Source organism: Hemiscyllium ocellatum, chromosome 47 (assembly GCF_020745735.1).
Source record: "Hemiscyllium ocellatum isolate sHemOce1 chromosome 47, sHemOce1.pat.X.cur, whole genome shotgun sequence".
NCBI lineage: Eukaryota > Metazoa > Chordata > Chondrichthyes > Orectolobiformes > Hemiscylliidae > Hemiscyllium > Hemiscyllium ocellatum.
Window position 1 is genome coordinate 19608932 of NC_083447.1, and position 60948 is coordinate 19669879.

General features: G+C 42.1%; 1 protein-coding gene across 1 annotated transcript; it reads left to right on the forward strand.

The window, feature by feature from the left end:
• Window positions 1-11934: 11934 nt before the first annotated feature.
• Window positions 11935-57141, forward strand: LOC132836783 (ras-related protein ORAB-1-like). Its single transcript, XM_060856246.1, has 6 exons — window positions 11935-12192; window positions 39667-39739; window positions 45470-45565; window positions 47418-47513; window positions 51014-51145; window positions 53278-57141. Exons 1-6 carry the CDS (start codon window positions 12170-12172, stop codon window positions 53476-53478), a joined length of 621 nt encoding a protein of 206 aa, XP_060712229.1. The 5' UTR covers window positions 11935-12169; the 3' UTR covers window positions 53479-57141.
• The last annotated feature ends 3807 nt before the right edge of the window (window positions 57142-60948 follow it).

Here is a 60948-nt window from a genome sequence, read left to right on the forward strand (position 1 = left end):
GTGGAGTGCCACAAGAATCGGTGCTGGGTTCACTACTTTTCGTCATGTATATAAATGACTTGGATGTGAGCATAAGAGGTATAGTTAGTCAGTTTGCCAATGACACCAACATTGAGGTGTAGTGGATAGCGAAGTAGGTTACCTCAGATTACAACGGGATCTTGATCAGATGGTCCAATGGGCTGAGAAGTGGCAGATGGAGTTTAATTTAGATAAATGTGAGGTGCTGCATTTTGGGAAAGCAAATCTTAGCAGGACTTATACACTTAGTGGTAAGATCCTGGGGAGTGTTGCTGAACAAGGAGACTTTGGAGTACACTTCATAGCTCATTGAAAGTAGAGAGCTAGTAGATAGGATAGTGAAGAAGGCGTTTGGTATGCTTTCCTTTTTTGGTCAGAGTATTGAGTACAGGAGTTGGGAGGTCATGTTGCGGCCGTACATGACATTGGTTAGGCTACTGTTGGAATATTGAATGCAATGCTGGTCTCCTTCCTATTGGAAGGATGTTGTGAAACTTGAAAGGATTCACAAAAGATTTACAAGAATGTTGCCAGGGTTGAAGGATTTGAGCTGTAGGGAGAGGCTGAATAGGCTGGGGCTGTTTTCCCTGGAATGTCGGAGGCTGAGGGGTGACCTTATAGAGGTTTATAAAATCATAAGGGGCATGGATAGGGTAAATAGACATAGTCTCTTCCCTGGGGTTGGGGAGTCCAGAACCCGGGAGCATAGGTTTAGGATGAGAGGGGAAAGATATAAAAGAGACCTAAGGGGCAACATTTTCATGCAGAGGGTGGTGTATGTATGCAATGAACTGCCAGAGGAAGTGGTGGAGGTTGGTACAATTGCAACATTTAAAAGGCATCTGGATGGGTAGATGAATAGGAAGGGTTTGGGGGGGGGAATATGGGCCGGGTGCTGGCAGGTGAGACTGGATTGGGTTGGGATAATTGATCAGCATAGACAAGTTGGACCGAAGGGTCTGTTTCTCTACAACTGTACATCTCTACAACTCTATGTGTCACAGGATATCACAAATGTCTACTTTGGTTTTATTTTATATCTGAGAAAATGCTCATCATGATAACCATTTTTTAAAAAATAAAGTCCACTCGGATACTCTCAAAGTTGGTTCAACCTCTGAGCGTCACAGAGAATGGCAGGGTTTCGGAGGTGGTGTGTGGGAGAGGCAAAACATGGAGTGAACTGCTCATGAGACAATGTAAGCAAACAGACAGAGGTCTCAGCAGTAGGCGTGAGGGATCTAGATCCACATAGACTGATATACATACTGTAAACGAGATCTGAAAGGCAAGTTCTTTTAACACACAGGATGGTAAGTGTGGAGAGTGCGCTGCCAGAGGAGGTGGTGGAGGATGATACTATGGCAACATTTAAGAGGCATCTTGTCAGATACGTGACTAGGCAAAGAATAGAGGGATATGGACCATGTGCCAGAAAAAGTGTTTTAGTTTAGAAAAGATGTACGGTTTCATCTCAGGCTTGGTGAGTTGAAGGGCCTGTACCTATGCTGTTCTTTGTTGTTTTGTAGATTTCTAAGTATCCCCATCACAGTCTTCTCAAAACCTTCATATCATGCTCCTCATTCTGTTCCAGAAGCAGTTTTACAAATAACCCACATAACTGCTCCAAATGTGTGAATCAGTAAATATTATCAAAGAACACAAATTAGTCTAGCCCACTCGATCATATTGATAACTGATTGTGGAAGTTAAGCATGAACTCATGGATGAACAGTTGCAGGGAGTATTCCGCCATCGGTGCCAAATTACACAGCATTCCATGCATTTCTTCCAGTACAGATCCTGAGGCAAGTGTGAGAATGGACAGTGAGTCATTTATTGTCCTTTCATCATGAAATCATAAATGCAGAATATTATTTCACACTAATGCACAATATTTATTTTTTCAACATTAAATGTGGGGCTGCGGAGTTTGAAGGTCCCCCTAGACCCAAACGCTGATCTCCCTCAGTTCAGTATTGGGTTCCCAATTCAATGCTCTGCCTTGCTACTTCTGTCATTGGTCACTGAGATGGCCATCTTTCCACAGCCAATTGTAGAGCCGCTTTGATACCTGATTGGTCAGAGCCAGTTAAGGCTATTTCTTTGTTGGGTATGTGGAACATTCCAGTCCTACTCTGGCCCACATCCACTATTCTTTCTCTGGTATACTGATGACATCATTAGTGCTGCTTTCCTTTCTTGTCCAGAATGGGAAAGGGTTATCTATTCAATTTCGAATTTCCACACCGCTCTCATCTTTACCTGGTTCACCTTTGACCCCTCCCTTCCCTTCCTCATCATCTCTGTTTCCATTTCTGGAAATAAGCTGGCTCCCACTGACTCCCACGGTTCTTACACGTTGCTTCCTGTAAAGACACCATTGCACTCTCCCTGATCCCCAGTCTCCATCGCTTCTATTCTGATGAGTCCAACTTCAATAATGGGCCATCCGAAATGTCCACGTTCTTCCTCAACCAAGGATTCCCCAGCACCGTGGTTGACAGGGCCCTCAGCTGTGTCCGACCCATCTCCCACACCACACCACAAGGGTTATCACTGCTGCCTCACAGCACCAGGGTCCCAGGTTCGATTCCAGCCTCGGGCGACCGACTGTGTGGAGTTTGCACATTCTTCCTGTGTCTGCATGGGTTTCCTCCGGGTGCTCCGGTTTCCTCCCACAATCCAAAGATGTGCAGGTCAGGTGAATTGGCCATGCTAAATTGCCTATAATGTTAGGTGCATTAGGCAGAGGGAAATGGGTCTGGGTAGGTTGCTCTTCGGAGGGTCGGTGTGGATTGGTTGGGCCGAAGAGCCTGTTTCCACACTGTAGGGAATCTAATCTAATCTAATCTCCTTCCCTCGTACAACAGCAATGGGGTGTCCCTTATCCTTACCTACCAACCCACCAGCATCCACATCCAGAGGATCATCAGCCGCCATTTCCGCCACCTCCAGTGAGATTCCCCTACCCTTCCTTGCCTTCTGCAGGAACTATTCCCTCCAGGACACTCCGGTCTACTCCTCCTTCACTCCCAACACATTTCCCCAGCCTCAAGGCACCTTGCCTTGAAATTGCAGAAGATATAACACCCGCCCATTTACTTCCTCCCTCCTCACTATCCAAATGAAGTAGTGTTTTCCCTGTACAGTGTAGTGTACTATATTCATTGCTTACAATGTTGGCTCCTCTATACTGGGGAGGCAAACCGCAGACTGGGTGACCGCTTCAGAGAACATCTACATTCTATCCACGTGAAGTACCCTGAGCTTCCAGTTGCCTGCCACTTCAACAGCCCACCATCTTCTCTGTCTCAGTCTTGATGCATGTCTCCAGCGAAGCTCAGCACAAGCTGGAAGAATAGCACTTCATTTTCCATTTGGGTACTCTGCAGCCTCTGGACTCTTTGTCAAGTTCAACAATTTTAGGACTGGAGCACCTTCCCCCGTGTTTTTCCCCACTCCTCCCAGGCCTTTCATCACCCATCATTAGCCACTAATTGTCTCCATTAGTAGCTATGCTTTCCCCCGGACTGACCTTTAAACACACCTTCATGTGTCCAACTGTTTTCTCTCTCTGTTTTGACTCTACCTCCACCTATAGTTTACTCTCCCCTCTCCCCTCACCCCACCTTCTGTGCAAAGACCACCTTTTCCAAGCTACCATCAGTTTGAAGAAGGGTCACTGGACATGAAACATTAACTCTGATTTCCCTACACTGATGCTGCCCGACCTGCTGAGATTTTCCAGCAATTTCTGTTTTTGTTTCAGATTTCCAGCATCCGCAACTCTTTCAGGTTTTATTTTTGGTCAGTCCCTGACTTTGATTTCTCATGGCTCACCTTTTTAAAATCATTCAACGAAAGGTCATGGAGTCATAGAAACATACAGCACAGAAACAGACCCTTCGGTCCAACTTGTCCATGCCGACCAGATATCCCAACCTAATCTAGTCCCATTTGCCAGAGTTCAGCATGTTTTCCTCCAAATCATTTCCTTCAATGCCCCTTATCATGTTTCTTTGTGGTGGCTTTGGAGATTAATTTTCAATCCCAGCAAACAAACCTGAGAGTCACATACGGGCAAGCATTTGGAGACACCGATGTTGGACTGGGGTGGACAAAGTTAAAAATCACACAACACCAGGTTATAGTCCAACAGGTTTATTTGGAAGCACGAACTTTCAGAGCACTGCTCCTTTGTCAGGTAGTTAGTGGGGTAGGGTACATAGGTCACAGCAGTGCTCTGAAAGCTTGTACTTTCAAATAAATCTCTTGGACTATAACCTGGTGTTGTGTGAGTTTTAACTTTGAGGTAGAGGCTTCCAAAGTTACACAGACATCTGACAGAAAACAATTCTCCTCAATTCCATCCTAAAATTGCAACCCCCTAATTTTAAAACAGTTTCCTGGTCCTGGACTCACCCACAAGAGAAAGCATCGTTTCCACATCCACCTTGTCACAACCATTCAGAATATTAAACACTTCAATCAACCCAAAGAAACCTAAAATATAAATAGAAAGCAGGAATTTTCAGCATTCGTCTGAGGCCCACTGAAGATATTACCTAGTAGGGTAACGGAACGTCTGGAAATGAACCTTGCAACTCAGCGAGCAAACCTACATCCAAAACCTCAACCTGAGCTACAAATCTTCTCAAAACTTCAATCAAGTCAACCCCCCTCCCCATCAACCTTTGAAACTCCAGTGGAAACGAACCCAGCCTGTCCAACGTATCCTCATCAGACAACCCGCTCATTACTGTATTCTTCCCCTAAACTGCCTTCTTTAAATATAATGAGCAAAACAGTATTTGAGATGTGACAACCCTAGTTGGCAACTCTGCTTGATGGCATGAGGTCTAGGTTAAAGTTAAGTTGCTATGGTCTTATCAAACCATAGGGCTATTCTCTCACCAGAGGGAGATAGCTGGTGGTGGTTTAACCTGAGGGCCACCACGTCTCAGGGGAGGGAGAGGTTGAGAAGGAGAGTCCTTCACGGTAACCTCAGCCAGTGATGGCAATTGAACCCACGCTGTTGGCATCATATTGCTTTGCAAAGCAATCTTCCAGCCAACTGAGTAAGAGTCATAGAGTCACAGAGATGTCCAGCATGGAAACAGACCCTTCAGTCCAACCCGTCCATGCCGACCAGATATCCCAACCCAATTTAGTCTCACCTGCCAGTATCCGGCCCATATTCCTCCAAACCCTTCCTATTCATACCCATCCAGATGCCTTTTAAATGTTGCAATTGTACCAGCCTCCACCACCTTCTGTGGCAGCTCATTCCATACACATACCATCCTCTGTGTAAAAAAGTTGCCCCTTAGGTCTCTCTTATATCTTTCCCCTCTCACCCTAAACCTATGCCCTCTAGTTCTGGACTCGCCAACCAGAGGGAAAAGACTTTGCCTATTTACCCTATCCATGCTCTTCATAATTTTGTAAACCTCTATAAGGCCACCCCTCAGCCTCCAACGCTCCAGGGAAAACAGCCCCAGCCTGTTCAGCCTCCCCCTGTAGCTCAAATCCTCCAACCCTGGCCACATCCGTGTAAATCTTTTCTGAACCCTTTCAAGTTTCACACCATCTTTCCGATAGGAAGGAGACCAGAATTGCATGCAATATTCCAACAGTGGCCTAACCAATGTCCTGTACAGCCACAACATGACCTCCCAACTCCAGTACTCAATACTCTGACCAATAAAGGAAAGCATACCAAACGCCTTCTTCACTATCCTATCTATCTGTGACTCCACTTTCAAGGCGCTATGAACCTGCACTCCAAGGTCTTTTTGTTCATCAACACTGCTCAGGACCTTACTATTAAGTGTATAAGTCCTGTTAAGATATGCTTTCCCAAAGTGCAGCACCTCGCATTTGTCTGAATTAAACTCCATCTGCCATTCCTCAGTCCATTGGCCCATCTGGTCCAGATCCTGTTGTAATCTGAGATAACCCTCTTCACTGTCCACTACACCTCCAATTTTGGTGTCATCTGCAAACTTACTAACTGTACCTCTTATGCTCGCATCCAAATCATTTATATAAATGACAAAACGTAGAGGACCTAGCACCAATCATTGTGGCACTCCACTAGTCACAGGCCTCCAGTCTGAAAAACAACCCTCCACCACCACCCTCTGTCTTCTACCTTTGAGCCAGTTCTGCATCCAAATGGCTAGTTCTCCCTGTATTCCATGAGATCTAACCTTGCTAACCAATCTCCCATGGGGAACCTTGTCAAATGCCTTACTGAAGTCCATATAGATCACATCTACTGCTCTGCCCTCATCAATCCGTTTTATTACTTCCTCAAAAAAACTCAATCAAGTTTGTGAGACATGATTTCCCTCGCACAAAGCCATGTTGACTATCCCTAATCAGTCCTTACCTTTCCAAATACATGTACATCCTGTCCCTCAGGATTCCCTCCAACAAGTCAACAGGCTCACTGGTCTATAGTTCCCTGGCTTGTCCTTACCACTCTTCTTAAACAGTGGCACCATGTTAGCCAACTTCCAGTCTTCTGGCACCTCACCTGTGATTATTGATGATACAAATATCTCAGCAAGAGGCCCAGCAATCACTTCCCTAGCTTCCCATTGAGTTCTAGTGTACACCTGATCCAATCATGGGGATTTATCCACCTTTACCCATTTCAAGATATCCAACACTTTCTCCTCTATAATATGGACATTTTACAAGATATCACCATCTTTTTCCCGACAGTTTATATCTTCCCTATCCTTTTCCACAATCAATACTGATGCAAAATACTCATTTAATATCTCCCCCATCTCCTGCAGCTCCACACAAAGGCTGCCTTGCTGATCTTTGAGGGGCCCTATTCTCTCCCTACTTACCATTTTGTGCTTAATGTATTTGTAAAAACCCTTTGGATTCTCCTTAATTCTATTTGCCAAAGCTATCTGATGTCCCCTTTTTGCCCACCTGATTTCCCTCTTAAGCATACTCCTACTTCCTTTATTCTCTTCTAAGGATTCACTCGATCTATCCTGTCTGTACCTGACATATGCTTCCTTTTTTTTAACCAAACCCTCAATTTCTTTAGTCCTCCCGTTCTCGGAAGAGATTACAGAATCAGAACTGAGGTGGCAGGGAGGGACACTGGTGTATTGTTTCGAACTGATAATCTACAGGCATGGATTTACATTCTAATATGGTTCCTGGTGGGATTTAAATTCACTTAATAAATCTGACATTATAAAATTGGCAGCAAGGCTTGTATGTTGGGTTAAAGTGCATTTAATAGTTCCTGAAGATTGCTGGCTATAAAATACTCTAATATTGTCTGCAACAGATTCAGTTTCAAGAACAGCCTCTGACACCCGCTCCTTCTCATTACTTTCTCTTAGACCCTCAGATCATATGAACAGCTGTCATTTCCCTCTGTGACGTCACAGACTACTACAGTTAACCCTTTAGGGGACTTGGTCTAACATTCTTCATTACATTATTTTAAATTGGTAACCACGACGACGATCATCGATTATTGTTAAAATCCCATCTGGTTCACTAATAATGCCTTTTAGGTGCCACTGAATCTGATCATTTCAAAGGCAATTCGGGATCAGCAACAATTGCAGGCCTTGCCAGTGACGCCCACATCATATGAAGGAATAAAAAGGGACAAAGTAGCCAGGGCCGAGAGAGGTTTGGAGAGGGCTGTGGGGAAGCATGTAACCCCCAACTGCTTAAGGGACAGGGGAATGGGGGTCAGTTGGTGTTATTGTTATTTGCATAGTACAAGCAGCAAAGAATATAACAGGTGGGAATGTGCCTAAACAACATCCAACGTCTGGATGTGTTAGCTGGGAGAGTGGCTGGACAAATCTAGATTTCCATTACAACGGGCACGATGTTAGTGCTCAACGACAACATTGCAATCTGAGCTCTGAGTCAGTGGGGCCTCCGGGAGAGTCCAGGCCATAATCCTGGCTGATTCCACGTCACTGTGCTGAGGCAGAATCTTCAAAATCCTAGTTGCCCCTCAGTTTGGTACAAACAATTTATTAGGGTGCCAACATTTTGAAGAAGAGCCAGTCGAACCAGGTGATTTGGTCATCGCAACATTGCTTTTGGGCTTTGCTTTACAGTGGTTGTTTGTCATGTTTCCAATGTTACAGCAAGGGCTACACTGGAACCAGTCACAGGAATTCAGCAGGTCTGGTAGTGTCTGTGGGAAGGGAAACAAAATTAACATTTTGAATCCAATCTGACTCTTCTTCAGAACTTGAACCAGCACTTCACTGGCAGCAAAGCACTTTGGGAAGTGCCATGATGTCATGAAAGGTGCTAAATGCATCTTATTTGTTTCACATTAAAAAGATTGGAGAAAAGAGTACAATGAGGAAACCAAAATGATTGTTGCTAGAATACAATATTTCACCTGTGTAATAGATTGAATGCAAATTACATGAGTTGTTCTGTCAGTTGTATCCTGTTTGATTTGCCTCTCACCTGCCCTTTGTTTTTTAAGGCATTCTTTAAAACCTACCTCTGACTGAAAGTATTTAAAGAGGAAGTGAGTAGGTCTTTGAAATATTGAGGAGTTGTGGGCTATGAAGATTTGGCATAAAAAAGGAATTGAGTCTCTAAGCCAAGGCCTTATAAAAGTGAAAGGCTAAATGGCCTATTCCTGCTCATAATTCTATGCTCTTATATTCCTTGACAAAGCTATTGAATAATTAATCTCAAATTACCTATTGAGGCATGGTGTCGAGTGTTGCTTTTATCAGAAGTTTTAGATTAGATTAGATTACTTACAGTGTGGAAACAGGCCCTTCGGCCCAACAAGTCCACACCGACCCACAACCCACCCATACCCCTTACCTAACACTACCGGCAATTTAGCATGGCCAATTCACCTGATCCGCACATCTTTGGACTGTGGGAGGAAACCAGAGCACCCGGAGGAAACCCACGCAGACACGGGGAGAACATGCAAACTCCACACAGTTAGTCGCCTGAGTTGGGAATTGAACCCGGGTCTCAGACGCTGTGAGACAGCAGTGCTAACCACTGTGCCACCGTGCCGCCCTTGCAGACCCTCAAACAGGAGGATGTTTGTCATGAGGCAAATGTTAAGAGTCTGCATGTAGAGTTGTTTAACACAGAGAGGCTTTGGTGCTGCAGATACTGTGTGGTTTTGTCTCACCATAAAGCTCTTGTGCTCTTGCTGCCTGGCATAGTGCCTGAGTGTTGTTGCACTGTGGCTGTGTTATGAATGAAATTTCCTTGGTAATAGAGTCCTGGAGTGGGGCTTGAATGTGGATGTTCTGGCTCAGAGGAAGAGGCACTATCCACTACACAACAAGACCTCCTGTAATTTTACTTTTAATGATCCTGTGAATTGCCTTGGACATTTTATTCTGTTAGAAGTCCAATATAACTTTAAATTGTTGTTGGATAAATATGATTCGTATGGCATTCAAACTAGAAATTATATAGGGACTGTATGTTGTATTATGAATTTTTGATAAAATTAGCCTCAAACTCTATTCCTTATAGCCTTGCCTTTTTTGAATCTTTGAATACAGAATGAGGCTGTTTGGTCCCTGGTGTCTGGCTCTGTACACAATCTCCATCCCTCCATCTTTGTTTAAAGTATTTCTCTACCTTCCCATTAAAACTGCAAAGTGCTCCCTCTGCCCTATTTAATGTAATGAAGCATCCACATGATAACTCTGTAATGAGCGTAAAGAGTAACCCCCCAACTCCCACTGCGCTTGTACACTTTTAGAATTCTTTATTTATGTATATATGTAATTATATAATTTATCTTTTAAAATTTTGTATGACCTCTCCTTTTATTTCTACAAAAATGTACTACTTCACACTTCTCAGCATTAAAGTGCATCTGCCACCTGATGACCCATTCCACAAACTTGTCTGTGTTAACTTGAAGTGTATCGCATTCCTCCTCACAGTTCACAATGCTACCAAGTTTTGTGTCATCTTCAAATTTTGAAATTGTGCCCTGACAGCAAATTCTAGGTAATTAATATAGATCAAGAAAGCTGTGCTCTAAGTCTTAGGGAACCCCTGTTTACTGCTCATTTTCCTCCAGCCTGAAAACTAACTTCTCACCAGTACTCTACCTCATGACACTCAATTAACTTTGTTCCAACTGAAACAAAAGCGAAGTACTGTCGTTACTAGAGATCCGAAATAAAAAAATGGAAAGTGCTGGAGAAACACAGCAGGTGTCAGTGGAGAGAAAAACAGAGTGAATATTTCCAAGATCACTTGTCGTTGGAACTTTGTATCTATGTTGCTACCATCTTTCTTATGTCATAGGCTTCACCTTCATAGGCAAGTCTATTCTATGGCAAATGCTATCTGGAAGTCCATCAACCACATTACTTTGCCAAGCCTTTCTGTCACTTTATCAGAAAGTTCAATAAAATTAGTTAAGCATAATTTGCCTTTAATGATTCATATTGTCTTTCCTTAACTACTTGTCTGAGTGACCATAAATGTTCTCCATGTTTTTTTTCTGATAGACAGTAGTGTGTGTATGGAATGAGCTGCCAGAGGAATTGCTGGAAGCTGGTACAATTACAACATTTAAAAGTTAAAAATCACACAACATCAGGCCCAACTGGTTTATTTCGACTAGAAACTTTCAGAGCAACACCATAGCCTGGTGTTGTGATATTTAACTTTGTCTGCCCTAGTCCAATACTGGCATCTCTAGGAAGGGTGTGAACGGATATTGGCCAAATGCTGGAAAATGGATCTAGATTAATTTAGGATATCTGGTCGGCATGGACAGATTTCCTCTGGGTGCTCCAGGTTCCTACCACAGTTCAAAGATGTACAGGTTAGGTGAACTGGCCGTGCTAAATTGTCCATAGTGTTCAGGGAGGTGTAGGTTGGGTGCATTAGTTGGGGGTAAATGGAGAGTTTGGGTGAGATACTTTTCAGAGAATTGGTGTGCACTTGTTGGGCTGAAGGGCATGTTTCCGCAATGTAGGGATTCTAATCTATTCTAAAGAAGGGTGCTGGGAAATCACAGCAGGTCAGGCAGCAACCGAGGAGCCGGAAAATCAACATTTCAGGCAAAATGTCCTTCATCAGGATTCCTGCTCCTAGGATGCTGCCTGACTGCTGTGCTTTTCCAGCACCACTCTAATCTTGACTCTAATCTCAAGCATCTGCAGTACCCACTTCTGCCTATTCTATAGAAGGGCCTGTTTCCATGCTGTACAGCTTTATGACTTATTAATTTAAGAAAATTCAAGTTTATGAGACACATAATTAGCAGACATTCACCCTTAAGAGATATTCCCTTTTAAGAGACATTGTATTTTGAAAGACATTCTACTTTAAGATAGACAGGTAGAAGGCTGGAAGAACACAGCAGGCCAGGCAGATTACACCTGAAAAGTCAACTTCTCCACCTCCTGATGCTACTTGGCCTGATGTGTTCTTCCTGCCTCCTGCCTGTCTAATTTGAATTCCAGCATCTGCAGTTTTTTTTGGTCCCTGACCAATTTTGATTCTACTTTAAGAGACACTCATTTCAGACAATCATTTTTGAGAGCTTCTCATTGAAGGAATTCCCCATAAAAGGCACTTATTTGTGATACATTTCTCTTTAAGGGACATACTCCTTTAAGAAACATTCCACTTTAAGACATTCCTTTTGAGAGTCTCTCATTGAAGAGACATTCTTCTTTAAGACAAGTCCCCTTTAAGACCGGTATCACGTGACCTTGTTGCTCTCGTGATCCCCTTGCCACGTTCAAGCATGACATCATGACCAGCTGCAGTGGAGTCCGCGCCCCTACGCTGCTCCGATTGGCCGGTGCTGAGAGGCGTTGGGCGCTACTATTGGGCATCCCCGCCGTCCGTCAGGATAAAGGGGCGGGGTGGGCCCCGTGGGCGGGGTTATGCTCAGCTGCTGGAGCGATCAGCTGGAGACGGGCTGCCCCTGAGCCAGCCGGCCGCCATCTTCAGCCTGTGCTGACATTGTCGCGGCGGCTTGTGGCGTTGTGTTGCCTCAGGGAGAGGGATTTGTCACCGCTAGGCCCACAGAAGGCCAAGAGACTCTTACTCTGCTCGACGCCTTTTACCAAGGGCCTACGTTCTTTGTCTTGTTGTGTGTGAGAGAGTAATGTCAGCCATGAATCCTGAATAGTAAGTACAGGAGCTAGGGGCAGCAGTCAGTCCCTTCCTTTTCTCCAAACTCCTCCTTCCTTTTCAAATCTCGCTCGTTCGTGGTCCTTCTAATTCCGATGCGGGTTTTTAATACAACTCATTCCAGTGAGGCTTTAGTTCCTGGGTTAATGTTTATATCTTGTTGTCACAAAATGACAGGAAAGTTGGAGGATATTTTGTTCCTGTTTGTTGTTTGGGGGGGTGGGAGGAAATAGGTGTGAATGTGTTCCTCCTGTAAGGCTATTTCTGGGCCTTGGACGGCAATATTTAATATTTCCCTGAAGTACTCCGGATGCTTAGTCCAGGCCTGTTCCTACACTCGGGGTCATAGGTTTGTTTTAAGACCGTTTTTCTTAAGGTTGATGTCTTAATGTTTCTAGAGCACTTGGGTTCAGTCTGGTGATTCACTGACAATGACTTGGTGATGTAAGGTGTATGAGTAGCTCGCCTAGGGGGTGTCAATTAACCACACCCATCTTATCAACCACTCATTGGGGTCTAATGAGGTTTTAACTCTAGTCTATTTAATCAAAAGTAACTAAAACCTCGAACTGAATTGCTCATGGAGGACTGGCTGTTCAATTTGTAACTCTGTACTCCATTTATAAGGAGCATTATTTTGAAGAAAACCTCTTTTTTATGCTCTACCTCAAAGCATTGGTGTTGAATATAGCTGAAAAATGTATTGCTGGAAAAGTGCAGCAGGTCAAGCAGCATCCAAGGAGCAGAAGTGACATTTCAGGCATAAGCCCTTCAGGAATCTGGAGGGCTTATGCACAAAACATCAATTCTCCTGCTCCTTGGATGCTGCTTGACCTGTGCTTTTTCAGCTCAGATCTCCAGCGTCTGCTGTCCTCTCTCTAACCTCCAGTATTGAATATAGTCAACACTTGGCTTTTGTTCTAAACCTTTTAGATTGTTATCTATTCCTGCTGTTTTTAATGTGAGTGTTGCTTATCCTAGGTTAGTTCACCTTGGTTTTGCCCTCTGGATATGGAAAAATAGTAACTGTAAAGTAACAATGCTGGTAATACCACTAATAGTTAAAGAATGATATAGCTGGAGGGATGGAATTGCTTTGGTCTTCCAAGGGTGGTGCAAAAAGACTTCCATGCATATCAGCTTGGTAGTTTTCACTAGTTACCCAGCAGCTTTTTACTTGCGATGTGGCAAAGCTAGCATTGTTACTTGTCTTCAGCACAACAAAACAACTACTCCAGGGTAGTTAAGTCACTGTTTGCTATGGTTCTAGAACTTTAATGTAGGCCAGACCTAGGTATGAAAGGGTGAAGTTTGCTCTTCTGAAGGACTCTACTGAGCCAGATAAGTTTTGGACATTGCAGATTGATTAGATGCCAATATTTAATGGCATTTAATTCCAGTACAATTTAAAAATCTAGGTGTTTGTAGTGGGATTTGTGCACTTGAGCACAGCAGCATTCATGTAGACCACTAGATTACCTTCCCCTGCCCTTCCTGCCCCTCTCCTCCTCCCACCGTGCCCCCCCTCCTCCAATCAATGAATTATCTGGAATGCTAAACTCCCCAGCTAGCAGTACAATTTGCATTAGTAAGTTTGTGAAAACTATACGCAAATCTGGCTTTTGCATTGTTCCTAGTTATTACCTCACCTGTTAAAGGCTGTGCTTGATGTTTGTAGTTTTTGGGAAATGCACTGATTTTGAGGAGTATAGGCCAAATGCTGACAAATGGGACTAAATTTAGAGTATCTGGTCAGCTTGGAGGAGTTGGACTGAAGGGTTTGTATCCATGCTGTACATCTGAATCTGACTTGTACAAGTTGTTGTCATTACCTCTTAGCAATTGGGGCTGTACAATTGCTAAGTCTGAAGTGTTTCAGTCTGTGGACAGTTCTTGCTAGTTCATGCAGTTGCAGTTCAGTATTTCTATTCCTTGCAGCTTGGAATTGATAGTCTTTGTCCTGAGGCTGCTTTAAAATGCAGTCTTGAAAATAGTTGGATTTTTAAATAAATCTCTCCCAATATTTAACAAATGTAGTTTCCTTGTGGAGATCTGGATCCTGCAGGCTTCAGTTTTGTTCCTCTTCACTGTTTCCTTTTCCAAAAGTTGAATTTCACCTTTACTAGGCTCAATGGTGTTCTTGTCCATTGTCCCCATGTTGATTTTTATCTTTCTTTGATCTTTTCAAAGAAACTTGCAATTCACTGTTGCTCAAGTCATTGACCATTCCCTATTTGCACAAAATGACATCTCCTATTCCCTTAGAGCGAATGCTTACCAGATCATGCTTTATTTCATTTGTGCTCTAGACAATTGACTTCAATCGTCAAAATTTAGATTGCTACCTTTTTGGACCTTATACAGGCTTTACCCCTCAGAGCTACCCTTTGAATTAATAAGCTGGTAACATGGCCAAAACTTAAACATGGGTTTGAATGTAACACCATAAGGAATTGGACCAAGACTAGGCAGTTTAGCTACTCTTCTCCGATGGGGTGGGGTGACCTTAAGAACAAAACTAAATCTATGGCACAATGACATAGGGTTGGATGATGTCGAGTCTGCGTGAGTGGAATTGAGGAACCACGAAGGCAAAAAACAACCATAATGGGAGTTATGTACAGACCTCATGGTGGTCAGGACCAGAAGTACAGCATCTACTGGGAAATAGAAAAGGCATGTCAAAAGGCAAGGTCATGGTGATCATAGAACTTCAATATGCAGGTGGATTAGGTAAATGTTGCCAGTGGATCCAAAAAAGGGAATTCTTGGAATGCTTACAGGATGGCTTTTTGGAACAGCTCGTTATGGAGCCCACAAGGCTATTTTGGGCCTAGTGCTATGTAGTGAACCAGACTTTATAAAAGATCTTAAAGTAAGGGAATACTTAAGAAGCAGTGATCATAATATGGTAGAGTTCAGTCTGCAGTTTGAAAGAAGACAATCGTATGTAATGGTGTTACAGTTAAATGTAATTGAGGGCATGAGAGGAACTGACAAATTGACTGCAAGCAGAGCCTAGCAGGGAAGACAGAGCAAAAATGGCAGGAGTTTGTGTATAATTAAGGACACAGTACAGAGATTCGTCCCCAAGAAGAGATTATGGGGGAGGGATTAGACAGCCATAGCTGACAAAGGAAGTCAGGAAATCTATCAAAGATCCAATAAAGTTGGCAAGAGCACTGGGAAATCAGATTGGGAAGGCTACGAAAAAGGATAACAGATAAGGAAGGAGAGGATCAAATGAAGGTAAGCTAGCTAGTAATATTAGAAATGATTAGTAAAAGTTTCTTTCCATACATAAGAAACAAACAGGCAAAAGTAGACATTGGGCCACTTCAAACTGATGCTGGAAGGCTAGTGATGGGAAATAAGGAAATAGCTGGAGAACTTGAGTACTTTGCATCAGTCTTCAGTGGAAGACATGAGTAATATCCCAACAATTAAAGGGAGTCAGGGGGCTGAGTTGAGTATGGTTGCCATTACAAGAGTGCTAGAAAAGCTAAAAGGTCTTAAAATTGCCAAATCTCTCCCTGATGGGTTACATCCTAGAGTTCTGAGGGAGGTGGCTGAGGAAATGGAGGCAGTGTTGGTTGAGATCTTTCAAAAGTCATGAGTCAGGGAAAGTCCTGGATGATTGGAAGATTGCTGTTGTAACCCCATTCTTTAAGAAAGGATCAAGATAAAAGATGGAAAATTATAGGCCAATTAGCCTAACCTCAGTTGTTGGTAAAATTCTAGAATCCATCGTTAAGGATGAGGTTTCTAGATTCTTGGAAGAGCCAGGTCGGATTGGAACAAGTCAACATGGATTTAGTAAGGGGAGGTTGTGCCTGACAAACCTGTTGGAATTCTTTTGAAGAGGTGAAAAGTAGGTTAGACTAGGGAAACCCAGTGGATGTGGTCTATCTAGACTCCCAAAAGGCCTTTTGATAAGGTGCCACACAGGAGGCTGCTGAGTAAGGTGAGGGCCCATGGTGTTTGAGGTGAGCTACTGGCATGGATTGAGGATTGGTGTCTGACAGAAGACCGAGTTGTTGGGGTAAGAGGTTCTTTTTTGGAATGGCAGTTGGTGATGAGCAGTTTCTTGCAGGGTTCAGTATTGGGGCCGCAGCTGTTCATGTTATATATTAATGATCTGGATGAAGGGACTGGGGGCATTCTAGTGAAGTTTGCCGATGACATGAAGATAGGTGGACAGACATGTAGTACTGAGGAAGTGGTGAGGCTGCACAAGGATCTAGACAGTTTGGAGAGTGGTCTAGGAAATGGCTGATGTTCAATGTGAGGTCTTGCACTTTGGAAAAAATACAAGCATGGACGAGTTTCTAAACAGTGAAAATTCATAAAGCCAAATTACAAAGGGATCTGGGAATGCTAGTTGAGGATTCTCTAAAGGTAAGCATGCATGTTGAATCAGTGATTAAGAAAGCAAATGCAATGTCATTCCTCATGAGGGTTGGAATATAAAGCAGTGATGTGCAACTGAGACTTTATAAAGCTCTGGTTAGGCCCCATTTACTGTCCAAATTTGGGCCCCACACCTCAGGAGGGACATACTGGCATTGGAGCATTTCTAGTGGAGATTCACATGGATGATCCCCAGAATGGTAAGTCTAACATGAGGAATGGCTGAGGATCCTGGGATTGTACTCATTGGACCTCAGAAGGTTAAGGGGAAATCTAATAGAAACTTACAAGATGATATATGGCTTGGAAAGGGTGGTGCTAACAAATTTTCTGTTAGGTGAGGAGACTAGGACCTGTGGGCACAGCCTTAGAATTAGAGGGGGTCAATTCAGACCAAAAATGCAGAGACATTTCTTCAGCCAGAGTGTGGTGGGCCTGTGGAATTCATGGCCGTGGAGGCTGGGACGCTAAATGTCTTCAAGGCAGAGATTGATAAATTCTTGATGTCACAAGAATTAAGGGCTACGGGGAGAATGTGGGTAAGTGGAGTTGAAATGCCCATCTGCCATGATTAAATGGTGGGATGGGCTGAATGGCCGCCTTTCACTCCTATATCTAATTGTCTTATGGCCCTTGAAGCATGTTCCACCATTTCAAAAGCATAATGACTGATCCAGCCTTCTCAATCCACTTTCCTGCTCTCAAACCTTGTATTCCCTTACTGATTGCAAGTCAGCTGTAAATATACTGACTTCCCTTCTAGCTCTCCATGGCAAGGAGTTTCAAAGACCTCAAAATTCCTTCCCATCTTAAATTGGTGCCTCCCTGGTTTTGAGGCTGTCCTCTAGTCTTAGACCCTTCCCATAAAGGGGAACATCCCCTCAACATTTACCCTGTCAAGCCCCTTAAAGATCCTATGATTCAATGAAATCACCATTCTTCTCTCTACCAGTGAGTAGAATCCTAACTCCTCTAGTGATTTCTAAAGACAATGATGGGGCAGGAATGGAAACCCACTGTGTATGACATGTACAATAGCACTTAATTGATTTTTGATCTGCCTTTTGAAAGTATGACTTGTGAATTAAATACATCAGCCCATTTAAATGAATAGCTGGAAATGCTAACACTAAGTCCAGTTGAGCTTCATTGTCCTTGTTAAATGATTACTGTTTTATTCATGTAGTATGCAATTTCATTGAAGTACATGTCTATTAGATTTCTCAAATCTTTTGTCAATTAGTGCAGTTTTTAACTGCTTCTGCAAATGCAGAATATAGTTTATAATTAATTCAATAAGGTTATGCTCAGCTGATTAAGTGGTGACAAGAGAAACACTACAGCTATAAGCTGACAGTTGAGGTCTTCAATGATTTTGAGGTAACTTTCAAAGTCAGTTGACTTTGATGCAAATGCTGAAACATTGTATGCTCCAGTACAAACTGCACAACCTTGTGGGTACAAAGTGTCCAGCGTGGCATTCCCCTGTTAAGGGGAGGTGGTTGGGCTGTTAGAGATCCAGGTAATGTTCTGGGGACTCTGGCTTGAATCCCACCATGTCAATATCAATAAATATCTGGAATTAGAGTCTGATCATGCATCCATTGTCGACTGTTGGGAAAACCCAACTAGTTTATTGAGTCCTTTAGGGAAGGAAACTGCCATCTGGGTAAAAACAATGACTGCAAATGTTGGAAACCAGATTCTGGAGTAGTGGTGCTAGAAAAACACAACAGTTCCTGCTGCATCAGAGGAGCAGGAAAATCGCCTTTGGGCCAAAGCCCTGCATCAGGAATACAGGCAGAGTGCCTGAAGGGTGGAGGTGGGAGAAAGTAGCATACCTCAATAGGTGAGTGGCGGAGGGGATGGGTCAGAGCAGGGTGTAGTGGATAGGTGGAAAAGATGGGCTGGTAGAACAGGTCATGGGGATGGGGCTGAGCTGAAAGTTTGGAACTGGGATGAGGTGAGGAAGGGGACATGAGAACTGGTGAAGTCCACATTGATGCCTTGGGGTTGAAGTCTTGAGGTGGAAGATGTGTTCTTCCTCCAGGCGTGGTGGGGAAGGACCTCCATGTCCTTGGCTGAGTGGGAAGGGTAGTTGAAATGTTGGGCCACAGGGTGGTGTGGGTATCAGATGTTCCCTAAAGTGCTCTGGGAGACTGGATGCCTCCTAGCAATGTAGAGGAGACTGCTTTGGGAGCAATTGATATAATAAATGATATTGTGGATGTGCAAGACTCCTTTTTAGGGCCTTGGATGGAGGTGAGGGAGGTGGTGTGGGTGCAGGTTTTGCAATTCTTGCATTGGCAGGGGAAGGTGCCAGGATGAGGTGGGTTTTTGGGGGGGAGAAGAGGAGAGGTGTGGACCTGACCAGGTAGTCCTGAAACTGCCATCTGGTCTGGCCTATATGTAGCTCCAGACCCACAGCAATGGTTGACTCAAATGCCCTTTGCCCATTCCTAACTGCCCAAAAAATGTTTGCCTAGCTGGCAATACCCACATTCCAGGAGTAAGTTTAGGTACTCTTAAAGGGCTGCAATTGCTCAATAAAATGCTGAGCTTAACCAAACCAATTGCAGTCAGTACCAACAATTGACTGCTTAAATGCTCTGATCACCTGCATTTCATTGTTCCTTACCAGGTTTGGTGCAACAGTTGCAATTGGTAAGAGTAATAACTATCTACTTGAATTTCAAACTTTTTTATAATTCATATTTGAGATGTGGAGATGCCAGTGTTGGATGAGGGTGGACAAGGTAAAAAGTACACAGTTCCAGTTTGAAAAACAGGAAAAAGTGGCATAATCCTTGAGGTTTATTCCAGTTTGGAATGAGGCTGAAGAGTCTCAGACCAATGGGGTGGGGGAAGTTTGTACCCTAACCAAGCTCAAATATTGCAAGTCAATGACTTGATGTGCTTTTCCAGCACATTACTTCACTGCCTCAGCTGCAGTCCATCTAAAGTCACTTTAAAAATGTTCTTGCTGTTTTTTAACAGGAATAGCATCAAATGCTAAAACATTTGAAGTGACTTTAAAAGGGAGGAATTTTATTCTTGGCTGGGAGTCCTACAACTGAGTCCATGGCTACCACTGTTACAAATGTCTGAAGTTATTTTCTAGGATTGTCTTTTTGCCAGAAGAGACATGAAGGGGTTTGACCTGTTCTAAAATCTGGATAGCTGTTTTGATTGGGGAGCCAGACTGCCTTCTGGGAATGTTTAACTGGAGGTGACCAGAATGCTGTATGTTAGCAGTGGCTGTAGTCTCCAGTCCCAAGAAATGATTGTCCAATTTAAATAGTTGCATTTTGAACTGTTCTTTCAGGGGTAAAGGCTTGATAGCCAATCACACTTGTACCTTAATGCAAGGCCTGTGATTCTTGCTACCATAGAGATGGACTTTGAAGATTTTATGAACTGAAACTTGGGAGTCCTAGAGGTGCAGCGTGGAAACGCCCTCTGGTCTACCCTGTCCATGCTGACTAGATATCTCAACCCAATCTAGTCCCACCTGGCTCATCTCTCCAAACCCTTCCTATTCATATTCCCATCCAGATGCCATTTTAAATGTTGCATCTGTACCAGCCTCCACTTCCTGTGGCAACTCATTCCATACACATACCACCCTTTGAGTGGAAAAAGGTGCACCTTAGGTCCTCTATCTTCCCCTCTCTCCCTAAACCTATGCCCTCTTCTAGATTTCCCCCACCCCAGGGAAAAAGACTGTCTATTTATCCTATCCATGCCCCTCATAATTTTGTAAACCTCTACAAGGTCACCCCTCAGCCTCTTCCACTCCAGGGAAAACAGCCCCAGCCTGTACAGCAGCTCCTTGTAGCTCAAATCCTCCAACCCTGGCAATAGCCTTAAATCTCTTCTGAACCCTTTCAAGTTTCACAACATCTTTCTGACAGGAAGGAGATCAGAATTGCATGCATTATTCCAACAGTATCCTAACCAATGACCTGTACAACTGCAACATAACCTCCCAACTCTTGAACTCAATACTCTGTCCAATAAAAGAAAGCAATATCAAACACTGCCTTCACTCCTATCTGCCTAAACTCCACTTTCAAAGGAGATATGGACCTGGCACTCTATGAACTTGCAGGGAAGGGTCTCCTGCCAGCTCCTGGGTGAACAGTTGAGGCAGTGAAATGTCATGCTATAAAGCACAGCAGGTCAGGCAGCATCTGAAAAGCAAGAGAATCAATGTGTCAGGCATGAGTGCTTCATCAGGAATGTAGCTGGGAAGGGAATGAGAATTTGGGAGGGTGGGGTGGGGAAGGTAACTGGGAAGGTAAGTTAGAGGGGAGGGTGGGATGGATAGATTGGAAGGAAGTTAAAACAGCAGGACAGATTGGGTGAGTTGGAGGGTTCAATCTGTGGGGAGCAGAGATGAGGCAACTGGTGAAATCTGTTAATGCATGTGATTGGAGGGTCCCAAGATGGATGTTTGTCCTCCCAGCATTGGTAACTTGGATTTAACAGTGGAGGTGGCCCAGATTTGCTTGTCCTTCGATGGGAGTTGAAGTGGTCAGCCACAGGGCAGTGGTGTTTGGTACATCTGTTCCAGAGATGTTGTCTGAAATGCTGAATTGTCATCTTCAAGGCAGACAGCTTTTAACTGGGTCTGTTCAAATTAGCACAAGTTAAAATAATTTTGTATAGCTTATACTAGAAGAAACATCCTCCTTTTTAAAAAAAGGATTAACTGGTATTCAAGATGGTCAGATCAGAAGTTCTCATTATCAGCCTTGAACATTCAGCTAAAATGTTTGTTCTGGGGAAAACTACCTGATAACAATTTTCAGTTATGGCAGTGTTTGTACTTTAAGTTAAGATGTTTATCTGTGCTTTTAGCCATCAGTCTTGAAATCCTGTATCACCTCATCTGTTAGCTCCAATATCTCTAAGCTGATAAAATTTGATCATAAGTGCAATGATAAATTGTAAATTTGCATGGTTTCTCCAGCATTTGGGTCAGCTGGATAGACTAGCACTAGTTCTGTTGGACTGCTGCAGTCACTCATACATCGGCTCTATTGGGGTTCCAGGATTTTGACCATAAAGGACCCATGCTTATTCCCAGTGAGAATCAAAGGTGCCACCATGTGGAAGCAGACCATTTGGCCCAGAGTCCACACTGCCCTTACAATCAATCCCCACAGACCCAACCATGATTATATCCCTGTTACCTGTACTTTGCTAACCCACTAGCTGCACATTCCTAGATGCTATAGGTAACTTAGAATGGTCAATCCACCTAACTGCATGTCTTTGGACTGGGGAAAGAAACCCATGCAGACATGGGGAAGAGTATGCAAACTATAATGCCTGAGGGTGGAATCAAACCTGGGTCTCTGGCACTGAGCCACCATGCTGCTGATGTGGAGTTGATCCCAAGCATGTCTTTCTGGCCTGTGACTGAAGTCATGGGTTTGAAAGATGCCTGGTGAGTTAAACATGGTGGATGGGGTGTCAGATGGTGTGGACTGTTGGAATTCTATTCAGGCACAAGAGATTGCCATAATTCCTAACATCTGTTCACTACAAAGTGGTGTTTGGTGAGAAGTTACTTCTCTTGTAGCCACTATTTGACTAATCCAGTTCTGCTTCAGGTCCAATGGTAATCCCAGGATGTGGGATTAGTAGTAATGACACTGAAAGAGGCACTGCTTGGATTGTTAAAAGCAAAATATTCCAAATTCTGGATCTGAAAAACACAAGGCTGGGGAATCTCTCGGGCTGCTGTGAAGAGTGGAAAAACATTAACATTGAGTTGACTGACCTTAACTTCTGGAAATTTGAGTAATTAGATTCCATTTTCTCATGCTATCAGAACTGAATTTCTCTAGCATTATGACTTAATTTTAATAGTCATTGCCTGGTGCATTTGGCAGGAATGTGACGTCAACCAAAGAATAAAAATGACTAGAATTGGGGCCAATCAAATAAGTGGGAAGCTGTGGAGTCAGGTGATTGGGGAAGAGCTAAATGAATATTTTTCAATGTGGTTGAGGAGAATACTGAGGTACTGGCTACTAGACTAGATGGGATTAAGGTGTTAGCAATTCTGGCAAGTGTAAAAATAAGTCCCCTGGGCTGGATGGGATTGATTCTAGGCTTCTCTGGGAAGCCAGAGATTGCTGTGCCTTAACTTTGATCTTTGTCTGTCAACAGGAATAGTGTCCTATCTGGAGGATAGCAAATGTTGCTCGCTCCTAGAAGGGGAGTAGAGATGACCCTGAAAATTATAGACCTGAGCTTTAGTTAGTAGTGTTGGAAAGGGTTGTAAGAGGATTAAACTGTTGATTAGGGATAGTTGACACATCTCTGTGGAAGGTAGCTTGTGCCTCTCCTTTCTTTTGAGAAGGTGACCAAACAGGTGGATGAGGGTAAAACAATTGTGTGGATTTCAGGAATGCCTTTAAGGTTCCCCACAGTATGTAATTGCACAATAAGCAGGGATTGAGGGTGATTTTAACAGTTTGGATCAGAAATTTGAGCTGAAGATGACCGGGTGGTGGTTGATGGAACATTTATCCTAGAGTTCAGTTACTAGTGTACCACAAGGAACTGTTTTTGGGTCCATTGTTTCATTTTTTTTTACAAATGACCTGGATGAGGGTGTAGAAGGATGGTTTAGTAAATTTGCAGATGACACTAAGGTTGATTAGAGTTGTGGATAGTGATCAAGGATGTTTAGGTTAGACATAGTAATTTGCAGAGCTGGGTTGAGGGGGACAAATAGTTTAATGTGGAAAAGTGAGATTCACTTTGGAAGGAATAACAGGAATGCAGTATACTGGGCTATGGCAAGATTCTTGGTGGTATAAATGAGCAGAGATCTGTGTCCATGTGTGAAGATCCTCAAGTTGTCACCCAAGTTAATAGGGTTGTTAAAAGCTAACACCATATACCTATTAGAGGGATTGAGTTTCTGAACTGATCATGCTGCAGCTGTACAAACCCTGGTGTGACCACACTTGGAGTATAGTATACAGCTCTGGTCACTCAATCTTCTGCATCCTTCCTAAATGTAAAGGGTTCAGGAGATTTACTAGATGGTGCCTGGTATGGAGGAAAGGTTTTGGAGGAAAAGCTGAGGGACTGAGGCTTTTCAAAGTTGGTGACTTAATTGAGACAAGATAATTAGAGGGTTAGATAGGGTGGACAGAGCTTTCTCAGATGCTGATGGCTAGCATGAGGGGACATGTCTTCTACCCTCATTTAAAGCTATAGGACAGATGTCAGGTATATATTCAGTAGGGGTGTGGAACACCTGCAACAGTAGATTTGCCAACTATAAGGGCATTTAAATGGTAATGGGATAGGCATATGGACAAATGGAATAATGTAGGTCAGATGGGTTTTGGATTGGTTCCCCAGGTTGTACAACAGGGCCAAAGGGCCTGTACTGCACTTGTTCATCTTCTGTTCCAAGAAGAGATGCATGTGTACATAGTCTGCTTGGAGTTAAATTGTGATCAACTGCAAATTTCCCTCTATCAATATCTGGGGGCTGGTCATGGGGGATTAGTGCCCCTCTATCAATATCTGGGGGATTAGTGCCCCTCTATCAATATCTGGGGGCTGGTCATGGGGGATTAGTCGATGGCACTCTTGTTGCATAAAGCTTAACACCAAATTTGTCTATCCAATACAGGACCAATTGGGTAAGTTGTAGTGGTACAACTGGTTTCTTCATAGTTGAAGGAGGTATCACTGAAGTGTGTGCTGTTACTGGCTGAGCTAATGCTCTTAATCAGTCATGAGGCACAAGCAAATCCTTTGGCTCAATGTATCTGTGCCAAAGAATTCCTAAACTGAACTAGTCCCATTTGACCATATTCCTCAATCGTCTGTTTTAAATAGTCCACTGTAAATAATGGAAACAGATCCTTCAGTCTAACTTGCCCTTGCTGACCAGATATCCTAAATTAATCTAGTGCCGTTTGTCAGCATTTGGTCCACATGCCCTTCCTATCCATTTATCCATCCAGATTTACTTAAAATGTTGTATTGTACCAGCCTCCTTTTAACAGTTCCTTCCATATACACCATCCTCTGAAAAGTTGCCCCTTAGGTTTTTAAAATCTTTCTCCTCCCTCTTTAAACCTATGCCCTCAGTTTTAGATTCTCCTACCCTGGGGAAAAAGACCTTAGCTATTCACCTTTTATCTAGACCCTCCAATTTTATAAAACCTCTTGGGTCATCCCCTCCCTCTGAGCTCTGAAGTCCCAGCCCCTCAAACTTAACCTTCTAGTTTCGTAACATCTTTAAATCTTTTGCACCTTTTTCCAGTTTAATAACTTTCCCATAGCAGGCTGACCAGAATTCATACTCCAAATGTGGCCTTGAGTGGTCTTATACAGCTGTAATAGACATCTCAATTCCTGTAATCATGCAGTGATCAATAAAGGAAAGGTATGCTAAACACCTACACCATCCTGACTACCTGTCACACTCTAGGAACTATGCACCCACACCCCACGTCCCTCTGCCACTCCCCAGGACCTATCATAACTGTCAAAATTGGTGGAAAATGGGCCGTGAAGGCTATCTGACATGACACAGATCTTGATCCACTGGGTCAATGTGCTGAGGAGTGGCAGTTTGGATGAAGGTAGTCTAATTTTTAAAAATGTTAGACTTGCACAATTAATGGTAGGCATTGCTGAGCAGTGACCTAGGGGTTCAGGTACATTATTGAGATTTCTTACAGGTAGGTAGGCTGGTGCTTAGCACATTTGTCTTGATTGCTCAGTCATTTTCCTATAGGAGTTAGGGCATGTTGAGGTTGTCCGGGATGTTGGTGAGGCTGCTCTGGAGTAATATGTGCAGTTCCAGTCACCCTGTAACGGAAGATTAACCTGGAGATGGTTCAGAAAAGATTTACCAGAATGTTGCCAGGAATGGAGGGTTTGAGTTAAGGAGAGAGTCAGATGTACAGCATGAAAACAGATCTTTTTGGTCCAACTTGTGCTGGGACCTTTACTCTGGAGTGTTGGAGGTTGCAGGGTAACCTTAGGTTTATAAGTCAGGTGAATAACAAATCTTTCCCTAAGTGCTCAAAACTAAGGCATAATTAAGGTGAGAGACTTGAAAGGGACCTAGGGAAGCAACATTTTTCAGAGGATGGTGTCTGGAATGAGCTGCCAGAAGAAGTGGTAGATGTAGGTGCACTTGTGCAGATATGACATTTAGACTCTGGCAGATACACAAATAGGAAAGGGTCCATATCCCTCCAAACAAGTGGGAGAAACTGAGACTACAGATACTGGCAATCAGTCAAAAGGTGTGGTGCTGGGGAAGCACAGCAAGTCAGGCAGCCTCAGGAGCAGGAAAATCAATGTTGAGCATAGCTCTTTCATGAGCTTATGCCTGAAATGTCAACTCTTGCTCAATGCTACCTGACCAGCTGTGCTTTTTCCAGCACCACACTTTTGACTGGAGAGTGAGGCTAGTTTAAATTGGGAATGTGGTTGGCTTGGACTCGAGGATTGGTTTTCATGGTCTGACTCCATGCCTGTTCTGCCCTGGTTTGTCTTAAAATGCAAGACCTTGCATTTATCTGAATTAAACTCCATCTGCCATTCCTCAGTTGATCAAGATCCCATTGTACTGAGATGACTGTGTTCACTGAAGGGTCCCCTGTATCACTTGATGTCGTCATAAACTTATGCCTATTTTTTATACAAATATTTTAAATGATAGTGGATTAAGCACTAACCCTTGCTGGTCACAGGTCTGTGATCTGAGCAACCCTCTACCACCCCCCCTGCTCTATTAACCAATTAGACAAAATTGGCACTCATCTCCCAGGATCCCACATGATCCAAACTTGCTAAGTTTTCCATGCAAAAGCTTGTCAAAGCCCATGTAGACAACATATGCTACTCTGCCTTCATCCATAATGGTTGACTCTTCAAAAAACAGGCTTAGTGTGCAATTTTGCACCCACAAAGCTATGCTGACTATCCCCATCATCCCTTTCCTTTCTAATATATTCTGTCTGCATCCCTTCCAAGAACTGGTGACTGGAGTTTGCAGTCTCCCTGTCTGCTCAGGTTTCCTCTGGGTGCTCTAGCTTCATCCCTCAATCCAAAGATGTGCAGTCTGGGTGAATTAGCCATGCCGCATTGTCCAAGGGTAAATACTGGGTAGGGGAATGGTTGGTGTGGACTTGTTGGGCTGAAGGGCCTGCTCCCATACTATAGGGAATCTTAAACTTGCCCACTAGGCATTGGGCTTGCTGGTCTATAGTTCCCTGACTTTTCCTTGTAGCCATTATTAAATGGCATGTTTGCCACCCTCAAGTCTTCTGGCACCTCACCCACAGCTATCAATGATACAATATCCCTGCTAGGGGCCCTGAATTTCTTTCCTAGCTTTCCACTATGTCCAGGGGTACACTAAAGCCCTCTGGCACCCCCACTTCAATGTGAGCTCTTCTCAAACCATTATTTCTCCAGAGTTCTCTGCTTCACCAGTATTTATTGAAGAGACTAAACACTTGTTTAGGATCTTCATCCTCTGTTCATCCCCTCAGCCCCTTTAAGTTGCCTTATTCTATTGTGGAAGAACTCCATTATATTTCTCCTCTATGGAGATGAAATGAAATTCAAGCTGTTTTTTCTATCCTTGGGGTTGATGACTATCATGAATGTAATGCTAGTCAACAAATCTAACTTAAGCTGCCTGATTTTTCTGCAGAAATGCTCAACTTGCTATGTGAGCACAGTTTTGGATTTTCTTGACCATGTCAGTTTCAGTGCAATTCCTTGAGTGATACATTTCCTCTAATACTGCACTTGGCATTTTTCACCAAACACTTAAACTAAATGAGTTATGAGCACAATCACCACTGCTACATTTTCATACTTTATTCCTGTTCCATGACATTGATGGACCCTTTGGCCCACTCTGTCTGTCTGTTATTTATTAGGATGAGGATCACTGGCCAGCACTTGTTGCCCATCCCTAATTGCCCAGTGGGCATTTGAGTCACCCACATTGCTGTGGGTCAAGAATGACATGTAGGTCAGACCAGGTGATAGCTGTTTCTTTCCCTAAAGTAAATTTAGTGAGCCAGATGTTTTCCAACAATTGACGATGCCTTCATGGTTATCATTAGACACTTTAATTCAATAAAAATTTGGAATTCAAAATTCCTTCCCCTGTCATGGTGGGATTTCAACCCAGGTCCCCAGAACACTAGCTCAGTCATGGGGTTAACAGTCTAAATTAGTGGTGCTGGAAAAGCACTACAGGTCCAGCAGAATCAGGAACAGGGAAATTTTTGTTTTGGGCCAAAGCCCTTCAAGAATGGAGGCAAGAACCCTCTAAGGTAGAGGGAACTAGAGTGGGGAGAAGGTAGCAGAGTACAATGGGTGGATGGAGGTGATGGGTCAGGGGAGGGTAGAGTGAATACATGGGAAAGGAGCTGTCCTACCTGCTAATCTCATGTGGACAGTGCTGAGCTAAGATTTGGAACTAGGGTAAGGTGAGGGAGGGGGAAATGACCAAACTGGTGAAGTCCACACTGATGCCCTAGGGTTGAAGTCAAGGGGGAAACATGTGTTTTTCTTCCAGGTGGGTGGTGGAGCCCCAGGACCTGCATATCCTTGGCAGAGGGGAAGCTGGTCTGGGTGTCCAGAGATTTCCCTAAAGTGCTCTGTGGAGGCATCCAGTCTCCACAATGTAGAGGAGATTGCATTAGGAGCAATGGATACAATAAATGACATTGGATGTGCAGGTGAAACTTTAGATATGGAAGGCTCCTTTTGAGGACTTGGAAGAGGGGTGGGCACACATTTTGTAATTCCTGTGTTGGCAGGGGAAGGTGCTAAGACAAGAGGGTGGGTTGTTGGGTGTGGACCTGACCAGGTAATCAGGGAAGTCTTTGTGGAAAGCAGAAGGGGGTAGTGAGGGAAATATCTCCTGGTGGGGTCTGTTTGGAGGTGGTGGAAATTATGGTGGATGTGGTTTAGTGAAGGTTGGTAGCTTGGTCAGTTGGAAGGTGAGGACCAGGGGGTTCTGTCCTTGTCACGGTTGGAGGGTGAGGATGTGGATGAGATGTGTTGGAGGGCATTTTCAACCATGTGGGAAGGAAAATTGTGGTCTCTAAAGGAGGCCATCTGGTGTGATCTGTGGTAGAACTGCTCCTTGAAGCAGATATGGCAGAGGGAATACATGAGTTTTTTTTTGCAGGAGGTAGGGTGGGAACAGGTGTAATCCAGGTAGCTGTGGGAGTTTGTGGATTTATAAAAATGTCAGTGTCAAGTCTGTCATTAATGGAGATGGAGAGCCCCAGGAAGGGGAGGGAGTTGTCATAGGGTCCAGGTGAATTTAAAGTCAGGGTGGAATGTGTTGAAGTTGAATAGCTCAAATCACAGGAGCATGGGGTGGGGATTAGTGCCAAGTAACTATGGAAGATGGGACTGTTCTATGTAGCTGACAAAGACAAGTATTGCTGGGGCCCATACAGGTGCCCATGGCTACCCTTCTAAAGGAAGTGGATGGATTCAAAGGGAAAATGAAGGGTGAGGACCAGTTCAACAAAACAAATGTCAGTGGAAGGATACTGTTGGAATATCAGGAGAGGAAGAAATGGAGGGCTTGAAGGCCCTGGTCATGGCAGATAGAGGTCTATAGGGATTGGATCTCCATGGTGAAGATGAGGTGTTGGGGGCTGGGGAAACAAGAAGTCTTGGAGGTGGAGGATGTGGGTGGTATCTTTCACGTGTAGGGAGTTCCTGGACTAAGGGGATAAGGACAGAATTGAGGTAGGTGGGGATAAGTTCAGTGGGGCAGGAACATGCTGAGACAATGGCTTGTGGATCTCTGAAAGGAGGTAGAATCTGGCAGTGCAGGGCTCCTGGACTGAAGTTTGTGGGTGGGAGATCTACTCCTGAGGTGGAGGTTCTATGGTCTGGAGATGGTTTGGTGATGAGGGGTGGGTTCATGGTCAAGGAGAGTGAGGTGTCTTCTAGTTGGTGTCTGGCTTCAGTGGTGTAAGAGGTCAGTGTGCCAAACTACCACTGCACCCCCTTTATCCACTGGCTTGGTGAGGTTGGCATTGTAGTGAAGAGCTGCAATTGGGATTAATCTAGTGATAGACTGCTGTCATTGCCTTTGTGTTCATGCTAAGTAAGATGCCATTCTACACTTATCCCATCTGCCTGCATGTGACTAGTATCAACTGAAAAGGAGGGGATGTCTGTTTAAATGTTGCTATCTGCTTCCTCCATCTCCCTTGGTAGCATATTCTAGGCACCTACCACCCTATGTATACTGGAAATCAAATTCCTCCATTTTAACTTCCCTACTCCTGCCTTAAACCTCTGCTTGCTAGCATTTGATACTTCCATTCCAGGAAAAGGACTGGCATCCACTTGATACGTGCATCTCCATTTTATACTTCTAGCAGATCACCTGAGTCCAACATTCTAGCAAACAGTTTCTTCAACCTCTAATGCATCCCCAACCAGACAATATCCTGGTAAATGTCCTTTACACCACCTTCAAAGTTTCCATGTCCTACAGTGCAGTGATCAGAACTGTATAATCCCCCAAATGTGGCCTAATTAAAGTTGTATAAAACAGCAACATGACTTTCCAACTGAGTCCATGCTCTGAACAATGAAGACCTCTTTGATGACAACTACCATGTTGTCAATTTCAGGGAGATAGGGACTTGTACCCAAAACTCCCTTTTTATATCAATGCTCCCAAGGGTCCTACCATCTACTGTATACTCCCTGCATTTGACCTTCCAGAATGCTTCACATAAACTTAAAATATCTAACTTCTCCTCCAATTTTCCAACTGATCTATATACTATCCTTTGACCACCTTCCTCACTTCTACAGCTCGGATTTTCATGTCTGCAAACTTGCTAATCGGGCCACCTAACTTTCATCCGATCAAAAATTAATGCATAAATCAATGTTTAGTTAAGCTCCCCACATCTGGTTTAAAGATGGTTACTTGATTTAACTTGGAACAGTTAAGATCCTAACAATTAAGTCATCTCCTGAGATGCTGTTCCTTCATCATGTAACCCTGCCTTTGGTTTACGGCTACAGCAAGTGTATTGTACTAAGGTGTCTTTAGTATTAAATATCAACAACTTGCACATACTCTAGCCTTTGAAGGTTTCATTGGCTTGTATTTTCCTTAAACAAAGTATATTGCCACAATGCTTTTACATGAAAAGTAAAGTTGTTACCCTGACATGTGCCTACATAAATGACAAGTTGCACAAAAATATGAAATCCAGGCAAAATTCACCAATTCATTTAATGGCTCAACTTGAAGATGGGATACCTATTGTTTCTGCATTCAGAAGTCAATTAGAGCAATGCAAGGAAGGTACAGCTGGTTTTATAGCAATGGTTGCATTCTTGTGCAACACTGTTATAGGAAAAGTTTTGAACACTGAAGTGATGTAATGCTGCTGCAGCCAACACAATCTAAAAGTTTGTTTTAGGTGTCCCCAATTTGTCAATTGTTATAGCAAAATGTTATAGCAGATTTTAGAAATAAGACTAAGTGGCTGAGTGGAGGTGACCCATCAAAGACACCTGTGGCAACTCTGCACTAGATAGCTGAATAAAAGGTAAAAGGTTATTTTTCAGCTCTTTAACAAAGTTCACAAGTCCAGGAAGAATAGTGACTGCCTTTGCCCAGACCTAGATTAGATTCCCTACAGTGTGGAAACAGGCCCTCTGGCCCAATAAGTCCACACTTGCCCTCCAAAGAGTAACCCATCAAGACACCTTTTCCCTCTGACTAATGCATCTAACACTGGACAATTTTAGCATGGCCAATTCACCTGACCTGCACATCTTTAGACTGGGAGGAAACCAGAGTACCTGGAGGAAACCCACAGACACTGGGAGAATGTGCAAACTCCACAAACAGTTGAGGCTGGAATTGAACCTGTGAGCTTGGTTAGCACTGCTGCCTTAGCACCAATGAGCCATCATGCTGCCCAGTGGCAAGTTACTTACAACTACCCCACAATGTAGATATATCTATGGTGTTCCAGAATCTTGACCAGTGACTGTAAAGTGATTTACAGGCAAATCAGGATGGTGTGACTTGGAAGGGAATTTGTATGGGTAATGTCCTCAGGTCTGACCTCTAAGGTAAGGGTTGCAAGTTTACAATGATTTGAAGATGCTTTGAATTTCCATAGTGCATTTTGAAGATTGTGCTGTTGCAGGTCAGTGGAGAAAGTTTGTGAATGTAGTGCTGCTTTGTCTGGATGGTGCCAACCTTTCTAGTTTAGAACATAAAACAGTACAGTACAGGAACAGGCCCTTTGAACAAATGTCAAATTAAACTGATCCCTTTTGCGTGCCCTTGGTCCATATCCCTTGTCCTTGTATATTTTGTGTTCATCTAAGTTCCTAAATACCCTGGCAGTTCCCCCCACCTACCATTGTATTTGTTTTTAAAAAAAAAAACTTGCCCCTGAAACTTGTAAGGAGATCTCTATGTAAGATGAATAGGGTGGTTGTGGAAGGGGATATTTTCTTTTCAAAAAGAATAGGATTGCCATAATAGGATTCCCCATGATAGGCTAATGCTAAAACTACGGAGGTATGGCATTGAGGATACATTAGAGGTTTGGATTAGGAATTGGCTGGCTGGAAGGAGACAGGGTAGTAGTTGATGGATTATGTTCATCTTGGAGCGCAGTTACTAGCGGTGTACCACAAGGATCTGTTTTGGGACCATTGCTTTTTGTTATCTTTATAAATGATCTAGAGGAAGGACTTGAAAGCTGGGTAAGCAAGTTTGCGGATGACACAAGTCAGTGGAGTTGTGGATAGTGAGGAAGGAAGTGGTAGGTTACAGCGGGATATAGATAAGTTGCAGAGCTGGGCGTGGGCTTTATTGGCAGAGGAATTGAGTTCCGGAGTCCTGAGGTCATGTTGCAGTTGATAAGACTCTGGTGAGGCCTCATCTGGAGTATTGTGTGCAGTTTTGGTCGCCATACTATAGGAAGGATGTGGAAGCTTTAGAACGAGTGCAGAGGAGGTTTACCAGGATGTTGCCTGGAATGGTAGGAAAATCTTATGAGGAAAGGCTGAGGCACTTGGGGCTGTTCTCATTGGAGAAGAGAAGGTTTAGGGGAGATCTGATAGAAGTGTATAAGATGATTAGGGGTTTAGATAGGGTAGATACTAAGAACCTTTTACCGCTAATGGAGTCAGGTGTTACTAGGGGACATAGCTTTAAATTAAGGGGTGGTAGGTATAGGACAGATGTTAGGGTAGATTCTTCACACAGCGGGTTGAGAGTTCATGGAATGCCCTGCCCATATCAGTGGTGAACTCTCCTCCTTTATGGTCATTTAAGCGGGCATTGGATAGGCATTTGGAAGTTATTGGGCTAGTATAGGTTAGGTAGGATTCGGTCGGCGCAACATCGAGGGCCGAAGGGCCTGTACTGCGCTGTATCCTTCTATGTTCTATAATAAGGTTTTGGATGGAGAGAAATTTAAATGTACAAGAATTTGATTTGTGGATATACCTACCACAGAAAATGCAAAACCTGACCTGAGGAAATAAGGCAGTGCAGATGACTCAAAGCATTTTGGGGCCAGTAATTCTAACTGGGGGGAAAAACAACAGATCTAAATGTTGAAGTTCTAACTTGGCCAATTTTTGACAGTGCAAGACTTTCAAGCTGGGGGCAAATGCTTACAGGTAAAAGCTAGAGAATAAGTCCAGGGACAGTGCCTTCCTGTTAAGGTGAAAGGCAAGACTTCTAGCATGGGAATGCTGGATAACCAGACAAATTTGTTTTCTCCAACTAACAGGAAGGAGGTATCTGATTATCGACAGCAGAGATCAGGTGAATCTTTTACTCAAGGAATTGAATATACTTGAGGGAAATCAAAAGGACAAGGGATACGAATGAGTGCTCTGGCAAATAGGGTGAAGGAGAATCTAGAAGGGATCCTACAAATCCAGGACCAGAGTAACCAGGGCCCCTGAAAGACCAGCAATGTGGGAGATGGGGTAATCTGGAGTGTTGCATCACTTACTGTTGAGTGGTGCATAGAACAATGTGGTGAAATAGTGATATCTTAGAAAATCTCCATTAGAGGTGGTGCTGCTGGATGCTTTTTAATGCAAAAGGTGGTTAAAGCCCTGGGTCCTGATCAGTGTATTCTAGAATTATGGGAAGCTGAAGGTTGGGTTCCTTGCTGAGGTTTGTATCATAGTCACAGGTGAGGTGCTGGAAGACTGGAGGTTCACTAAAGTGGTAAGGAAAAGCCAGGGAGCTATAGATCAGTGAGTCTGACATCAGTGGTAGGCAAGTTGAGTCCTGAGGGACAGGATTTACATGTATTTGGAAGGAAAGGACTAAGGGTTAGTCAACATAGCCTTTTATGTGGGAAATCATGTCTGAGAAATCGTGAGGTTTTTGAAATAATGAAGAGGGCAGGACTTCAGTAAGGCATTTGACAAATTCATGTTGGACAAGTTAGTAAGGTTTGATCACATGGAATACAGGGAGAATGAGCCATTTGAATATACAAGCTTTTAGGTAGTGGTGGTGGTACTTTTCAGATTGAAGGCCTGTGATCAGTGTGCTGCAAGGATTGGTGTTGGATCTGCTGCACTTTGTAACGTACATAAATGATCTGGATGTGAACCTAAGCATGGTTAGTAAACTTAGAACACAAATTGGAGGTGTAGTGGATAGTGAATGCTTCCTTTTGGAAAGGCAAATCAGGACAGCAGTTAGACACTTAATGGTCCAGTCCTGGGGAAGTGCTGCTGGACAAAGACCTTTAGAGTAAAGTTCATAAACTGGAGTTGCAGGTAGGTTAATGAAGGCATTTAGTATGCTTGCCTTTATTGGTCAGCGCATTGAGTAGGGACATGTTGCAGCTGTACAGGACACTGTGTTTACTTAGAATGCTGAATGCAATTCTGGGGGTGTCTCCCTGCTATAGAAGGATGTGCAATTTGAAAGGGTTCAGAAGACTTGCAAGGATGTTGCTAGGATTAGACAGTTTAAGTTAATATGGAAGGCTGAATAGGTTGGGCTAATTTCTGTAGAGCTCAGACTGAGGGGTAACCTTGAGGCTTAAAATCAGAAGGGTATGGATAAGATCTTCTGGGGGGGGGGGGGGGTAGGGAAGAAGGGAGTCTCCAAGATTAGAGGGCATAGGTTTCAGGTGAGGGGAAGGACTTAAAGACTTAAGGGCAACTTTTTTCATGCAGAGGCTTGTGTATTGAAGTGGTAGACTAGTACAATCTCCATTCCCATCTGAATGGGTAGGAGTAGGAAAGGTTTGGGGGTATAGGCCAAATGAGGCTAGACATGTTTAGGATATCTGGCCAACATAGATTTGTTGGACTGAAGGATCTGTTGCCATGCAGTACAGCTGACTCTCCTTTGAGCTTCCCTCCTTTTGAGCATGCCCTCCTACTAAATGTTAGAGCTACACTCACCAGACAAGTGGGATGTATTCACCACGCTATACTGTTTTTAGATGGAAGGATTTGGAGTCAATGTTACCACTTAATTCAACCTTTGATCTGCTCCTATAGTGCAAGTTAGTCTCCCTTGTTGGAGAGGGTCATTGACACTTGTGATGTATAGGCAAATGTCTCAAACAGAATGTTCTAGTTTCTCCCTCGAGACATGAACTGCTTCCCTATCTGGAGTTATGGGTATGGAGGTTTTATGATTAGTGAGCATGCTCATTTCTAACATTTGAAAGGAAGGCCACTAAAGTAGCTGAAGATCCTTTGAAGGACCTACCACAAAGAACTGAAGAGCTCTTGTGGTAGTGTCCTCCCCGAGACAGGTTCAGAACCTGCCTGCTGTAACACCTGAGCAGGTTATTTTGAGAAATATTGAGACATCCTGCAAAGATGCATCGAGAAACCTAGCTAGAAATAGATTTGGCTATTCAACCCCTGAAGCCTGCACTGTCATTCATGTGGCTGATCAATAACTCAATTTAACCATGAGCTATCTCCTTCACTGTATTTAGCCTCAACCACTTCCTGGGTAGTGAATTCCATAGGCTCTCCACTCGGTGAAGAAATCTTTCTTCACCTTGGTCCTATTTTAATATTTTGATATTTGGGTCTGAACTCTCCTGCATCTAATCTGTCTAGTCCTGATACTCAATTGAAATCCTCCCCATTCTTAACTCTAGTCAATTTTACAGTTCTAACTGACTCAGTCTTCGTGCATCAGTCTTGTCATCCCAGAATAAATTTGATAAACCTTCGCTGTGTTCTCTGCAGTTTTTGGTCTAATTACTTGCAATACCATATGCCAGGTGTGGTCTCACCAATAACTGCAGCATCATATCCATGTTCCTGTATTCCAATATCTTGCTGTGATGGCCAATAGTTTGTCACCTTTACACCTCATTCAATTTCAATGAGCCAGGCACCTCTGAACCTTTCCTCACTTTAAAGATTCAAACAAATTATTCCTATTTTTGCTACAAGTGAATACCTCACTTATCCACATTATACTGCACTTGCCCACTTAGAGCTGGGGAGATTTGGGCAGGCTATCTCCATTCACATTCTAGCCTTTTTCATCTGCACACTAAGGTTGTTTTTAGTTCCCTCCTCTAAATCATTAAAACTGTATCACTAGGGTCTGGACATCTGATCAAACTGGCATTAACCTCCCACAACCCCTCTTGTGCCCTGACAGGCAAACCTATCACCATGTTTGAATGAATAAATGCTACTGCTAAAGCTAGCTGAACAAGGTAGCAAGCTGTGCTACTAAGGTTGGGGTAAAAATAAAGTAACAAATCCTAAAACCATGGACACCAATTGATGTAGAATGGAAAATTGTTCAGTAAAAATGATCTCTGGTGGACAGATAGGAATTTTAATCTCTTGTGAAATTTCAGTTTAACAGGGCAAACTTCTTATTGGCCTGCTTTTAATCACTTCTGACTTGATGCCAGTGTACTGTTCTGTAATTAATGATAAAGTACAGCTAAAGCGGTTTACCTAGAGTTGAATTCCTAACACGATTAGTTTTCAGACTTACCTTTAGTTCTGGTTCTCCAGTAGTACCAGAAAAGCAGGTTCTTGGTTTTAATTTCCTGAGTTAGCAGAACCACAAAGGGGAAATGAGTGGCAACTTTTAACACTAGTTGAGCCCAACTGATCTGAGCTGATTTACTGAGTAAAGGTCAGTTGCACTTCAGTATTATGAAATTAGTTCTGCAGTAAGGATATTACCTGCATGCATATCCCAATGCAAATGGCTACTGCTTGTAGATCTGTCTAGTTTTATCAGGATTGCTTGTGCAAAGCTGACTGCTGTTTTAGGTCTTGGTGTTAATGTCCTAAGGCATTTTAAGAGTATTTGGGCCATATCTGTGGAGAAGACATTAGAACAGTTAACTAAGTTTTTTTTCAAAAGGGGCAACTTTGGTTTGTGTGGAATGAACTGTCAACTGTTGGATTCAGGTACAGTTATGACAAGACAGTTTAAGTACATGAATAGGAAAAGTTGAGGGATATGGGCCAAATACAGCAAGTAAGACCAGTTTTTAATTTGGGAACATGGTTGGTGGGGACTAGTTGGACCAAAAGTGATTCATGCTACTAAAAGGGTTATAAGGATTCAAAGTTGGGTTTCTTTAACAAAGATTACTGCCTTGGGAATGCAATGGAGGTGCATCAGACTTTTGTCCTGCTGGTATTGGATATCTTTCAAGAATGGAAGTTTCAAAATTTAAGGACTTGGTCCTATGGTAAGACAAATCTCCTTTTAGCTAAAGATGAAAAACATTTGATATTTGTCAATAACTAGACTGTAAACCAGGCATGGGTTTGCCTCACCCTGTCTGTTGTACTAGTCTAGTAGTCAGTGAGCCAAGTACAGATTGCTTGAAGTTCCTCAAGTGGATTTTAGCATGAAATGGATATGGAATGTTTGTAGTTAGTGGTGCTCCTATGTAGAAGGGGGTCAATGGGTTGGATTAAGACCTGCTGAAGGAAGTGGCAAGTTTATTAACTTCTAGTGAAGGGTAGAGACTGTATTGCTGGAAAAGCGGTTTAAAATCTTGCAAACCCAGTGAGCTAGCTATGAATCCTGTGATTTCGTTCCTTTTCAGGCCTGTGGTGGGTGAAATGTAGGGTGTCTTGGTAATGTCATGATGGGAAATCACTCAAAGGCTGTTTAGGTTAGATGGCTTTTTCTGATCCTAAACTTAACCAATTGTACTGGCTCAACTTTGGGTGAGTTTTGGACTGGTTGGTCTGCCTCACTTTGAGGGAAATATTACATCACTGAAGTAATGATTTGGAGATGCTGGTGTTGGACTGAGGTGTACAAAGTTTACAAATCACATGACTGGGTTATAGTCCAACAGGTTTAATTGGAAGCATACGAACTTTCGGAGTGCTGCTCCTTCAGGTGATACTGGAGGGCTCTATTGTAACACTTGCTGCATTATGTTATATTCTGCTCAAGTTTTACATAAACTGCATGCATTTATTTTAGATTAGAATCAGTCTAACCATGGTATAGACAGAACACAGGAGGCCAACACCAACATTGTCTAGCTATCACATTGTTAACAGCTAACCTGAGAATGCAGCTTTAAAAAAAGTTGAGATTTACGCATGAAAAGTGAAACTCTCTGTATTCTAACAGATGAAAGGCTTAACTGAAATCATTGAAAAATGTACAGTAAATTTTTGCTATAAATTGTTACGATCAAGCCTTCCACTATCACCTGATGGAGCATTGCTCTGAAAGCTAGTGTGCTTCCAATTAAACCTGTTGGACTATAACTTGGTGGTGTGATTTTTAACTGATCACTGAAGTAAGCGTATAAACATAAATGCAGTTTTCAAAGTGCATTTCAAGTAGTTACTAAGTGTGAAGATACAGTTTGCACATCAACTAATCCTCAATTGGTAAATTGTAGATATTTCCTTCAGTTATCCTGGATTCATTCACTTTGAGCTGTAGAATAAGATCAGTGTGGAGGTGGGAAATAAGCATGGTTGCAAATGAATGCAGATAGTGATCTCCTGCAGAGATGCAGGTAATAAAGATAATTGAATATAGAAAATACAAAGGCATGGCATCTTATGACAATGTCAGGAACATAGAGTTTCTGCTCACTATACTTTCTCATGAGTGTTTGCCATGCCTTCTGAGCTATAGATAAGAGATCAAGTGAGATTAAACTAGATAGCTTCCTGGCCTGCTTCTGTTGTAAATTTCTTCCATGTAATGTTGTCTTACAATTGGGCTAACATTTTCTTTTAAGATTAGCAATTTTTTGGTATCAAACTGGGGTTAACCAACCTTTACTGATGTAATGGCAATTGCCACCTGATGGTAAGCTACCTCAATGTTCTGATTCCTTGGTGACTGCAACATTGTTTAGGAATGAATTTGTAAGTCTGTGTTCATAGAGTAATCTTTGCCTGAAGAGATCTTCAAAAACTGGATTGGATCTGGGGAGTTTCTTCAATACAAACTGGTTGCTATTGAGCAGGACTCTAACTTGTGCTTTCTGCAAAGTCTCAATAGTACACAGCCAGCACTACCTGATCAAGTTCTGATCACTTAGTGTAATTGCTAAACCTGTGATTTAGCAGCAAATTGGCCTGAGTTGTGCAGAACTAAAGTTACAACCAGCAGCCTGACTGTTTTAGCATTTTCAAATCTGGTGACCATTATTGATTGAGGGCTATTAATTCCCTCAACTAGTAGGAGCCTTGTGGCCAAAGTAGTGCCTGGTTTAAGCTGCTATTGAGGAAGAGTAACACCCATTAAATGAAATGTTCAAGTAGAACTTGAACCTTTCAATGAGGATTCTCCCTTTTTCCATCAATGGAAATACCCATGGTTTTTTTGTCTAACTTTTCTCTATTAAAACAGTAATCTTTAATCAGTTCCTGACTTGGGCTGGGAGTGAAATCCCAATGGGAAACTGGTACACTTAAAGGCTGGTTACTTCTATAGTTGCAGAAACACAATTGCTTGCTTTTTATCTAAACTATTTCTCCTTTTAGTGACTACTTGTTCAAGCTGCTTCTGATTGGTGACTCTGGTGTTGGCAAGTCTTGTCTGCTGCTCCGGTTTGCTGTAAGTACTTGTGAGAAAAGCATGCACAACAATCAGGTCATATCACTTGTCCTGAAAAGTACAATTTAAGATAGTATTTGAGATGCTAAGTTATTGACCCAATTCCCCTTGACCTACCATATTTCTGAATGCTACTTATATTAAGACTGACTGACTTGAGGTTGCTGTGCAAATCAGCCAAATTGGCATACCTCTAGTATTACAAGTGGCTCCCACTTGCTATGATTTGTCAAGTATGCCAGTCCACTAGAGACAAGGCCATCAAAACCAATCCAAAGCCAGGTTTGGATGGCCCCAAAGAATGAATTACAGAATTTAGGACCTAGAAAGTATGTTGTCACCAAGTTCCATCTTTCAGTAAATTAATCTTAACACCAGTAAGATTAGCAAGAGCTTTGCTACCCTAATATACTGCCTGTCAGTATATTGAACTTCTGAAGTGGTAAGTTTAGCTTGAGTTGTACAAATATCTCAGTTGTGATGTTTTAGTACTTGGGTCCAAATTTAGATTTATGGACATGATTTTCACTGCTCAACAATGCCAAGAGAAATGTCAGAACATCAACCACTACATGGCCTTCATTGATCTGACATCACTTTTGACAGTGCTAAGGAAGACCCTGTCAAAAATAAGCTGTCCAGTGAGATTCATCAACTCCTCTATCTGAAAGTCATACAGCACAAACAGAACCTTCAGTCCCACTTGCTTATATTTAGCCCATATACCTCCACTTTGCCTAGTTATGTAGCAATCTAAATGTCTTTAATGTTGCAACTGCATTTCAATCTACCATTCCATATGAGACACCCTCTGACAAACTTGCCCCTTGGGTCCCTTTTATCTTTCTCCCTTTTTATTTTAAACCCTAATTTTGAGCTATTTTACCCAAGGAAAAGACATTAGCCATTCACCTTATCTATGACCCTCTGATCTTAACTTCCAAGGTCACCCTCCGCATCAGACACTTCAGTGGAAAATGTCCCAGCCCCTCTATACCTCAAACCATCTAGTTCCAGCAACATGCTGGTAAATCTCTTCTGCACCCTCTAATTTTCCATATATTCAGGGCAACTAGAACTGTGCAAAGTACTTGCCAACATTCTGTACAAACTCAGCATGTCTCAACTATACTGAAAAGGTCTGAGCAATGTAGGTGAGCATGTTAAATGCCTTCACCCTATCTGTGACAACTTCCAAAGAACTCTGTGCCCATCAGGTCTGGATGATTTTATCTACCTTCAGACCTTCCTGCTTCCTTATCAGTGGCAACTACACTCCTTATTCCTAACTGTCAAAGTTGGTACACCACTTGTGCTTTCTACTGAATACTGCAAAGCACTTTAGTTCCTTCCATTTCTTCCATTACTTTCCAGTCTCATTCCTCAGTGACAAAGATGTTGGATGGTTCCCACTGGTAATTTGACTGAATCCTTTAGTCAAGAGATGTCATCACCCTTGTCTTCCCACTATCCAGAGCAAGCTTCCCAGTGATGTAGATATTGTCTACAGCATGGGTAGAATTTCAAACTTAAACCCCAATTGAAATCTGGAAGAGAACTTTTTTAAAAAAACTGGAAAAGCTCACTGATCAGCAGCATTGAATGGAAATCAGTTATGCTTCAGGTCTGGTGACCCTTTCTCAGCTGATGATAGCTAGGAAAATGTTGGTTCATCGGCAGAAGGCAGGGATGGGGTAAGGAGTAAACAGTGGATAGACCAAAGGGGAGAACAACAGTTGGACAGAAGGGAACAATAACAATCAGACTAAAAGGGTGAATAGCTATTGGAGACTTGGTGGCTGACAATAGTGTAATGGCACCCTGTGGGGTAGGGGGCTAGAATATGAAGAGTTCAGGCTTTAAAATATTGAACTCTGCATTAAGTCTGGAGGGCTGCAGGCTCTCCAAGCAGAAAACATGGTATTCCAGCTCACTGAGCTTTGTAGGAACATTGCAGCAAGTCAGGTGGAGCTTTTGACCAGGGAATGGTGGGGGTAAACTGGCAGGCAACAAGAAGCTCTCTTGCAGGCAGGACTAGCCTTCTGCTGAGTGGTTACCCAACTTCATCTTTCCCAATATAGAGGAGAACTCATTGTGAGCAGTGAATGCAGACTGGGTTAAGTGCTGTTTTGCTTGGAAGGTGCTTCCTCAGGATACTGAGAAGGGGTAAATGGGCAGGTGTTAAACCTTCAGTTACAGGGAAAGGTGCCCTTGGTGTGGTCTGAGTGAAGGAAGAGTTGGCCAGTGTCTCTGAAGGAATGGTCCCTGCAGAAGGATTTGGAAGGGAATGTCTGGTAGCATCTTAGTGGCTGATCGCTGCTGGTGATATGGCAGGTAAGGACAAGGGAACCCTATCCCTATTGCAGAGGGGGTGAGGGTGGGAGTGCAGGAGATGAGTCAGACCTATTTGATCCAAGTTGACAAGTGCTGGGAGTCCTATTTATCACCATAGTCAAATTGTTATTCATGCTCTTGTCCAACTGTTCTTTATACTGGTGCTATCCCTACTATTGTTTACTCCTTTACTCTCTCCCAGTTACCTTTGCATACAAACCATTTTCCTATCAAATTTGAGCTTTTCTAGCAACCTGTTTGTTTAAAACAGGAACTTTGGAACATCAGCATGGACATGACAATATCTGAGAATCCTCCAAGCCTGTCTCAATGCCTTCATAGAAATTACTAAAGAATTGGTCTTGGCCTCATGCAAGTTTCTTAGCCTGTCTCGGGTCAGCTTCCAGTAATGAACATTTAACATGGAAGCTACCTCTATCTAAGGCTGGTATTGATTCATTGCCACATCTAACTAGTTCTGCCCTTGGACACCCAAGGATGAGAGTCTTTGACACTGGCATAGTGCTTATACCAAAAATCTACTGTATAAGGAAGTTGCACCTTCCAACTATACATGGCTGTGGAACTCAGACTACAGAGACATCCTAGAGACTCTTGGAAGTTCCATTGCTGCTACTTGAAATTGTGGATCAGCTAAGAGCCTTGGTGTATTAATACTAGTGCCCTTGAAGCAGCTCAGCACCAGCATTGGCTGATCATGTGGGAGAAAAAAAGACCAGTGGGCTAGCCACATGCTTGATGTCAGATTTTGAGGAATTCTCTCCAAGAAAGACCATCTGAGAGGAAGACAAAGGACATACTGTCTAGGTCCCTGAAAGGTGCAAAATTCCAGTGCTTGAGGGACTTCCTAGAAAAAAACTAGGAGCAAATTCCTGTCTGAAGGGAAAATTCTTATTCCTGTGAAAGTACAGGAAAGGAATGCCAATGGTTGAGGACCTCCTCTTCCACTCTGCTCAAAGCCTACCAAGTTTTTAACCAAATGCAGGGTCATCAGCCAAAAAATCCACAGAACCAATGACCAATTCCTAGGTACGCATGCATATGCATTAGTGACATTCCTTCTAAGCAACTATTAGATTCCAAATGAGGGAACACTCTTTTATAGTGCACTTTTATTATTGACCAGTACTACAGCCTTAGCAGATATGTAGTGCTTCACAGCCTCCACTGTGTTATTGCTTTAGCTGCTTCCCATTTATACATCTAATTGTTCACCTCTGTAGTAGAGTTCCACCATCTCTACATGGTGTTCTACTTTAGTGACTGTAATACCTAGTATTGTTCTGCTGCAATGGAAGCATTTTTTGTCAGCCATGTCAAATTTAATTGTCACTAGCTAAGCTAGTTCACTTTCTTGATTTGGATCTTCAGTTCATGTAGTATGAAAATACAGGTCAAAGATGGTCAGTGGTTTTACACAAATCCAATGATTTTTGCCTCCCTTTGGAATGTACTGGTTAAGCTAGTAGCCCTTTCATGGAATGTTAAATTCACTAGCCAAAACAGAATTAACTCATCTTGAAGGTGATTCGCTGTTTCAATGTGACAGAAGGCTGTTTTAATAGTAAAATGCTGTTGTGGTCTAAACTGTGGCCAGCTTCAATTAATGGGTGGCTGAGTTCACCCTCAACACATCCTGAAACTGAGTTTAAAAAAATCATACATTACTTGTCATAATTCTAATATTACAAACCCTGGCTGCTTTTGGAAATGGAAAACTTTATTGGAAAAGTAGTAAGCATGGGTGAGGTAGAGTTGAGTATCAACTTCAATTTTAACAATGTTACTAACATAACTAAGTTCTCTACCACAAATCTCTAAGGTGTGAGCAACTGAAGTCTTTAAGGGCTGAGGTGCAAGGGCAACAATGTTTTCAAAAGATGCAGTCTTATATTTTAGCTAATGTTAGCTGTGCTTATATTGCAATTAAGAGGCTTGTATACTTTTGTACCTAGGTCCATCCAATTGATACAGACATTTTGCATGGTCAATTTTATTATGACTAGTCCAGGAATAGTGAGCCTTGATTTCCAACCTGCTACCTTGGAGGCATGACAGCAAATAGGTCTTAAGCTTTCTCCTGGCCTTGCAAGTTCCAGCTGTGGCTGGTATGCCATATAAGTGTTATCCTTGCTCCACATTCTTGCCAAAAGTTTTGTTGAGGGAGAAAATAGCAAATCCAGTTTTCCTCAAGTTTGTTTTTACTTGAATGTTTCTAGTTTGAAAGTATATGATCTAGTCTTTTGGCTATTGTGATTAATTCCCAGTCAATCCAATAGGGCACTGAATTAATGTCTTCACTTGCCCTTATTTGAAGACCCCATAATGAAGTAAGAGGTTAGGGTGATTAGTGAATGGCTGAAAAATGTTTTAAGTTCAGGATTCTTGGTCCAGTTCCCAGTAGTTTCATTTGCCATTTAAAATGGCAGCATAGTGAACTTGCAAATCTCTTTCAAGGGGTTTTCATGGCTTCTAACTTATTTTCTTTTTGGCTCATTCAGAAGTTCCTTGAGTTTCAAATCTCAAAGTCCTTGATCACTGCCTGGCCAGACCACAAGGAACTGTATTGATTTTAGTGACTATCTTTTTTTTAGTCTGGATGGGGTTTACCTTCGGCTGTAGTCTTCTATCCAAGGCTATTAAGATCTAAAATTTATTCCACCTGATCCGTAAACTCCAAATGAGGTTGGAATCCACCCTCAAATTCTGGTTTGTAGCTTTTTTGCTGCATCCAACAATAGAACTGAAGTGAATGACCTTTCAATGTTCATGAATTGCTACTTATTCTCCAGTACTGATCATCAGATACTGTCAAAACCCTTACCAGAGTCTGCTTCCCTTGGATAAGTTTGATTTCCAAGTGTGGCATGCTTAACTGTAGCCTTAGAATTTTATGACTGTAGAATTGTTCAATTTTTGAGGTGCTATTATTTCCTTGGGCCACTTCTGATCTTTCCCTGTCTGCACTGCTTTACTATAGCACCTAGATTGTGGTAACTTTCAATAACCACATGAACCTTTAAAATCGCTGGCTGCTTCACCTTGTTTTTATGCTTTTCAAACTGAGCAGAATTGTTAACTCTTCAGTCATTGGTTTCCAGTAACTTTGAGAATCAGGCTATTTAATTCATTACAGAATTCGGTGGTTTGTCACTATTGGTGACAGTAAGCTTATTTCTAACACTAAATTCAAGCAATTTAAATTTATAATTTTATGAAATAAGTGGATCACTTATTTTGGATGACCCAGAAATCTGAATGCATCTTCATTATAACCAAGTCAACTTCTGATAAGTTTCAGGTGATGGATGTTAGAGGCAGGAAGTGGATGAGTGATACTATCTAGCTCCCTCATAAGCCTGGTTTCTTTTTCAGGATGATACATACACAGAAAGCTACATAAGTACCATTGGTGTCGACTTCAAAATCCGGACCATAGAATTAGAGGGCAAAACTGTTAAGCTACAGATTGTAAGTATGTCTGTCTGGATTATAGTTGACACTTTCTTGACGGTCCAGTTCAACTTTATTTGCTTTGACCTTGTTAAAGGTCAACTCCTGTTTACTCCCAATTATATCAAACACTGGCTTTAATTGTCTAGAGCTTGAATAACTATTGTCATTTCAGAACTTGCAAGAAAATCAAATTTGATCAGACCTATGGGTGTGGTTTCTTTGGCTCCAGGTACAAGAATTTATGCACTTGTAGTGGGGTGAGGTGCATGAGTAGGTTGTTTATATTTGAATTGGGTAACACTTGCTGTGCAGTGGCTTTTCAAGTGTTTTGTGCAGATGAGGGAAAGAATATAGCCTTGTTCTAGTCCAAATCCAATATAAATACTGTGGAGACTTGATCCATGACTTCCATTGTGCAGGCAAGGAGAAATTGTGTTCTTGTGGTGTAGTTTCTGGTGGATCACTTCAAATAGGAACCCTTGAGCCATCTTCTCATTGTCTATTGCAATAACACTTTTTTTTGGGGGGGGGGGAGAAAATGACAGAACTGAACAGACTTTAACATGGAGCTTTGGGATGCCAGGATTCACTAATTGAAGCAGTGAATGGTTGAGGGAAAAGTTCTGATTGGAAAAAGCTGGCTATGATTGGGGTGGCTTGGTCACTGGCCTAGTATCTTGTATCCCTTGGTTGCTGTGAATTCTCCAGTGGTCAGGATTCTAAAGGTGGCAGATATTGAGCACTTTTCAGAATATGAGCTATACTCTAAGTTTTAGAATCCTTAATTGGGGAAAAGCTATCAGTGTTTTGAGTTTCTTGTACAAACAGCAGCCAACTTACCTTTTTTTCCTCTATCCAAGGTTAGAGGGTTTGTACTGAATGCTGACAATTTGCCATGGTGGATGACAATTTTTGGGGCTTGTGGAATAGGAGGGTCAGTATGAATTTAATAAAGTCAAAAGACTGGGGTAAATGGTTGAGTTTAAGACTAGAAGATGGGAAGTATCTTGTTTCCCAAGAGTTGCTACCAGTCAGCTGGGTGTCAAATCATGCACAAATTAAAGCAAACTGTTAAACAATTCAAATATCTGCATCATGAAACCAGAATGAGTAGCTAAGTGATAAATTTTATCAAGTGAGGTGATACAGAAGTGGTCAAGTTTTATCTTTTAACGTTTAAACTCCAGTTAGACCCCAACAGAATATGTTGTACAAGTGTGGTCACAACTTAAATGTGAAGCACTGAGGTTGCAGAGATAACCAGAATGATTGCTACAATGAGGGATTTGGGTTGGAAAGTTAAGTTCTCCATGGAACAAAAAATTGAGGAAATGTTTTGATAGGTGTGGAAGATTTGACACCTTTTGGAAGGTAGACTCTTCCTTAATCCTGTAAGGACAGTAACATGAAGCAAATCACTTGGAAGGATTAAGGAACATGGTAATGGAGTTCTAATGAACTTGCAAGTTAAACTGATTTTAATACCCTGATGCCAAATGCTTTCCTTTGGACCCCATTGCAGCAACTGGTTTCTGAAACTTTGATATAAAGGGGACCTAAGGGGCAACCTTTTCAGAGGGTGTGCATGGAATGAGCTACCAAAGGAAGTACGATTACTCTGTACAAGTACAGAGGCTGGTACAATTACTACTAAAAGCATCTAGATAAGAATGGAAGTGTTCAGAGGGATATAGGCCAAGTGCTGGCAAATGGGACTAGATTTAAGGTTGGGATATCTGGTCAGCATGGATGAGTTGGACCAAAGGGTCTAGCTGTGCTGTATATCTAACTCTAAATCCTTGTTGCACTCAGTTACTTCAAATCAGGACCATTGACATTTTTTAACAAGTTATAACCTGTGTTTCAGTGGGATACAGCTGGACAAGAGCGCTTCAGGACCATTACTTCCAGTTACTACAGAGGAGCACATGGGATTATTATTGTGTATGATGTCACAGATCAGGTAGGATGGGCATTATTACCTATTTAGAATGGCATGGGTCACAATAGATATGGGACAGTTGCTTCTACATTACTTTCCCACCTTTTTATGTAAGGAATGATGGTTAGTAGTTAATGCCTAAATTGATCCATTTACCTTGGTAAACAACTGTGCTTCATACATAATCTAACAGACTACATGAGAAATCTGGACTAGATGGCTTTGCCTTTAAGGAAGCCAGTTGGGAACTTGCCTGAAATAACTAGTCTGAATTGTCTCTTGGGAACTAAAGTTTGGCTGTTGATAATTGGAACACCAGTTAGTGCCATTGGCATGTACCATTCTGGAACTGCCAACTCCAAACAAAATGCTGAGTTTTGGTCCAGATCTCACTTCAACTGCATCTTGTTTCCATTCAGTTTGAATTCTGAAAAAATCTGAACAACTGTGCTGAGGTTTTGTTACTTGCCCTGTTTGCAATCCTGATCTGATTTCAGTTCTAGAGTTTTGTCTAGACACCACTTCTCTTTTTTTCCCCCCCTGACTAAATCCTGAATTTCTATGCATATACTCTACGAAAACTCTAACCAGTAATCATTCACTTGTGCTGTAGAACAAATCTCATCTCCTACCTTTTGCTTTAAACTGATTAAATGTTCTGCAACATAGTTTCTGTGCTTGGTTCATCAATTCTCCTGTTCTATTCTAAGTTTTTGCACTTATTCTTGCCTCTATTTTTCAGTCCAATCTTTCCTCTTGTACATGGTCACTAGGTCTGAAGCCAAGTTAGTTTCATCTGAGACTTCCTCTAGAATAGTGCTATAACTTTTTTTCTTTGGCAGGTCCACTTGTGCTGTCTGTTTTTAAACTCCACTCAGCTGCCTCACCTGGCAACTGGTATAGCTCCTTTTCTTCCATCATATGCATTTAAGCCTCCTTAAATCAATGCTATTCAGTGCTAATCTCTTTCTTGACTTGGCAAGTTACTCACTCCAATGCTGTAAGATTTACAGCACAGAAAGCCCCTTGGCCCATCAAATCTGCACCAGTCAAAAAGCAGCCTTCTAGTTACTCTAATCCACCTTCCCCAGTACTTTGCCCAGAGCTTTGTTGGCATCAGATGTCCATCTATATTTTCCTCCAACCCTTTTCTGCTTGTAGCTTTTCTAAATCTGTTCCCCTGATCATTGGTCCCTCAAAGGAGGGAATGTGTATATCCCTCACTTTTCTCCCCTGCTTTGAGAGACCAGTCTCTTCAGCAAACTTTCCAGGTCAGGCAGTATCTTGGTATCTCTGCACCCCTCCTATGATTGCACAATGGTGCATACTCCTGTAGTTGTGGCCTAACAAATTTTAGACAGTTCTAGAATCTTGGTCTGGAAATGTATATGTTATGATGTATACCCTTAAAGTCTGGTTGAAGATTTGTAGCTCAGGTGTCCGTTGTTGTGGTTCTGTTCGCTGAGCTGGAAGTTTTTGCTGCAAACATTTCGTTCCCTGGCTAGGGAACATCATCAGTGCTATTGGAGCCTCCTGAGAAGCGCTGCTTTGATGTTTTTCCGGTATTTATAGTGGTTTGTTCTTGTCGCTTCCGGGTGTCAGTTTCAGCTGTAGTGGTTTGTATATTGGGTCCAGGTCTGTCTGTTAATGGAGTTTGTGGATGAATGCCATGCCTCTAGGAATTCCCTGGCTATTCTGTCTGGCTCGTCCTATGATGGTAGTGTTTTCCCAGTCGAATTCATGTTGCTTGTTGTCTGTGTATGGCTACTAGGGATAGCTGGTCGTGGATGTGGATTGTTAGCTGTCTTCCTGTTTGTCCTATATAGTGTTTTGTGCAGTCCTTGCATGGTATTTTGTAGACTACGTTAGTTTGGCTCGTGCTGGCTATTGGGTCCTTTGTTCTAGGAAGTTGTCATCTGAGTGTGGAAGTTGGCTTGTGGGCTGTTATGAGTCCTAAGGGTCACAGTAGTCTGGCTGTCAGTTCTGAGACGCTCCTGACGTATGGTAGTGTGGCTAATCCTTTTGGTTGTGGCATGTCCTTGTTCCGTGGTCTCAGGCATCTGGTGATAAAGTTGCGTGGGTATCCGTTTTTGGCGAATACCTTGTATAGGTGTTTCTCTTCCTCTTTTCGCAGTTCTGGTGTACTGCAGTGTGTTGTGGCTCTTTTGAATAGTGTCCTGATGCAGCTTTGTTTGTGTGTTGGGGTGGTTACTTTCATAGTTTAGGACTTGGTCTGTGTGTGTTGGTTTCCTGTGTACCCAAGTCCTAAACTATGAAAGTAACCACCCCAACACAAACGAAGCTGCATCAGGACACTATTCAAAAGAGCCACAACACACTGCAGTACACCAGAACTGAGAAGAGGAACACCTATACAAGGTATTCGCCAAAAACGGATACCCACGCAACTTTATCACCAGATGCCTAAGAGACCACAGAACAAGGACATGCCACAACCAAAAGGATTAGCCACACTACCACACGTCAGGAGCGTCTCAGAACTGACAGCCAGACTACTGCGACCCTTAGGACTCATAACAGCCCACAAGCCAACTTCCACACTCAGATGACAACTTCCTAGAACAAAGGACCCAATAGCCAGCACGAGCCAAACTAACGTAGTCTACAAAATACCATGCAAGGACTGCACAAAACACTATATAGGACAAACAGGAAGACAGCTAACAATCCGCATCCACGAACATCAGCTAGCCACAAAACGACACGACCAGCTATCCCTAGTAGCCATACACTCAGACAACCAGCAACATGAATTTGACTGGAAAAACACTACCATCATAGGACAAGCCAGACAGAATAGCCAGGGAATTCCTAGAGGCATGGCATTCATCCACAAACTCCATTAACACACATAGACCTGGACCCAATATACAAACCACTACAGCTGAAACTGACACCCGGAAGCGGCAAGAACAAACCACTATAAATACCGGAAAAACATCAAAGCAGCGCTTCTCAGGAGGCCCCAATAGCACTGATGTTCCCTAGCCAGGGAACGAAATGTTTGCAGCAAAAACTTCCAGCTTGGCGAACAGAACCACAATGTATACCCTTTTAAAACACTTTAATGTAGCCTAGACCTAACACTTATTCCAAAGGCAGATGTAAAGTGCAGGTCCAGGTGCAATTGGTGGGGTGTGGAATTAGTTGCTTCAAAACTCCAGCTGCTTCTGAATCTAAAAGCTGATACTAAAAATTGGTCTGATCTGACAAGCTGTTGTGTAGACTAATCCGCATCTGTCCCATCTCTAAAGGAAACCAGGGCAACACTTCAAAGCCTCTGTCATTATAATGCCACATTCTCATTCTTTAATGTCCCAGATTACCCCAACCTTTCATGACAATGAATCCTCCCTGCAATAGGGATGGAGCAGTTTGCTGGATATGGAATTTTCCACCCAGTTTTCTATTTAAAAATACCAGTAACTTGAAGCTGTTTGACAATTTGCTGTTAATGCATGGTTCTTTTGTGGCTTGATGTTGGTTTTTAACATTTGCAGGATTCCTTCAATAATGTTAAGCAGTGGCTGGAGGAAATAGCTCGCTATGCCAATGAAAATGTGAACAAATTATTAGTAGGAAATAAATGTGACCTGACCACTAAGAAGGTGGTAGATTATACTACAGCTAAGGTAAGTAAATGTTTGTATCTGCTGGGTTTGGTATTCTGATAGTAACTTTGTAAACCTTGGTATGGTTTGAAGAACACTCCAATGAATACAAATACCCCCACCATCTTGGGAAGGAAGCTTTCAAAAATGTAATGCTTGTAGGTTTATATTGGATACCAAAGACCCTAAAAGTAGGGGCTGCAGGGGCAATCTGTGGCATGCTACAGATTTCTGCAGCATCAGAGTCTGTTTAGTAGCTAGAACTTAAGTACCAGCTTTGAGGTAAAATGCATGTTTTCCTAATCTGAATTTCTATTTTGATTTGACTGTGTACTGTAACACAGTGGCACTGTAGCACAGTGGTTAGCACTGCTGCCTCAGCGCCAGGAACCTGAGTTCAATTCCCGCCTCAGGCGACTGACTGTGTGGAGTTTGCACGTTCTCCCCGTGTCTGCGTGGGTTTCCTCCGGGTGCTCCGGTTTCCTCCCACAGTCCAAAGATGTGCGGGTCAGGTGAATTGGCCATGCTAAATTGCCCCTAGTGTTAGGTAAGGGGGAGATGTAGGGGTATGGGTGGGTTGTGCTTCGGCGGGTCGGTGTGGACTTGTTGGGCCGAAGGGCCTGTTTCCACACTGTAAGTAATCTAATCTAATCTGTGTAGCACCCCAGACTGGAGCAAAATCTATTCTAGCAGGCTTTTCAACAAAAGTAGTATTTGTTACAAAGGCAGCCCCAGTTACTAGAAGCTATTGAATTGACTTTGCCATTTCAATGCAACTCCAAAATGATAAAGTGAAATGGAAATTTACCCAATTTCTGATTAGCTGTCTCTGGAGAGTTCAAAATACCCAGTTTATTTCCAGGTAGAGTTTTAATTGCAGTGGGTAACTTGTGTAATAAGTCTGTCAAGTGTATATTTACAAAGGATGATGACACCTTAACAAAAGGGAAGTAAATCCTTGCATTTTCAATTGTAGAACTTCTGGGAGAAGATGTTGGGAAATATGGCTGGCTGTCTTGTCATCTGATTTAGTGTCAATTTTCTACAAGCTCAGGTTCTTTGTAAATTAAAATTGCAGGTGGAAATAAATATTTTTCAATGAGTGGCTGTCTTGCTGTTCAAGTGGCACTTTCTAAACCAAACTAAATAGAAACTTTTACCAGAAAGCTGGTGAGTTGTGACAGCAACAGCCTATTGAAAAAAAGATACATGCAAGTTAAACATGGTTTCAAATTTCACTAATACTCTGGAGTGCTCTCAGCCAATTTGTCATCAGGTCACCTCTAACTATGGATCTTCAAATTTCCAGGTTGTGGTGTTTTGGTCCAGATCAATGACAGCCCATGAATAAAGTTATTGTATTGCTACTTCCTGAATAGGCTCCAAGAAGCTCCACTTATTGGACAAATTTTCTCCAGAAAAATCTAGCAGCTGATGCACTTTTGTGGTCACTAATGCAAAATTGACCCTGTATTTGTAGGCAGAGGTAACTTGCTCCAATCTGATCCAGTGTAATGGCTATTACTATGAAGTCTGAAAAGCAAGCAAATGTTCATTAAGAATCTAAACTAGGAATTAAACACTACAGCTGCTGGAGATCTGAAATTTTGAAATGGCAACTGTTTCTCCCCTCCATCCCTCTCTCCTCCTCCTCCCCTTCTCTTTTTTCCCCCCCCCTTAGTTTGACAGCATCTGAGTGAAGTTGTTGGACTGAACTGTATTGAGCATTCCATTGAACCCATTATCTCTACAGATGCTCCAGACTTGCTGAGTTTTTGCATTCTAAGTAGTAATGAAAAAGTGGCCAGAAAGCATCAGTCTGAGCTCTGAGTGCAAAATTAATAAACTTGAGACTGTATGGAAAATCAAGCCTATAATTTGGCATGTTGAGAATCAATACATGAATGTCCCATAACTGACTAAAGACAGACTAAAATATGCAAGTGCTTGTTAAAATGTATGGCATTAAACAAAATGCAAAGTTGTTCTAATAACCAAACGATTCCATCTTGAGATTGATCAGCACTCTAGCTGTTTAGTAGTTAGTCCCTGGGTCAATTTCAAATCACTTGTAGGCTGTTGTGAAATTGTTCTAAAAGTTTGGGGGAATTTCTAAAATGGCTACTAATCCTTCTCTAACATCTTTTTTGTAGGAGTATGCTGATTCTCTCCAAATTCCATTCTTGGAAACCAGTGCAAAAAATGCCACTAATGTTGAACAGGCATTTGTGACAATGGCTGCTGAGATAAAGAACCGCATGGGTACAGGTCCTACACACAACGATGAGAGGTCCAATGTCCGAATCCAGAGCACTCCATTAAAGCAAGGCAGTGGTGGAGGTGGTTGCTGCTAAGGGCACTAGTCCAGCAGAGACAGATCTATTCCTGTGCACAACAATAAATTTAACCTTCTACAGCATTCGTCTCCTGACCCGTAATGGTTTTAACATGATGGCCCACTTGATTTGACAATTTTTGGTAGACTTTCTGCCCAAAATGGACTTGACCAATTTGAAACTCCAGGAAAAATTGTCTTAACTTTTGCCTCGAATGGTCTTGTGTACTGCTGTTTTGAAACACTTGGATTGTGACTTTTTTGTAGTGGTCAATTTGCCTTCCTATCAGTGTCTCTTTCTCTCCCAAAAGGTTTTGTGGATTGGGGTCAAAACTAACCAGAGCATCTGATAGCCACATTTAAAGTTCAGCTGCACTAGAATATTGCACTAGCAATTATGCATCAGCATCCCACCCTTGCTGGGAATAGTAGTTGTGGAATTGAGTGAAGGAAATCCAAATGTTTGTGAAATCTGGCTTAAATTAATCTTGTAAGAAAGTACCTCTAATTATCCATCCTAAGATTAAATAGATGGAAACTAGAGATTCTGAATTTTAGCCATAATTTTATCTCACCTGACCTTAAATTCCCTCACTGCACTCCTTCACCAACATACCAACAAATGTTAATCCTGCACTGTTAGAGTTCTGTTGACCTTCTCTATTCTAAATGGCACCATCAAGATAGATGAACTCCGGTAACAGGTCACAATCTTTGCTTTTGGAATTGTTCCCCTCTCCTATTCACTCCAGAAAAATGGATGTTTTTAATCTGCCCTGATGTCACTACTTTTTGCTCGTTTGCAGAATGCAACTCTGAACCTATGGGACAAAATCTAAGATTTACTATTCATTGTACAAGATTCAGTTAGCCTAATCTGAGTTGTAAGATCTTGTAAATGCAATATAATTGACCAAAATTACAACTGTAGATGAAGTTGTGGGCTGGATTGACAAGTCTGCTAGCAAACTGAGCACTAAAACCAGTTTTACTTGAAGCATATGGGCTGATTTGAAGATTTACCAGTATTAAGAGGATGCATATCTTTTAGATGCTTGGTGAGCTGGGAAATTGGATTGAAGCTTTAAAACCAATTTCTTGGCCACTGGTCCAACTAGTCTAGCAATTTTGAACTTGTATTTAATTTTCTTGAGCCATTATCTCTGCTAAATTGACCAAGCTTATTCTAATCTCTGAATTTGTAATCTTCCAGCAAGTGGTGATATTACAATTAACCACTCTAGACACTTCTATCAATCTTGAGCCCAAAATGGGTTAAAGCTAGAATCTGAACAGTTGGCAATCGGTAACAAAATAAATGCATTCCTTTTGCTCCCATTTTAAATAAAGCTCCAGTTGTAACAAGTGAACATGTGGTTTTGAACCTTTTTCCTCTGCAACCTGTGGGCATTGTTTATAGTCAATTTCCAACTTTAATTGGTTAATGTCAGTCTGCTAATGTATCAGTGCCTCCAGAAAGACCAGATGTAAATATTGCAAGGACCCAGTTTGCAATATCTGAACAAGAGGAATTTGCCTGCCAGTGCAAATATTCTGATACAAATACAATTAAAATCCTAATGGTGGCAGAACCCAGGTCATCCAGTATTCCATTCCTGAACATTACTGGTTAAGTAGCTTTTCATTGGTCTTAATTGTTTTGGCCATAGCTAAGCTACAATAAAATGTATTGATGTCAAAACTAACTTTGGAATCTTGCAACTTTAATTTTTCCTGTTTTATCCACTAGATTCACCACCACTGTATTGTTCTGTTCTATTTGTAACTCCACTAGATGGTGTAGCAATGTGCTGCTTTGCTTAGTGAATTCCTGGATCTGAAATTAAAATGCTTTGCAAGTGCTAAAGCACCAGTGATCTGGCTGGTCAGTCCCCATTCTACTGGATTGATTTTTAAAAGCTGCTCTTCCTGTCATCTGCACCCCTTTGACTTGATTTAAATAGATTTTTTAAAAAGCAATTGGGAATGTGAATTCTGTAGATCAGATTTCTAGTTGCTGCAATTGGAGCTAATGTCTATTATACAAGCTTCCTGTGCTGAAGCATGACTTGTCAAATTGCTTTCTTTTATAGGGACTCTATCTCAGTAATTTGCACATGCTTGTATTTCTCTCCCGCTATGATGCCACTTTTTTCAGAAGCTATATTTGGGCATATCTATGATTTAAACCTTAATCCCTTTAGGGAGCAAACTAGATTGATACCCTAAGTTTGAACTGAGCCTCCCCCTTTGAATCTAATTTAGATAAATTTTGATTTGTCATTGGGAAACACTTTCCACTGGGAAAATGAAGCATGTAACCTCCCCCCCCCCCCCCCCCCCCCCCACCAGTTTCCAAATGAGACTTGTGTAGATAACTAGCCTTTGTAGCCTGAAATCAGTTGACCCATCCAAACGGGATGTAGGCAGGGCCTTGGGTCAATTTACCACAACTCCAGTTTTGTCACATTCCTCTCGGTTATTCTGTAGTCGCATTTTGAGCACCTTTTCTAATGTGCAGAATGTAGTTTCTAGAATAGTGGTGATTTTGTTGACTGTCTGGATGTTTACAAACCTGCATTGTTTTTAATTGAAATACTGGGCTAATTTTGCAGTATACTGGCACCTGAATTCCAAAATGCCAAAGGCTCTATCTTCCTGCTTAAAATTGCATGTAAATTGGAATTGCAGCTTTGATCATTGCAGATTAACCAAATTAATGGTAACATGGCTTCTGGTACTTTAATAGCACTTTCTAGTTAGTTTTGACCCTCCTTTCACAATGCTTTCACTACATTGTCTTAAGTTACCTAATCCCCAAAAGCATTAGTTTAAAAATTATTAAATACTGTAGTAATGAGATCTTTGATAAATGCTAAGTCTGTTAACACTAATGTTTCCTGCCATTTCCATTGTAAATCTGAGTCCAGTATTGGGAATGATACCAAGGTCAAATATCAACTATTTCCCCAGTCCTAGGTTGACTAATACTGATAGTCCTGGTATTATACTTCCCCAAATGTTTCTAAATTGCACAATCTAACTCTTCACAATATTCATACACCTGTATTTGCATTTCCAAGGAATTTGCTTTTCTTTGGGAAAGCAACAGCAATAACCCTATAAGCAAGGTAATGTTGACATGCCAATAGGAATTCTAAGTATCTGGAACCATATGTTCAAAGTGATGCTCAGAGGGGATGTACTGAGTTTTTATTTAGGGTATCAGCTGGTAACTGAACAAATATGGTTCATTCTCTGCCATTTTAAGCTGGGGATAAATGCATAACCAAAATCCAAGTTACCAAAATGTCACTTTCAAAATATTCCAGTAGTTGATTAGGGCATTCAAGTTGGTTTGGAATGTTACACAAACCAGTTGCTGGTAGTGATCTTAAAGTTGAATGAAGTTGAGCACCTTCTTCCCTTCTAGGCATTGTAGGTTTCCAGTGTCTGAGACAGCCCATTACAATGCAGGCTAACACTTGATATGCTCCTATGAATTTTATTCCCCTCGCTCCATTACCAAAAAATTTAGGACAGAATCTAAGTGATAAGTCTGCTTGTTTTTACTTAATCTGTAAATGACTTATTACAATTCTTTGAATAAGATGGAGACCAGCTTTCTTGGATTTCTTGTTGATGCTGTCTGGTGATCAAATAAAGTCAATTTTCCTCCTAAGTATATTGTGCCATGGATTCAAAGGACTAATTCACTGATCTTCTACACCATCTTGGCAGGAAAATGTTGACATTTTAAGTCATACAATGGCAGCAGCCACCTAGGACTAGTGGCAAATTTAACTTCCACCTTTTTCTATTTGGCATTGTTTTGATTGTCTCTACTTAATAGCCCAGATGGCTGTGCTGAAGGCTTCCTTGTACATTAGAGATCTTGTGTTGGCTTAGATCAACTATAAGGGATTGACCATAGCTGACACTAATACCAGTTCCATCCACTATCATGCCATTCCAGTCAAAGCCCCATCACTCATTAGGATCAAGACCTCGTACAGAAAAGCTAATGTGTGAATGGTCACCCAAAATGACAGTGCAGAAGTGAATAGTCTAAGGAACTAATGCAAAGGAATTTGTGGGAGTAATGTATTGCTTTGTTTATTCAAAGTAAACTTAAATTCTGGAAAGATGCTAATTGAGGTGGTGGGATAAAGCCAGGCTTCACAAATGGGGCATAGATTACAATAGTCTACTGTCACTAGACACCAGCCAAGTTAAACCATTTCATACTGTTAGATGCTGCTATAGGAAAAAGTGAAAGTCTTAAGGGGTTGACAATAAGTCCAACAGTTGGATGATTTGAGTAACAATTGAAGTTGACTGTTTTCCTTGGCCTTGAGTGGAGATATTTTTGAGGGGTTTTGCCAGAATGGATGGGAGAAACCATTCTCACTCACGAACTAAGGTGCAGGTTGGAGTTGGAATCTAAGCTTTAGGTGCTGTAACAGAAATGGAGAACCATTACCTAGAAATGTTTTGGGCGAAGTACAGATTCATTGACCTTCAGTGACAGGAAACTGGTAACAATGGACCTATCTGGAACCTTTTTTTATGTGGAGGAAAAGTAGGGATTGCTAAAGGACTTGGCAAATCCCAGCACTCTGGTAGAAGGACAGGTAGGCTGGGCCTCATCTAATTGATGTACAATGATATTAATGGTTGGAACAGACTTTTGATCTGTTAGATCAAATTTTCAAACATGCCAAAGTTGAGGGCATGTTGGCTGGGGAGGAATGTGGTGGTTGAATCAGTGGTCCATGTTAATGACGCAAGTAGATCCCTTCTGGTGAAGGGAGTGTAAGTGGGTAGAAATGGAATTAAAAAGCACAATAGCTGGCTTAACTCCTAGTTGAGCAAATTGCCAGAGCATAAAGGGAGAGAGTCACTGAATCTGGCCCTTAAGTGAAAGTAGAATTTTGAGGAAGCAAAAGTGTAACTTGTAACCCAAATTCTAAACTTTTGCAAACTTGCAAATGCAGTCCATGAGGCAATTTCCTAGAATACACACTAGCTAACCTGGGAGAAGGCTAATCTAGATCAAAATGTGTAATAAGATAAGACTGGTGATTTTCAAAGTTACCTCTAGAGGAATGATTAGAATTTCACATTCTAGTTTGAGGGTAAGAAACTTCAGTCTGGAAATAGTATGCAAGAAACTGAAGTGGGTCGCAGTCCCCTTTTAAGCTCCACTATTCAATAAAAATACCTTATTTAAACTTGGGCAGAGAACTGTGGCTGGTGTCATCTCCCACAGCTCTGAATGCCCTTTAGTCTTATTTTTAAAAAAAATCTTGCTGCATATAGTCAATGATAGCATCCACAATACCCTGGTGTAAAGAATTCCAAATACGTATCCTGAGAAATTCCTTTTTGCCTCTAACTGAAGGTGAGGGGTGTATTACAACTGAATCTGACTATGGCTTTTCCAATGGAGTGGCAATCCTGGATCTGCTATGTTCCTGCATTTCCATGTGTTCCCCGTTCCCAACATGAAGTCTCAAGATAACTGCTGACATTTCCTTTTGGTCAATATTGAATTAATCAAACTTTTACCTCTTTCTTAAAGGGACCAACCCCCTGGGAAATATTTGTTTCTATGGGAGTGCCTTCAATGTAACAAATAGTGAACAAAATCTATCTCTCCTCAAAAGGCTTCTGCCTCTTCCTAGAAATCAGTCTGAACATACTTTGCTCCAAATAAGGCAGCCATCCCTCTATGCTAGTGAAACTTTAAAAGATGGTGTTCAAATTGCCAATTATAACAGTACTTAATACACAGTATTCAAATCTTTTCATTTTGGAAATTTGCATCAAGCAGTCAATGTGCTGTTTTTAATAAAAAAAGGCTTAGAAATACAATCCCAATAGTCTGTAGAAACTAACCTTGTGACTTGTCTGCTGGCATGGAATGCACAAACCAAACTGGGAACTGGTCTTCCCAGAACTGCAAAAGCAGCTCAGTGGAATTCAAGGGATAGCTATCTGCCTTTGTTATAGTTTCAGTATCTAAGAAAATGGCTTCCTAACCTATTCCATGACTAAGTCCTTCTTTAGAATTCCAGTTTTGTTGGAACATTAATTGTTTGTCATCAATTTGTGGTGGTGGTGCCAGGCTGTGGACAACTCTGGAGGTGATGAGAATCAGTACTGGTGTTTATTCAACTTGCCTGACTTGTTTGAAATATTTTTTCACAGCTAATGAATTTTAATTTTGATACAGGATATTGTTCCAATAGATTTACTAAGCTATTCCTGCCATTTCTTTAGAGACTTCTCCACCTCTATGCTACCTGTCTACTTTTTCAATTTTAAAACTTATTCCTTCATTTGGGTGTAGGCACAACTGGCCAGGTCATGATTTATTGCTCATCCCTAACTGGTCTCTGGCCACTTAATTCAATCTCACTGTGTCTGCAATCCTGTGTAGGCCAGACCAGTTCAGGATGGTAGTTTCCTTCCTGCGAGGACATTTAATGAACTGTAAGGGTTTTTCCTGACAATCAACAACGGATTCATGGTTATCATATGCTCACTAATTTTGGATATTTATTGAATTCAAATTCCACAATTTGTCATGGCAGGAGCTAGAGCTGGGTTCCTAATATAGCCAGGGTCTTGTGGTAATACCGTTAGGCTTTCTTCCCCTATGTTTGAGGTTGAACTAATTACATACCAGCCACTCCTCTGCTACCTTCTTCCTGCTATGTTTTTTTTTCCTTTTCCCACTATAATTCATGCTATTCTGTATATTTAGTTTCTAAATCCAGATTTTTGTGTGGTCTGACCTACCCTGCTATTAATACAAAACAGTCAAACTCAAGTGGAGTTTCCACTTAGCCAATCTTTTGAAGTTCGGTGAGTATTAAATAACCCTACCAATGATGCTTCCTAGCATTTGACCTTTAGAATCTTACGAGTGAAGATGAACATGTAAAGACTATACCAAGCAAAATCGGGCCTTTTTTATTTCCATAATGTAATTTATTCATAAATTTGTGTGTATGTATAGTCACACATGCAGTTCGGTTCTGGATAGTTGTTTATCAAGTAAATAAACAGACCCCTGGACTTTGACTCTACATGATATTGATATTTACATGTTTGAAGGTCTAGGAGGGTTCAAAAACTGAATGGACCCCCATTTACCTTCACAGGGATATCTCAGACAATAATCTTTTCCCCATTGTGCCTTGGTGGCAGCTACTGTTGTAAGCTTTGGAGCATCTTCAAACTTGGAATATGTCCATCTGCAACCCTTGGTCAGAGTCAACTCCATTGCTCTGGAAGACCAGCAAGTTTCTGACAGACCAAAGAGCATCTTTAACTGCTGTTTGTGTCAGTGTCCATCATGGGCAACAGACTGTGCAGCACAGAGTCCTCTGTCACTGAGCTGCTAGGGACAAACCTCCACCCAAACCACTGCATCTTCCTCCAGAATTCCTTTGTTAAAGGCACGTTCTAGAAGCAGATG

Excerpts from the sequence above, each read along its gene's own strand:
- LOC132836783 (XM_060856246.1), top strand. The coding sequence starts at position 12,170 with ATGTCAGCCATGAATCCTGAATA. Across the intron at positions 47,514-51,013 it reads TGTATGATGTCACAGATCAG|GATTCCTTCAATAATGTTAA; the intron begins GTAGGATGGGCA and ends TAACATTTGCAG. Across the intron at positions 51,146-53,277 it reads TAGATTATACTACAGCTAAG|GAGTATGCTGATTCTCTCCA; the intron begins GTAAGTAAATGT and ends TCTTTTTTGTAG.